The sequence below is a fragment of the Papaver somniferum genome, chromosome 4 (assembly GCF_003573695.1).
Source record: "Papaver somniferum cultivar HN1 chromosome 4, ASM357369v1, whole genome shotgun sequence".
In the NCBI taxonomy this organism is placed as follows: domain Eukaryota; kingdom Viridiplantae; phylum Streptophyta; class Magnoliopsida; order Ranunculales; family Papaveraceae; genus Papaver; species Papaver somniferum.
In genome coordinates, this window is record NC_039361.1 from 75397240 (window position 1) to 75469328 (window position 72089).

At 35.8% G+C, this 72089-nt stretch overlaps 2 protein-coding genes and 1 pseudogene across 2 annotated transcripts; 1 reads left to right on the top strand and 2 right to left on the bottom strand.

Moving 5' to 3' along the window:
* The first annotated feature begins 8430 nt into the window (after positions 1-8430).
* On the top strand, positions 8431-9105 carry LOC113272706. The gene has a single exon (XM_026522506.1). It carries the CDS (start codon positions 8431-8433, stop codon positions 9103-9105), a length of 675 nt encoding a protein of 224 aa, XP_026378291.1.
* Positions 9106-19510: 10405 nt separating this feature from the next.
* Positions 19511-21332, bottom strand: LOC113275931 (NAC domain-containing protein 100-like). Its single transcript, XM_026525516.1, has 3 exons — positions 20855-21332; positions 20479-20756; positions 19511-20396 (listed from the first exon to the last, which is right to left on the bottom strand). The coding sequence occupies exons 1-3, from the start codon at positions 21045-21047 to the stop codon at positions 19770-19772; spliced, it is 1098 nt and encodes a 365-aa protein (XP_026381301.1). The 5' UTR covers positions 21048-21332; the 3' UTR covers positions 19511-19769.
* A 28614-nt stretch (positions 21333-49946) lies between these two features.
* Positions 49947-55400, bottom strand: LOC113275932 (annotated as a pseudogene).
* Between the last annotated feature and the right edge of the window lie 16689 nt (positions 55401-72089).

Below are 72089 nucleotides of genomic sequence, written 5' to 3' on the forward strand. Positions count from 1 at the left end.
GAAGGACCTACACCGGGATGTTCCAGCAGAATAACAGGCATCTCGATGACTACGTCAAGAGATCCAGAATTTAAGCCCTCGATTTCCAAGTATACTTCTGGTGCTAACACTTCAATAGATAACTCACAAAGAGAAACATCTCATCAGCAGCGTCACCCACGGACATGGCATGTGGTTTAGAAAGGTTACGGGTCGTTTTGCAAGAACTCCGTCAGAAACGTTTTTACACTACCCTCCGGAAGAGTTGAAACTGGTGCTAATTGGTGAAGATTCTGGGAGTGATACATATACCAGAAAATCCGTATGGAAGTCTTCTACAACATACTAAAAGGGCACATCAATCCTATGAATGAACTATAAATAGAAGCTGAAACTCTCGACTTCATGACAGCTGAAAACCTACATAATTCTTCTTGGAAAGTTCTGAATTCTCAGTTTCAGGTACTTTTCACCCACCAAATGGACTCCGAATGAATAAATTCATTTTTAAAAAGTTAGATTTTCTCTTAGCAAAATAATGAGAGGTAAATCACCTCATTCCGAAATCCGCCACTCCTTCCTGCCAAGGATCGTGCCGTATCCGCCACTCCTTCCTGCCAAGGATCGTGTCGTAGCCGCCACACTCCTTCCTGTCAAGGATCGTGATTGCATCCAACCAAGGTTCTTAGTTGTGACCAATTTTTGTCCCATCTCGCCAAAGCTCGTGGTCATGGACAGTTTTACTCGCTTACACATCCAGCCAATCACTTTGCTTCAATGGACGCCCAAGCAATTCCAGCCAACCTATTTTGTTCCCACAACAATGTAGTCTCTTCTGATCACAGCTGCTGCCAATAATCGTTTTTGCTCGTTTGTTGATACCAGCCAGAGCTTCACCATAGCAACAACTGGTAGTTGGGAAACCTACAATAAAATACTGCAAGTGCACAGTGTCTAACTAGCAGAAAAATGGCAAGTACAGGTCGTTCCCACGAGGAGTGTGAAATACTACTACTAATTAATATCAAAACTAACTAATCGACAAGATGATGTTTGAACGATTTTCATAAATTTGGAGCAAAATGAAATAATAATAATTCTAACAGTAAACAAAATGAGAGCGGGTTATTAGGATTTTCGGTTTCCACCAATTAATTATGCAAATTCTACTAGACATTAAAAACATATTCCATGCATTTTCAAATATTGTTTCTCCGCAGTAATTTTCTTCGCTTCATGGGTAGTGATTCTAAATCATTACCTATCAAGCATAAATCATATCACGTCAAAGAACTTAACCAAAGCACGCCATATCAATTGAAAAACATAAATAATCAAGAAAATCACATGAACAATAAAATACCAATCCATATGAAGAAAAACTACTAGTCATTCAAATCATTATTGAGCATATAAATGTAGAGTTTACACAATTAAATTGGTTTCTACCTAAACCCTAACATGACTCTAGCTAGACATGGCTTTCTCAAAAGCCATAAACATATTAAAATCAAACTCTAGCCAATGAAAAATGAAGAATCGAAAACAAAACTTCAAAACCCTTCTCTACTTACGTCCCTATGGACGGGTTCTCCTCTCAAATAGTCGACACCCCTTCTTATAACCTTCCCTTTCTTTTATTTCATTAATCAAAGAATCAAAATAAATTATTCTATGAAAATATCTTGCATGCAAGTTGATTTCGTCATCAATATCTTTCCCCAAATAGTATTGCCACCTCGTTCTTCCAATGAAATAATAATCTCTCCTTATTTCCAAAATCTCCCAAATGAAGAAAGTGTTACTTTATTTCCAAAATAATCTCACGTGTAAATATTCCTCAATTAATTCTTCACATGGAAAATAAATTATCTTTAAGAAAGATAAAATACTCCAATTTTCAGTTTGCATGTGCCAACCCCACTTTGATTTCAATTCATTTGCTGCGTTTGTGCCTCGCCTATGAAACAATTTTATGCTACTGATATATATGGAGATACCAGGCCAGCTGCATTTTGTCATTTTTTTCATTGTGGTTGTTGATATATGGAAATACCAGGACAACCCCATTTCATAATTGTGGTTGCTGATACATGGAAATACCAGGCCAACCCGGCTGCTGATACATGGAAATACCAGGCCAGCATAATAAGCTGCAGATATATAGAAATACCAGGCCAGCATAATTGATCATTGTGGTTGCTAATACATGGAAATACCATGCCAACCAAATTTCATCATTGTGGTTGCTGATATATGGAAGTATCAGGCCAACCACATTTTTCCATTATCGTCGCAAACATCATTAAGTCTCACATTTTGCTGTTTATTTGCTGGATGATCGAATTCACTTGTACTTTCTACAAAAGCACTAAAATAGTATTAATAACTAAAATATTGTATCATAGCTAATATAAATATGGGTATAAAATGTAGCATATACATGCTTATCAAAAACCACTTCAAAGTTAATCCGTACTTCTCCATATTATAGTTTCATATGGAAGAAGTAATAGAGTCACCAGTACGGATGCAAGATGGTGATATCTATATCATGGTCAACCCACCTATAAGATAGAAAAATGTAAACCACACTTGGGGACTGAGGTTCTACACAGAATCACTTCACTGTCAAATCTCAGAAGACACGTTCAACCAAAAGTCATGGCCACGACAAGGTCATCTACTCTTCAAAGGTGTAGCGTAAGGATATCATCACTTCTCTGTCTGGAAGGCGCCTGCAACACTTTACGAGGCCGCGACAGATCCCAAGCCTACTCAAGGAAAACAACTTCAGTAACTAAAGAGAAGTGCAACTGGGGGCTGCTCATCGCAGTCCATCCCTGACAACAATCAAAGATTCATGAGATAACTCCATAGACGCAGCTGAAACGTTTTTCTTGAAGAAACAGGGGGAGCCAAGATTAACAACATAACTCTCCCACTTCTACCTCTTCGTTATCCAGAATATTTCGTCCATGTGATGTTCCAAGCATCCCGGCATCTCCATCCAGGAGAGCACAATAAGCTTGTATCAAATCCCATAGGCATGGATTCAAGGTGATACAATCAAAGTAGGCTAGACTTGAAGACTGAAGCCTCCTTCAGTTTTAAGAGTTTAAACGCAGTCACCACCTTACCATCGAATGCAGTAGAAGCACATCTTCCACGAGAAAATGGGCTCAGGATAATTACACATGGGGACTACCAGCATAGGATGCCTTCTGATAGACACATTTATATGTCTAATATATCTCATTTGTATATATTATTAGTGCTCGATTTTGTACTTATTATGGTCTTTTATGCTTTTGTAGGTGTTTTTGGATAAATAAGGCTTTGCGGCAAAATTGGCTAAAAATGTGGCCCTTGGATTGCCGTTGATAGTGTACCGGAAATACCCCGTAGGAACCCTGAAAAAGTGCAGAAAACATCCCAGAAGAATTGTTAAAGGCACCCCTAATTTGGATAAGGGGCACCCCATTTCAGGGCATGTACTAAAGGGACACCGGAACTGGATAGGGGGAGGTCATCTTCAAAATTCAAAACAGAAATTGGCGGGAAGAATTGGCTGCAGCGACAACAGTTTTGGAGTTGAATTCTTAGCGAGTTCTGAGGAGATTAAACGGGTGTAATTGGTACCTACGGACTCTAGAAGACATACATGCCTAATGCAATCGTCTAGACCCATCCAATTGGGCTGGATAAGTCGGAATAATTGATCAAAGTCCCAACAGGATACGGCTTCTCTGTTTAGGGTTTGGGATTGGTCAGAGAGATTTATGGGATATTCTTGCGTGGATATATACCAATTCAGTTCATTCCAAGTCAGAGAATAGCCAACAGAACCACGTGAATAAACAGGAAAGTGATTTTTCTCCAAACTGCCCGAGAAGAATAATGAGATTATTCTCGGATTTGATCGAGTTTCTAGGGAGTTGGATAGATATAAATAGATGTGCTTTCATCATAGAAGGGTTAGAAAACCTTAGGAGAGAGTTTAGAGTTCAGGATAGACGAGAAGAAGAAGTTACAGGAGATATTGCTGCTGCTGCTGCTACCATTGAAGATCCTGAAGAACACGAAGAACAGACTCGCAGAGTCCGTCGTTCTTCAACAGTCTTAATATCAATACCCAAGTGTCGTTGTTCTACAGCAGTTTACTTCTATCGATTATATTCAGCACTTACCCCTTTGTAACAGTGACGCTGTAACACTTCTACATCGTTGTTAATTCCTGTTTCATCTTATATACATCAATAAAAACACCTATTTTAGCCATGAATTTATCTTGTGAGTGTGTTTTTTGGATGAGGAGCTAAACCCAATCCCAGGGGTGATGGAGGAAGCCATTCTTCCAAAAGTTATGTGGTAAAATTTATTTATGCAATTCTTTTATGATTAATCGCACCGAATGAAATTGAGTAAATGATTTTTATGAATCAATTGTGTTTTCCCTTGATGAAGTATGCTTAGTATATTGCTTTTGATATTTCATGCTTGCGATTAACAATGGATGTTTTGAAAATCTGATTTAGGCAATGATTAGAATCACAATTACTTTTGATTGGAATTATAATGTCTAGAATTACATGATAAGAATTATCATTGAATCACATGAATTTTGGTGTATGGTGAAATCCTGAACCCTGGTCTTTCCATAATATTTACATCACCTTTGAATTTAATTTGTTTTATCTTTATTTTTATTAAGTCTAAAAAATTATTTCCTTCACAAGTCTGAAAAGAACCCAGTTTTTACCACAACTACAACATCATTTGAAAAACCATCACCTTCACTTCCCTCAACCATGTTATTTATGATGTCAACTTCGTCACTTTCGAAGCTTTACGAGCCGCTGGAATTTCTCAATATGAAGCCATACACGTGCATCAAAGACTCCAGAAGCACGACGCAGAGATTTTCACATATCCGGTCACGCCATCAGATCTATTACCAGACAGAAGTGTAACTGGGGACTGCGCATCGCATCCCGTTCGATACAATAGTCCAAGATTCAGAAGGTGGTTCAAAGGATGTAGCTTGGAATGAAGTTCTTGAGGACTTGATAGCAGCACGCCGGCAACAGAACGCCTCTCAGCTCATCTACTTCACCCAACGGCTCCGGAAGATTTAGACCATACAAGCATCCACAACATATTATCGTCGCAATCATAAAGGCAAGAATAAGCCTTCCAGACACTGGATCAGCAGTCCAGACACCAAATAACTTAAAGTCAAGGACGGGTCAACAACGCATCTACACTCTCCAAGATTAGCCCTGACGTGATCATTGTCGAACATATATTTCATCCATCCATCCAAGGAGTGCGATGGAGTTTGGTAAATTTTGAAATCCACTGGAGAGGGTAGATACTCATTCTTCTGGAGTCAGAACCTTAGTACACATTCTGGAGAAGATCGATGGTACTGTTGGGTGGCTACATGCGCAAAATAGAAAATAGCACCTACCTTGAGTTCCCTTGGCTCTCCTTGCTACTGATTATAACTATTGGAGATTGCTTTGTTGCCGTTGACGCCGCTAACAAGGAAAGTCATTCACACCGAGCTAAATGTCCAAGTTTGATCAACTACTCATGGATATTACACTCACAGCTAAAATACGAAGATAAGATGAACTTACCTTGCCGTCGATGATTGGCACGCCTATGATCGAGCTTCTGCAAACAAACAAAAAAAGCAGATGAGCGAATAATAAAAGTAGAGGAAGTTATCACGCCCTTTTAAATGCATAGCACTTTTTGAATTCAAGTAAAGGAGGTTTTTCCTTTTGGACCATGCATGGAAGAAGGCAGCTGGGCCCGCGGCACCAACGCTCCATGGCACCAACCTCCATGACCGAACCAGCAGCGTGCCAGCACGAGGAACACCAGCCGCTCAACCTGTAATGCTTCGTGGCCAGGCCAGCCGCTCAACCTGCAACGCTCCGTAGCCAAGCCATCCGCTAAACCTGCAACGCTCCGTGGCCAAGCTAGCAGCGCGCCAGTATAAAGATCACCAGCCGCTCGTACTTGCTGCCAAAGGTCGGTCGAACTTTTCCTGGTAACCTCTACATGTCTTGCCTTTTCGATTTTAGCTTTGTCTGTCACCATCTAATGCTTACCCCGCAAAAATGTCACTTTTACGTACTAAGCATGGGACTTAATGTTGATGGTGGTTTTTAGTTCAGGGATAAAAATGTAAAACAATATATATAATGCGCCGTCTGCAAAAGGACTGATCCATATTAAAGTAATGAGTGCCCGGGCCTCTCTACTCACACATATACTGAGCAATTCAGTATATTTATTCAGAATGGTGCATGTAGCAACAATCCTATACATTCTGTAAATTCTCGCCTACATTATTCATTAGTGTACGGTTTATTAAATATTTTCCTATGCTATGTTCCCCAGCTGAATCCTTAGTATGGGTATGACATAACAATTAGTGTTCACTCGCAGCTGAGTAGCATGAATTTCCCGAAGTATCAAAATTAAGGTCCGCATGAAAATGCTCAATCAGAAGATGCGTTAACTGCTCTTTGAGAATAAAAGGATTTTGTGTCAACACACAGAATTTTTTAAATTTGTTCAATTTTGTGATAACTCACAAAATTCAAGTTTTGACCTAATTAATTTGCAAAAATTAGGCCTTTTTGCGCCTGTGCAAATATCTCGAACCTATTGGTCGAGGCCAAACCTAGGCAATCTAGGAAACTAATCCACCATGGAGCTAGTAGGAGCAAAGTCCTACCAGAAAACAAGAAATAAAATAGGAGCCGCAGAAAATAGGATCAGCAACAAAAGGAGGCGTGGCCATGTCACATGGCCGGCCAGTTTAGGCGCCACCCGCAGACGGCCACGCCCCATGCTGCATGACCGGCCCCCCTCTTTCATATCGACCAATCAGGTCACTATAAAGCCGCCACGCGCACTAGAGATGTAGCCACGCCCCCATGCTGCTTGCCGACACTCCTCTTTCCCATAGACCAATCAGGTAGTTCTAAATCCGCCACATGCACATGGAATATGGCCGGGCCCATACTTGTCAGCCCTCTTTCCTATCGGCCAATCAGGTCGCTTTAAATGCGCCACGCGCACTAGAGATGTCGCCACGCCCTATGTTTGGTCGTCCCCCTTTCCTATCGACCAATCAGGTCGCCCTAAACCCGCCACACGCATTAAAAAGGGTAAACTACACCGGATGGTCACAATGGCAATCAACATGCCATTTCGCACCAACATGCTAGTCGGCATGCCAACATGCCGCGCCAACATGCCACTCCGCGGAAGTAGCATGCGAATGTGATATAGTAGCACAGTTGCATGCTAAACCACCTTATGTCTGTGGCCAACACCAAAACAAACCTCAATCAGGGTTTCCTGACCAAAATATGACTCTTGTTTTAGTCAAAACCCTATTTCCTGGTCGTGGCCCAAATTACGCCACTTTAGCCCCACAACATGCCACGAACCATGCGGGACCCATAAAACCCTAAAAATGGCGCCATGCTATGGACACCCATGGATATCCTTGCGCCTGTGGTCGTTCCCACATTATGGACTTGCCATAATTATTTTGACGCGGCCATGGCACCATCCGCACAAAAAGGTCGCGGCCATACGACACATGCGCTAATTAGAGTTCTGACATTCCAAACCCAAATTTAGGTAAGATCGCTACGCCGGACATGTCAAATAATGATACCCAGGGCATTAAGTTTGATACGAAAACTGGAGCCAATATTGCAAGCCATATTTGGATCCAACACCAATATGCCAAGATATAACGATCGTGGCTACGCCATGCTCTAATCGTCCCGCTATGCCACTGGCATGTGCCAATTGCACCACTACGCCATTACCAGGTGCCAACAGGATGTGGCCATAATCAACAACCACCTTCTCTCATTAATCACAATCTCAGCCGTCCGAATTCGCCACGGAATTGACCGACTTATGGTAAGTCTTAGGTGACCAACCAAGACTAACCTAATAGCGTCACACACCATTCTCCTGCGGAAAGTCTCTTGAATTGACTTGTCACACATGGATAGCCACCACCTAGTTGGCATACAGTTAATCAGAATAATTAGGTCTTGCAAACAAGACCCACTTAGCAATCTGCTGCACATTTTCCACGAAAATACTCGAGACATCAAACATGTCACAAACTGGGGGATGCTCATCAGGGTATTGGTCTGGCGATTTACTGTGTGTGAAACACGCCCATTATAAGAAAGTGTCAGGAAGGCGGGCAGTTAGTGGCGACAAGAAGTAGTGGGTGTAAACTAACGCGTTTCCTTCATATTGGGGACGTGGTTTCTAGCATTTACACATTACCCCACTTCTCCGTCACTCAACCACTTCCACTTCCTACGAGATCAGTGTACGTTCACTACCCTGCTTAATAAGAGTTAATGCAATTACAAATCAATCTTAAAATGAATGACTCGTGGAGAGTATAACTCAGTAAAATTGAGATTACAATATGAGTATGTTGTAGCGAATTTTACCTGTCAAATGCATGCCTCTCTAAGAACTGAAGAGCATATTGCAATTGCAACAACGACATCAGGAATTGCTGCAACCATGATGCCAGGTGGGCGGACCGCTCATTCTAGGTTCAAGATACCCGTACCATCTGACTTAACATCTACGTGTGACATACCTGTGGACACTGATTTAGCAGATCTCATTCAGAAGGCCAGCCTGATTATTTGGGACGAAACGACAATGACAAACCAATATGAATTTGAAGATTTAGATCGGACATTAAGAGATGTAACTAATGTCGAGCAACCATTTGGAGGTAAAAAATTTGTTTTGGGTGGTGATCTTCGTCAAGTGTTTCTTGTAATTGAACGCGACACCCAAGCACATGCAGTAAGTGCATGCTTAACCAATGCAAAATTCTGGAAGGATGTCAAGGTAATTCATCTCAAAGAAAACAGGCGTTCAAGGTTGGATCCCGATTTCTCGGAATTCTTGCTTCGCATTGGAGATGGAGTTGAGCCGTATGTTATGGAAGACATGGTGAAACTTCCAGATGACCTTATGTTGGAATGGGATGGAGAGCATGTTAGGAGATTGATTGACGAGGTTTTCCAAAGACTTGAATAAAATTCATTTGACAAAGTTTATATGAGTAAGGGATCCTTGATAACTCCAAAGAAATACGTTGTCGAAAAGCTCAATCATAAAGTTATTGAAATCTTCCCAGGAGCCGAGGTAGTGTATCACTCCTTTGACACGGTAACAGATGACCCCAAGAATTTGTGGACAGAAGATTTTCTCAATAGTGTTGCTCCAGGTGGATTGCCTCCTCACAAGCTTATACTGAAGATAGGTGTTCCAATTATTCTCTTGAGAAACCTTGATCCAAAGTGTGGTCTTTGCAATGGCACAATGTTACTGTGTCGAAGACTATTCACAAACTTCATCGATGCATAAATTGTTACATGTAGTCGCTCAGGGATGAGAGTGTTGATTCTGAGATACCCGTGGAGCCCCCAAAAGACTAAAAACTTCCTTTTAAGCTTACACGAAAGCAGTTTCCAGTTCGTGCAAGTTTTGCTCTAACGGTTAACAAGTCTCAAGGGCAGACCATACCACATGTTGGTGTTTACCTACAAGAACATGTGTTTAGTCATGGATAATTATATGTTGCTTTTTCAGGGGAGTCTCAAGAACCACAGTAAAATTATTAGTCAAGAATGGGTCTCTTCCAGATATTGCTGGAACGTATACCAGGAATGTTTTTTTTCAAGATGTTCTGAAATTATGTGATAGTGTTGGGTGATGTATTTCTGATTGATGTATTTCTAAATTACAAAAAATTAAAAAAATTGTTGTTGGTATGTTGCTGAGAAACATTTTATTATAACGTCAAATTTTTTCTGAACACGGAATATCGAATTATGCCGACGTGCAAAGCACGTGCGCTCAACTTGTTAATTTTAATAAAAGTAGAGAATCAAAACGATCGAGAAGGCTCTAAGGAGATTCTAAAAGTAGGGCCAGAATAGAAAAAAATGGATTTAATTATTATGCTTCATTCATATTTTCTTGGGTGGTTCTGGACAGACCGTCCGTTTGAACCACCACAAAACCGCACAGACACATCAAGAAGGGCTAGCCCCTCGAGGGGAAAACAGGGGTCCCGCTTTTGATTTGATATTTTTTCTGTGCGGTGTTTTGGGCTTTTTTTTGTGGTCAGTTAGGAATTTTCGTATTTACTTTGGTTAAATTATATTTTGGGGATTTGTGCATACAAAGTGATGATTTTTTTTATATATCTATATTAGCAATTTCAATATAATATCTAGCATATGTAAATGTCTCGAATATCGATGATTTTTTTGTAGATGGAAAAGGTGAAAACGTCACTTATACTTTAGAAAATCCCCTTACATAAGAACTTTTTTCTTTTGGTAAATAAGATTTCATTAAAAAACTAAGGAGAGGCAGAGGCCTGAGTTACATCATGAGTAAAGCCATCTAATACCAGAAAGTTAGAGTCTCTTCTCCTAATATTTGATTTATCTACTAACAATTTAAGATTAATACATGAAGGAGGGATAACATCAAAATAAAAATATCGCGAAAATGTGTTGCTTCTTTGGCTAATGTATATGCAACTTCATTACCCATTTTGGGTACAAAATAAAATCCTAAATAGTTTGCACCTTGTCTTAATCTTCTATCTACTTCCTCCAAAATAGCTTTGCTGCTCCAAGAGATGTACATCGTATTGCCATTAAGGTTTTTGATTAAGCTTTCATAATCACTCTTTATACTGAAATTGTCGTTTTTTTGTTGCCCAAGATGTCGCCTCAAATACTCCTATTGCCTCTGTTTTTTTAGGATCTGCACAACTTGATGGTCATACTCTTCCTCCTTCAAAGGAGCTTATATCATCATGCAAAATTAGTTAAAAACTATATGGAAGAGATTTTGAGACCCAGGATGCATCCATTTTGATTTTTAGGTTATGTCTAGGCAGAGTTGACCAGGGGATATGTTGTTTTTTAACTCCTTTTCTACTGTTGTTACTAATAGTCCTTGTATGTTAATTTACATGTCTTTGAATTTCAATAGCTAATTGTTGAGGGTTTTTTGAAGTCCCTTGAAATGTTTTATTACATTTTTCTTTTCAAATAAACCACATCTTAGTTGCAACTAGTTCTAATGTTATTACATCATTTGGGGATTGAAACCAATCCTTACATATGTCTAATATTTTAGTAATGTCACTGGAACTAACCTGAACAAGACAACCTAACTTTTATACTGCTTTAACGAAAGAGCAATGTAAAAAGAGATGTTCAAATGTTTCCTCATGTTCTCCACATAAAGAACATTTAGGATTGATATTCCGTATGATTCCTTTTAGTTTAGAATTAGTAGATAAAGTATTTTGAAGATATTTTCATGAGAAAAGTTTAATCCTAGGAGATAACTCTAACTTCCGTAGAACTCCAAAAATTTTCATCTTAATATAGACTAGAAGAATTTATTCCATTCTCGTTAAGTTTGTTATATGTAGATTTAACTATAACTTCCCCTGTGTTTGTAAATTTCCATCTCAGGTTATCTTCTTTTAAGAGATCAGATATATCCTGAAAAAGACGAATCTTACATATTTTAGCATCTACATTTTCAGGGAAAAAATAGAGAATTAGATCCGTATTCTATTTATTGGTAGACATGTCAATCAAATTTGCTACTAGAGTCAAAAAACTATTGGAGTTAGTTTTATATAAAGAGAGTATGTCACACAATCCTGGTATCTAGTTATCATCCTAGATGTTTATACTTTAGCCATTTCCTACTTCCCATATATTATTGTTCTACTAACTTCAGTCCTTTACAGATGCAAATCCATATTCATGAACATTTATCAGGGGGTTTAGCACTAAGAAAGGATTTGTTTATGAAATTTTTAGGTCCTAGAGTTTGGGCCGAAATGGAGTTAGGTTCTTTTAATAAGCCTCAAGGCCACCTTGGATAGCATAGCTAAGTTAACTTTATGTGCATCTCTAAAGTCTAAACCTCCTTTACTCATTGGTTTGCACATACTTAGGATGGATTTTGGGTAAAACCTTTTAGCATTTGGTTCTATTCCCCACCAGAAATCTCTCTGAATTGCATTTATTATATTAGAATTTTTTGGGGTATGATAAAATACCCTATCTGAAATGTTCGAATACCGGCTAAAGCTGATTTGTTCAAAATCATTTTACTAATCCAGAGCAAGACCTTACTTTTCCAACCTTGAGATGTATGTTCCATCTTCTTCAGTATATTTTCAAAAGTTTTAACTTTCTACTTATCTATGAATTAGGGTGCTCCCATATAAGAATCTTTTAGGTTTATTTGCTTTATTTTCAGTAGTTTCGACACCATTCTTTGGTGTTTTGGATGAACATTTTTACTAAAGAAGACTCCCGATTTACCAAATTTGATTAATCGACCCGAGGATTTACTAATCAAATTTATTCTATTAAGTAGATTTTTACATTCTATTAAGTTTGTATTTACAAAAAAAGAAAGTTATTTGCAAAGAAAAGATGGGATACTGAACTACCTTTCGGGGTTAATTTTACTCCATGAAGATTTTTTTGTTTTGTTTTTTTTTGTTTTCTTGAGCTAAAAGAAGTCTAGATAAGACCTTCATGCAAATTATGAAAAACTATGGAGATAAAGGATCTCCTTGGAAAATGCCATGGATAGATTAAAGATTTCCTCGGTGTACCATTTACTAAGACCGTTATAAAGGTAGTCGAAATACATTGCTCTATGAGAGAGAAAACTTCAATATTGAAAGCAAAAGTTTTTGAAGAAACCGCCAATTAACTCTATCAAAATCTTTAGACATATCTATTTGATTCTTAATTATCCAGTTCTAGCCTTTTTCCTTTAAAATGGATGGATTATTTCATGCGCAACATGATGTACTTTGAGATCTTTCTAGAGGGGAGAAAAGCAGAGTGGAGAGGTAAAAAGATTCAAGAATAGGTTTATTTCTATTTTCTAAGATTTTGGCTATGATTTTGTATATAGTGTTATAAAGGCCGATTGGTCTAAATTTGCTTGGATTCTTCAAATGTTAACTTTATGGATTAGAAAGAGGTGAGTTTTATTTATTTCGTGTTCATCTGTTTTGTTTGAAAGAAGTTCAGAATTGTAAGAGTTACTTGAAATCCAACTGTGTCCCAGATAGTTTTTAAAAAACTCACTTGGAAACCATCAGGACCTGTCGATTTGTTGGGTTTTATTTTCCTTAAGACTGAATAGATTTCTTCGGATGGAACTAAAGAGATAAAAAGATTTTCATTGAAAAAAACACAATAAGAGATCTTTTCTAGGATGGATTCATGTAAAGTATGATCAATATTGTCATCTAAGAAGAGGTTTTAAAAATAATCAGTTAGTATTTCACTAATTTTTGTTCCATTATGAGTGACTACATTTCGATTATTAGTCAAGCATTCTATGTTTTTTAACTTTCTGTTTCATAGAGTTACAGTATGAAAATATTTTGTGTTTTCTTCACCGAGTTCCATTATGCTATCTCTAGATTGTTACTTTGCTATTACTTCTTGAATATCCTAAATATATTCTGGTTGATCTAACTTTTCTTTTAAAATTATTTCTGGTTGTTCCGATGATCCTATAGATTTAATTCTTTTTATTTCCTATATTAATCTATAAATTTTCCCTTACTGGTTGATCAAAAATATTCTTTTTCCAGTAAGTTAGATTTTCTCCCGCAGTTTTTAGGTCACAGACTAAAGTAACCGAGGGGTCCTCTCTACAAGAGTGATCCAAGAGTTCTGGATAACTCTTGATACAAGATTCCTCTTTTAAGCCAAGTATTATAAAATTCTAAAATTCATTCTTGTCTAGTGAAAGATTTATCAAGAGAGAGTAATATAAGATAATGATATGATCATATGGCTCCTAGGTGGGTATGATTAGCATTAGAAAATTGTAAATTCCAATCAGCATTTTGCACTGCTTTATGTAGTCTTTCCTTAATGTTTTTTGAATCTTTCCTGTGGTTATTTGAAGTAAAGTTGTATCCTATGTCATAAAAACCTTCTCTTTCTAAAATTCTATGGCAGTGTTTTGTTTTGGATTTCCTAAATGATAATCCTCCTAGTTTTCATATTGATCAAAAATCATATTGAGATCTCCTATAACTACCCAAGGCATTTTCCTAACTTTAACTAGAGCCTTGTGTCTTCTAGGAAATCCCATGCTATATTTCTATTAGCTGGGTAAGGACTGCCATAAAAGCAAGTTAAAACCCATTTGTTCGAGTCGAAATTTGTATTATCTACGAAATTAATCATATTAATGTTCTATTTAACATAGTCGAAGTGAAAACCATCTAGCCATGCTACTACTAATCCTCCTGCTAGTCCTATTGGATCTACAATATGATAATTAGGATAATAAGACACTAAATATCAAATCAAATGTCTTTGAGATTTTGTTTCAGATGGAAACAGGATTTCAGGTCCTTCTTGTTGTATTAATAATTTTAGATGATTTTGAGTGAAGGGGCTTCCACAACCCTGGACATTCTAAGCTAATATTTTCATTTTGGGGCAATCGAAAGTTGAAATTTCAGGTAATCTTTAGAATGTGTCTAAGCAGAATAATGTAGGCATCAAATATGTTCTCCAGAAAGTCTTTAACTAAGATCAATTAAAATACCGAAGAATTTAAATTACTAAATAACACAGTAAGAAATTCAATTTAAAGCAGATTTAGATAAAAGGAAAACCTGCGTCTCATCCTGTTGCATTGATGGGGGAGATAGATTGAACGATAAGAGGAGGAAAGATTCAACTTCCTTGCGTTGTTCTTTCATATTAGATTTGTTTGAGAATATAATCATTGTCAGTTTAGTTAGAACAGATGTTATCAGAAGAACAAGAAGCTGAGAAATCAGGAATTGAAATTTTAAAGGCTGATTTATGAGCAAGCACCGAAGAATGAAAAACTGGTAGCTTAAAGCTAGGCTTAGGGGGGTAATGGGAGAATTAGGGGATCTTAAAAAGGATGAAACTGAATGAACAGAAAGGGATGATTTACAAGAATCTCTAGCGTTTTCATATGACGAAAATGAGAGCCTTCTGCCTAGAATTGGCGAACTGATTCTGACCAAATCCGGATTAGCTATATCCTGAAGCTTGCGTGTATAATAAATGATTCATCTATTTTCTTTGAAATCGTGCTTATGTAAATTGTTATCCATGGAATTTTTCCTGAACCATATAAATCTTCTTTTTTAAATATCAAGTTCATTTGTTCGTTCATTTTTTATTCGTGTATTTTTCTTTTAAATTACTCCGTAACTGCTACATTATAGATGTTTTCTTCTGTGAAGGGCGTGGGAGTGGTTCACGAAATCAAATTCAAAATTAATAATAATGCCTTTCAATCAAGAGACATTTCATTAAAAAGAAAGCGATATATTAGGGTGATTACAATAAATAAAGTAGAGGAATGATCTCTTCACACTTTTATTCTCACACTATCTGACATGTTGGACGTGATTTTTGCGACTAAAAACCAAATCGTGACAGATTTGAAGCTAATATTTTGGGGATATGTCTTCTTACCAAGTTATACATGCCTACCAAAAATGATCACATCCCGAAATATAAAACCTCACAATTTACCGGTCTTAATTTCAATGGCTGAAAATCAGTTGATACTCAATGACTCATTTTCAAAGCAGTAGATGGTGTGGTGTTATACGTTTCGGCATGTACTCATTTTCGGTAAGCATGTATAACTTGGTAAAAGAATTATATTTCCAGAATATTAGCTTCGAATCCGTTATGGGTTAATCTTAATCATAAAAATCACGTCTAACGTGTGATAGTGTGAAAATCAAAAATATGTGGAGATGCCTCCCTCAACAAAATATCCACTTAAGATACCCATTACTCTATTCTAGACGAGGGTGGTTAGCACACAGCCGAGGTCCTGACTTCTCGGAAATGTCTCAAAGACTCGAACGATTCTGCCTGATCATCCTTTTTAACTTGCAGTTCTTGTAGGCCGGCCTTTATGAACTATTTTGTCCATCTTAATCATAAAACCGTGTCCATCTTATGATGTGTGTACAAATCGAAACCGTGTCCATCTTAGAGACCGAACGATGTGTTTGGATTTGTACACACATCATAAGATGGACAAAATAGTTCTCTTATTATATAAGACACAAATACAATCTAGTCATTTAGCAAAAGCAAAAAAAATATCTCATAGTATTTCGTCATACATTAGACAAAAGAGTGGTATTTTCAAAGACTTTATGACACCTCCTGCCTGATAGCCGCCATCGTCAATTTCGTAATCCATGTAGGCAAGGGAGAATTATAGCTGGCAAGTTAGGCCCCACCGTAAAATCCCACTGATCTCTCCAACTCTCTTTTACTCTCATTTGTAGTGCACAAATTTGTTAAAAAGATTAAAATCACTAATTTAGATTTTGTTACTGTCTAAACGGATATAAATATAAAAATAGCCAGGATGTAGACAATTTCATCCTACCCGTTTTTAAATAATTTTTTTATTTTTAATTTATATCAGGATGCATCCAGTTTCATCCTTGCTATTTTTTAAGTTTAAATCGGAATGAATCAAATTTCATCCTTATTATTTTTTTGATATCCATTTCACCCATACTCTTTTTTACTCGTCCTTTTGAAACATGTATGAAAAATATTTGGAAATTTGATCCTTGCAAATGATTCAAAATCATGACTCGACGATACTTGGGTAAAAACGACAGGTTACCCGAGCCTAAAAACACCTCTGGCAAGTTTATGGCCAATCTCCAAAATTTTATTTTTATGTACACGCGACAAACATTCATTGGGTGGTGTACTCGGTATAGTTCCAATATTCGATTATCTTTATCTGGAATGACGATGAACAAAATGGGGTATGAAACGTGGTAGCAGCTTTGACGTCTCAATCTTTAGGGATGTCATCATTTTAGGCCGAGATTGAGGGGCCGTAACCTTTAGCGACGAAAGCGAAATGAAGACAGTGTTCAAAATGGTTATACGTGTCGATTGGAGACGTATGCTAATAATTCTTCTTGTAGCCAAGCCGCAAAGCAACCACAACACTCACTCATTCTTGGATTGGATATAATCATATGTCAATTTGGTGTTTACACGACCAATTTTTCAAAAGGAAAATTTGGAATGATTTCTAACTAGTAAAGTTACCGCGTTGAAGTGCTGTCGAGCGGTGAACCACCATTTCCAGGCAATCACTCGAATGCTTTTCGATCCCGGACTTTTTCTTTCCTCCCATGACCCAAATTTCGGCACGTAAAGGTTTAAGGTATAAAAAGTTATCTTATTATGCAATATTTTACTGTGTTTAAAATTTCATAATCTGGTCAACTCCTATGATGGCAGCATAAATTGAGATAGCAAAAGTCAAAGATTAGGCCAAGTTGTAGTACTGAAATTTTTGATTTTATGATTTGAATTCAAATCTAAGTTATCATGTGTCACTTTACTGCCAGTTGGGTTGCAATTTTGCAAACTAAGACATAATGGCATTCACACTGTCGAATACTCTCCATCAATGGGGCAAGAGGGAAGATCAAATTGCACACCTCCAATATGGGCAACTTGATGTATACTTAATTATATAAAAATAACAAGCTTATTATAGAGACGGCATGGTTTATTAGAGGGGCGGCATTCTAATAGGACAAAAAGGGTCATTACATGATCATTCAAGGTGTTCCTTATCAAAAAAAACTGGAAATGACAAATTAACCCTCGTTATTGATAATCTAGTTTAGTGATGATAATCAAGTTTAGTGTTAATGATTAATTTCACTTATATTAACTCAAAATCAAAACAAAATCATATTTTTAGAGTTAAAAAAAAATCAGAGGAGAAGAAAAAGAAAACTTTTGTGATATTTGTGAAACCTTAGATTTTGATTCACTCAACCAAAATGAGTGATTCCAGTGACCCGGTATACTTCTAAATTAGTTCCCATTAGCTTTTTCTCGCTCAAAATTATCTAAAATACGTAACAAAATCAAAACTTTTAAATTTTCAGAAGAACTTACGGTTGCAATTTTGCTCGTGACCAACCGTAACTCTTACTTACGGTTCGTAAGTTATCGAATACCAACCGTAACTGGTTAAATTTGGGGAAGATCCAATCGTATAACCAGTTACGGTTGGTAATTAAATTTGGACAACCACCGTAACTAAATTACGGTTGGTAACTAATGAATCGAGACCAACCGTAACTACCCTACGGTTGGTGTGTCAACTTAACTTTTGAACCGTAAATCATTATTTGATAAATTCTCAAGACACATGATTATTTACGGTTGGTATGGTTGTTTGAGTAAAAAACCGTAACTCAGTTACGGTTGATAAATTTGATGCAAATACAAACCGTAACTGAACATATTTTTCAAAACTAAGAACTTACGGTTGGTATTTGAGTTATTACCAACCGTAACTCACATGCAACCAGAAACTTCAATTTCAATTTTCATACAAAACCCTAATTTTTGATACAGAATTAACTTAAATCCAACACGATAAACTAAACCCTAACTGGGTTTTTCCAAACATTTTCAAATCGCCGATTAATCGAAGTCGATGAAATTTTCAGTTTTAATGGAGGTTACGGTTGATATAGGAGAAGAGAAGATGAAGAAGAAGATGAGAATAAAAACTGATTTGATTTTTTCTAATTCATTAGGTTTAAAAAAATTGATTTGATTTTGGTTGATTTAAGGTGAAAAGGATAATCTAACCAATTTACACCCCTTTTAAGACATCCCCTAGCCAATTAAAGAGACATTACTATCACAATACCATCTCTCTAATAAACCATGCCGCCCTATAATAAGCTTGAAAAATAATCAAAGAAAATTAATGTACGGCCAGAGAATCAAACGATTGACAATGTATAAAAGTCGTACAAATGCTAATACATAATTCCTGTATTTATCAGAGTGGAATCTTTGGCGGTGTTCTACGACTAGTGAATTAGGTGCATTCATACTGTTAAATTCTACCCCTGTAATATAGGGAAGAATAAGTTCAAAATTAGGAATTCAGGTGACCTACTTGATGTAATTAAACATCCAGTTCAACGTTTCTGTTTATCTAAATTATTAGGTTCATTTTTTAAAATTTACCAAGCCAGCGATCAAGCATTGATCATGTAGAAACTACTTAGCCCATCGTAACTCACTAATTCAAAACGGTCTTGTTTAGAATGTTGGACTCGTGACTGTTTCTTGCTTTTAGTTCTAATCATTAGTAGTTCTTTTCATTTTCTAGAATTGATGGTGGAATTTTTTTTTTAAAAATCATTAAACAAAAAAAAAAGTCAATTTGCTAATTGAACCAAATAGTGCACTTAAGGAAAACAAGAAAAACAGGTTCTAGAGAAATTCAATGTAATTCATGAAAACGTCTTCCAAAATAAAATCCAAATACGCCAATATAAACCTTGTGACAATCTCTATGATTCATGAGAATTGAGAAAGCTACTTAGTTTGCATATATTATACATGCATGAAAAGTTTTCATGCGGAATTATTCAAATTTTACAGGCACACACACTTACATTATTGTCACACTGTAAAGAATATATGTAATTAGTCAAGTTATACAATGTATACCAATTACCACCAAATCAAATTATATGAAAAATAAAAGTCAATCCTTAAACTAAAACTAAAAACAATACTCCTGCTTCAGTAATTCCAAATACAATCAAGATCCACATGTCCAGTTGAAGTCGACGGAACCTCCTGTTCTTCGAACGATCGGGAAGTAGTTGTACTCATTTCATGATTCGACACAACAGAGGAGATTTCCATGTTCATATCTGTTGTCAACCCCGTGTCCTGTGAGATACTCACCATTTCCCTTTCGACTTTACAATTTGATGATGACCCATGATTGTTCTCAAGCTGCAAAGCCTTCAGGATAGATTGATCTTCAACTGAGATAGAACTCGGGTATTGAAAATTTCCTATATCCGGAAGTGTTTGGTTCAAGTATATCGAGTTTGGCACAAGAGAAGTTGTTGATACGAGTGAGTTGTTGTTGAAATATTGGTGATCAGTTATATTCTCCATCCTTTTTTGATGACCTTGTTCCATTAATGTTGTTGCATTGGAGAAGCAGGTCACGTAATTGGATTTATCACTCTTATTACCGATTGAGGAAGTATCCATTAGTGGTGGTAAAAGAGACGACGAACCCGCCATTTCGTCATTGTAAGATGAACTCATTCTCATGAAACTTGGAAGATAAACTTTCTTTCCACTTGTTAATAAATTCTTCTTTTCGAATACCCTTGAAATCACCCATTCATTCTGCAAAACCAATAACAAAGATATTTAAATATAAGAAGAAATAATCAAGAAACTAAACCACCCTTAAAAACAGAGGAATTACCTTTGAAGTTTTAGGGAATTGAGGAATTGAGAATTTCCCATCTAATCTGTATTCGTGCATGATCCAGTTAGTTTTTTCACCTTTAGGAGCTCTTCCTCTATAAAACACCAATGTTTTCTTCATTCCAACTAATGATTTTCCTCTATAAATTTCTTTATCTTTTCCGGTAGCTTTCCAGTAACCCGCTTCGGTGGCTCTGTTAGTTCTTAAACCAGTTGGATACTTTCTATCTCTTACACAGAAAAAATACCATTGTTTTTCTCCCATTTTTGCTTTCCCTTGAATCAAAAATAACACAAAATTAGCAACCAGAGATCCTAATATACTTTTCTGCTAAATAAGAAACCGAACTTAAGAATATAGAGGGTATACTTACATGGCAAGTTCCAAGGCTCACACTTGTTCAAATCAACTTCTCCAATCGCCTCAGCAGAGAAATTAGTGTCAAGAACTTTCTTCGTTAGATAATAAGTTATTAATTCTTCGTCAGTAGGATGAAATCTGAATCCAGGTGGTAATACAACTTGATTTTGATCAATATTCCCACTCCCAAATATCTGCTTCTCCATCTTTAAGAAATCGTATTAACTTCGCAAACCGTAAGGGGTTCTTTAAAATCTCTCAACTTTCAGTGCTAATCAGTGAAAGAGATGTTAATAAAAATGGGTACTCATAGTATTTAGATATGGGTTTGAAACCCATAGAGATATATATATTTTTTTAAGGAAAATAGTGTAGTGAGAAACAGAACTATCTATAAATACTGATTTTAGTAAAGAGATAAAACGTAGATTTTAAGTAAGCTAAGGTTGGTAGTTTTGGTTATCTTTAGCTTCTTCCTTTATTTGTTAATAACTTTACTTTGAAAATTTGTCTAAATACAACTCATTTCATGTAAATTCTGAAACAACCTCATTCATTGACGATTTCATTTATAAGAAGAATCGTTTAAGTTAGAATTATACACGTTTGAATACGTGGATGCCGGATGGTGGTGGTGGTGAGGTCAACAATGAGATGATCGAAAGGACAACGTTTTATATGAAGAAGATGATAGCTTCATCATTCAAATTAGCTAGCTAAAGATGTGTACGTGTCCAAGGCTAGCTAGCTTTCTCTCCTTTCGACCAACTTTTGATAGGCTTAAAAGGTTTAGACCGGTATGATTTTTATTTCTCGAATATGATTCTTATTTTTTGTATACAGTATTTGTGAAACGCGTTTAAGCAGACTTTTTATCGAACTTTTACTGTCGTTTTCAAGTACTATTTTGCTAGGGAAGTATTGTGTTATATCTGCCCAACTAAACCCATCTACCAAGTACTAACAACTATCCAATATTTTAATAAGTTTGAAACTTTGAACCGCAGACATTCAGATTTGTTAATATTTTTGATTGACAACAAAGGCACACCACGCAGGCGCCTAAAGATATCTATCAGGAGGCCTGGAAGTCGAAAGAAGTTTATTCCTAACGGAGTAGAAAAATCATTAGATCAGACAGAGCCGCCAAAGTACCCTTCGCAACATTCTCTTCCCAACACCTTATGGGAGTTTTCTAGCCTGTGCAGCTTCTAAACTCTTTGCTCTATCAGGTTTTATGTAATGCAACTGTTTCCTTTGTGTCGATTCCACGCCTTATTAATCTATTTGCCATTATAAAAAGAGAGGAAAAAAAAAACTCCATCCACTGGCCAAAATCTCCTTCACCTCACGCAATTGCGCCACAATTTGGACCAAACTTCCAAACTTTTCGCCATTCAATCGGCAACTCACTAACCTTTGGCTTCAATTATTTGAAGCCAGTGTTCAATCCAATAAGAAAAACAAACAAATCGGATTGACCATTTTTATTCTTTTTTTCGAAAAGAGACTTTAAAACACATATTATAGAATGAAATAAACGGTCCCCATAAAATCGAGGATCATCATCAGTTACAAGGTTAATACAATTTTCAACATAGATATTGTTCATAATGGTTGTTAGGCTTTCTTCTTTGCAGATGCTTTTTATAATATTCCGGTTATAAAAAGTAGAGATGTTGGTTGCCTATTTTGATGTTATACCTAGTTGTTGACACAAAATCCATAACTTTGAAAGTAATAACAGGACTAAGTTGATTTTCAAAATCAGTACTAATGTTATATGCTTATATCTATGTTTCTAGCGTTAACATATCTTTCCATCAGAACTTTCACATTCAACTTGTATAAAGATTGAAATCTGTAAGAAAATCATGAATGATGAAACAAACATATTGAACCATGCAAGTCAGATCTGAATCTGGAACCGGTTCTGGATTCAGTTATGGAGCTGGTTGTAGAATCAGTTTAATAATTGATTGTGAATTCTTAATTAAATACGAAACTTAAATGGAGTTCAAACTAGCTTTTAAGCATGTTTACGAAATTGCTTTCTAACATATTTTCAAGGCACGAATTCAAATTAGATTGAGATATCTAGCTACCGAAAGTTCAACTCTAAGTAGTAACAAGTACAGGACTAGTGTTAAGTAGATTTCATCGAAAGTATATAGAATTATACTTCGTAACTATATAAAAAGATGTTGAATACTAATGTATATCATTTCTTTGGAACTTTGAATACAGATAATGATCAAGTCACCTTATACTAAATAAAAAAAACTTTCTATGTTATATTCTCAATGAATAAAACTGTCAGAACTAAATAGCGGTGGAGCTGTCATCTAATGGTTACTAACCTCAGTTTGAAAGACAATGTCTTTGCTTGATCTTCAATTATCCAAATCTTGACGAGTAACTAGAGTTTTGTCTCAACACTTCAAAATCCTAAGCCTGGCCTAATAGGTTTGACTTTAGTAACTAGTAAGCAATTCAAGCGGTGATGATATGTAAACTAGACAACATACTTGACATACCAACGCATGTTACAATCAACTGAGCGATTCTCTAACACTATTTTAATTTAATTATACTATTGTGGCTTTTGGGCAAGTGCCTTTATTTTGTGTTATGCTGCGGGAATCAAACTACTAGACATTTGGTAATCTCCAATCTGAAAAGAAATGTGAGCTTAAAAACCAGCAAAATTTGTTTGGTAAATTATCATATTAAAGTGTTAATGACCCGACCCTTCAAAGATACTGTCCTTACTTAGCAACTGCGGTCATATAGCAGTGTGGGATTTTCAACAAGCATTGTTGTGCCCAACAACAATATTTCGAGAAGTCATCCATCCCCAGTTTACTCTCATCCTATGTACGTTTGTTAGAGTATTGTTCGGTTGAACTCACCAAGCGTTGGTATGTCAAGTTTGGTTGTCATATTTTAGCTTCAAACTCGAAGCTGCTTGATTGGATTATTAGAGTAAACTTTTCTAGGTTAGGCTAACAATAGAAATGTTAAGACTCGCTCTTGTTACTCTAAAGACGCATCAACATCAACAAACCCATCATCCTTCTGTTCGAGGTTAGTAACACATACTTGACTTTTTACATTTCTATCTACGTTTAATTCAAGGCATTTAGATTGAAACATAACATACGAAGTAAATTTATGAATTTCTATTATTGGTGACTTGATCATTTCGTTATGACCAAAGTGTCAAGGAATCATATAGTAGTTGTTTTACACAACTTTGGTATATTGGATTACGAAGTATTTTTCAGCTATTTGGACTTCGTAAATTCGACATAACACTGTTTTGTAATTCGTTACTAGTTATTGTGTTGAACTTTTGGATTGATTCCACACCTCGAAAATTATTTTTAGTTACATGAGTTTAAGGAAGTAGACTTGCGAAATTTGTTTCCTGGATAAAATGAATCAAAGGATATATTCTAGGATAGATCTCTTAAATAAGGATCTCTACTAAGAACGATCCTAAGGATCTCTAATCGGACAAATCCCTTACCAAGGATATCTACTAGGAACGGTCCCAAAGATCTTTACCAAGACCGATCCCAAATAAGATGCTTTCGATTACGCTTTGAACTTAGGGTTTGGATAGCTATCGGAAATATGGTTTAGTTAATATGGAAAGTTCATAAGATGTCGACTCAATATTTGAACATGTGTTAAACTATTATTACTTAATGTTCAAGTATTTTCTTTGATACTCAAGGTGATATTCTGAACCGAAATATTCTAGGTCTTTTTTTGATATTCGAAATTTATGTGCTGCTCATATCCTAGTGGATACGCGTACCTTAACAATTATTATATTATTAAAGTATATATTATATGCTAGCTAATATTTAATTGTCATCTGAGAGAGATTTCAGTATATTACTTGGATTACAGTTCAAATATTACAATACCGAAAATAAATATTTATCGCATATCTTTAGTATTTTCGAATTTGGTAATTGCTATTTGTCCAAACTAGCTTGTTTATTATAAATAGTGAAGTTTTTCATTCTTACAAACTTATCCCTTGGATACACCCAACTTATCTGAAGTATTCTTGTAATACTTGTTCGAGAGAAGAGTATCCTAATCAGGTGAAATCTCTTATGTGCGCTTGGTTTAAAGACTTTTGTGGGATCAAAGAAGAACTAGTATTACTATTGGTGGGAAGCTAGATTTGTATATGTATTTTAGTTTCGATTATAATTTGATTGACTGACGGTAAAGTTGAACCTTGATGGATTTAGTTTATCTATTAATCATTCTCTTTTAATATAAGGTCACTCGAACTAGTTCAAGGTTCAACAATTCCAGATCTTCTTTATTGTATATAGATCTGAATATGTGACTTTTGATCATCCATTATTAACAGACTCCTTTCTGTATGTGATCAACCATTAGTATAACAAGTTGTTTGTGCAGGAAATTTGAATACTGAAGATTGAAGACTAGAAGATTTCTTTTTGGTATTCCGATCTTTGTGATAACTTCGTGCATACTTGATTGATCGAGATCCGACAAGCTTGTTTATCTCTTATAGAATTTTTAAGCTTGTTGTATAGATGGACAATCTATAGTCGTGTTTCTCTTTGAGATATACTTTGGTAGTTTGTAACTAAGATTGGTTATTTCGGTGATCTCAAATTTTAGTTGATCTAACCCAACAAAGGATTTTATATTGATTAAACGGAAGAACCTTTGTACTCAACTACATCTCTGATTAACTTGTTGATCTGGGAGATTGATAGAGAGATTACTAAAACAGATTAGTCTTTTACTTTTTTGGATTACAATCCAAAGGATTTGGGTGGTTGAAATCTTCACGGCAGGTGAAGCGACTTAAGATAGTGGATTCTATCTTAAGATTCACGTTCGTAGACAAGATTGGTTGTAGGCGCAGGGATACTGAAAGAACTGGGTAACTTGGAGTTAGTTACTTGGTCTCAACTATATGAAATTGTACTAGTCTTTGTATAACGGTTCAAATTCCGAGAGTATTCAAAACTGGACTAAGTCCCGCAGTTTTTCTGCCTTATAGTTTTTATTGTTAACAAAATCTCGTGTGTTATTTGATTTACTTTACTTCAACATTATGTAGGTTGATATCGAAAATATTATGGTGTACTTGGTACCCTCGTTATTTCAACGTTTAACTGCGAAATGATTTCCAACTCTCTGAAACCAATTGCGTTGAAAAGGCATAGGTATAATATAGACGTTCCCTACCTCCCATGAGACCAGTATCTAGCACAACCGGTTAGCATACTCTCTGAACAAGCACAAGAAAACCATCAATAGTTGTAATGACCCTAACTATCATCGATATTGTTCCCACTTTTCCACTGAGGTTATATAACAGTGTGGAACTTTAACAGAGACTACTACAATCATCCACCAGTAACTTCACAAGAGGTCACCCACCTCGTGACTACTTTCTACCGAGCCCCTATAACTGAGAATTTTTTCTCAAACTCAGTCTCGGTGTTGTAAGTTATATCATCAAATATGTTTCTTTCGACCAACCATTTTCGAATATTGAGTGTTACAAGTGATGCTGATATAGTTAATGGCAAAAATAAACATATTCACAAAATTATTATTATCATTATTGCCACTACGAGAAATTTTTATATAAACCAAACCAATATTCGATAATTTGATTGTTGATATAGTTAATGACAAAAATAAACAAGAACATATATCCAAAATTACCCATTTGATGGATTATTGCTATTAGATCTTAGTATAAGGAATATGTATACTTTGTTAGTCATGTTTATATCAGTTAAATATTTGTTTTAAAATGCTTTCTGATAATGCAAAATTTACAAATATTTGTGGTATAACTTGAGAGATATAATATTTCTAAATTTTATTTATTTGCTATCCATAAGGATATAATTTCCTTCTCCCATCTTTGCCTTAAGAATTGTGCAAACTTGAAATAGGTCATCTTCGTTGGGGTGGAGCAAGTATTTAAATTTAATTACTAATGTGTAAAAGAGATATTTTTTTTAGGTAAATATTGTCATTTGAATAAAATAATATGACTAAAATAGAAAATCATGTATTAAAATCTTCGGCGGGCGCATAATTTCTGTTTTATCGAATTTTACAAGTTATTTATGAGTAGTTTTTAAAAGCAGACCCAAACAAAAATTCTTTTAGAGAAAAGAATTATAAGAAATTTGCCAAAAAAAATTTCGGTAATGAAAGAATTTATAAACAAAATAAAAAAGAATACAACCCAACCACATGGCCAAAGCCAACAGCAAAAATCCAAATACATAGAAGAAACCTGAGGAGATAACCAATTTATATGTTGTTGATATCAAGACATATGATGAGAAGTTTCTCTTTCATTATTCATCACTGGATCCCATTTATATTTTCAGCACAAAATTTGAGAGAGTTGCAAAGCCGAAGTTCTATAAGAATTATCGAACTCAAACTGAAAAGTTTTGAAATTATAGTTAAAGTTGGGTAATTTCGAATAATCAATTCTTTAAGTTTCGGCATCTCAACTCTTGATGTCAAAACCCATTTCCCCAAAATGTTCCATGAGTCCAACCGTAGTATCTTCAATATAGGAAATTGGCAGTGACCTTATTGTCCAAAGAATGAGGAGTTAAGGACTCGCAATCCACCAAAACTGATTCTAAGGTCACTTAGACAAGGAATTTTTTTAACCTTCCAACATAATTTAGATTGAAACGGATTATAAGTTCGACAGTTCTGAGATGCACAAGATAATTCAAATTCCCCGCACACAAGGTTTCCAAATTGTAGTTTTAATTGATCAACTCCTCCAACTTTTGGGAGGATGAGATATAATAAAGGAACTGCCTAGAAGAATGTTGTAGTCATCCACTGCAACCTTCTCAAGTCATTTTTCCTTTCTAAGTAGTTATTCACTTTATCACAACCATTCAGTGCACGTTCAACTCTAACAACAGAATGGGAACCTCCTGGTTGGTTCATCCCTATTAACTCGGTTACCCTGCAAACATCTATGTTGCGAATGAAAAAGGTTGTTAGTTATTGAATATCGGTTAATCTTCGGATATATGGTGGTGTCTTTGAACATACTCCACCATCATTCATATCCAAGTGACTTTGTTAACCCATTTGGTAAATCTGCAAGTAAAACACAACCACTGATCCTTAATGTTTACAACTGCAAAAGACAACAAATGCTTGCAATAAGATTAACATTTGTTCTTGAGATGTCTTTAACCCATTCAAATTGCCAATTGGAATTCAGTAAACTAACTAACCCACTGTCACTTAAGTCCAAAACTCGAACTCGTCTGAAGTTGTTTTCCAATTGACCAACTGGTATTTCAGAGAAATTAAATCTATCCCGAGCCGAAAAGAGAAGTATCCTTAGGTTTTTAAACATCTCAAGGTCTTGAAGTTGCACATCTTCAAAGGTCACCGACAAGCAATGTAAATACTCCCAGTTTCTCAACAAAGTTGTTCGACTATTCGTTGTAGATGTGGATAAGTTCTTTATTTCTAAAGCTTTGACCATATCATATGCGAGACTATAAAACTTAAACTACACCGTCGAACCGTTCACAACTTGTATGAAAATTTATCTACCAGTTCGTTGAAAAAATAATTAGCTTGATCCTCTAATGTGGCATACCCTCTAGTATGAATTATATCCTTGGTAATCCACATCTCAATTTGAGCCTCTCTTTCACAAATAACCCAGATTCTCTATAAATAATGGGTTTCCTGCGCATTTTCTTGCAATAACATCTAACAGTTCAACATACTCTAAACTTATGTTAATCGTTCCAAAATCTATCTTCTCGAATATAGATTTGCACTTCAGCTCTGACAACATAGGCAGTTCCAAATTTCCAGTTAAAATGCAGGAGTGCTGCTGCACTTGACCTTCGAGATGTAACTAAAACTACACTCCAAACTGCACAAACTTTCAGAAGAGCTAGAAATACACCAATTTCAAAACTAATCACTAGGGACGGTCCTAAGAAATTGATGCCTCGAAGTTTATCTCCGAGATATTACCTTTATATAAGTTGTATATGGAAGCAGCGAAAAAACTAAAATTTTCTTTTTAGGCCATCTTCTTAACACAACTAAGCAATTATTTAATTTATTAGATCATGATTAAAAGTGTAACAGAACCAAAAGATGAACTCAAAAAATATATTAAACAAGAGCGAGCATATCGACGTAAAACTTTATAAAATAATAAGACTTTTTAGATCAATTTATATTACCACAGTATATGTACTATATCCAATAAAACTAACTTAATAATAAAATATGTCTTATGTGTTAAATATACAATAAATAAATAAATGTGATATTTTCTTGAAAAACATGGAAAATTATGAAATATAAAGATGAATGTAGTGTTACCACGTTAGACAAAAGGATTCCTCTTTATATAAAAAAGAAGATAAAAAAAAAATCGGATGAGTTGCAAAGAGTAAATAGGAAACGTGTTTCTTAATCTAGATAGATTTTAGAAGAAGAAAAAAAATTCTTTTGCTACCCCTTTCAATAGTTTACCAGAATACCAAAAAACTAATTAAAAGTTTGGACTTTTTTATTCGAAACTTACATCATTAATTCGATGTATCATAAAAAATGAGAAAAAAATAAAATAAATTGATGCCCCTAAAAATTTGCTGCCCAAAGTTGAACTTTGGTCACCTTGTATCAAGGCCGGCCCTGTTAATCACTTGGGAAACACCATCCAGAACAATAAACAACTTTTTATCTTGAATATAATCTTGAAAATGACCATGGTTGGTATTTTAAGACAACAACATATGAAACGGTTGTTTTTCAGCCGACTCCATGAAGGACTTAATTGTTAGAATTAAATAGAAATTTCCGCTCATAGATACCCAAATCCTATCTTTGTGTTCTTTCTTAATCCTGGTATTGTTATATACGGGTATAGCAACGATGGATTTTCCAACTTCACATAATCCACAAACTGAAACAACCAAAACTTTATTGTACGCCGTTAATTCCTTTATCCTTATAATCAAGTCATAAGTTCCAATCACTCTCACTAGTAACGATGACTCGTCATGTATAAAGGGATTAGATTCAATTTTACTTACTAGTTCCAATTCTTTGATAACTTGTGCAAATTGAATGCATCCATATACATTGATGAGATGAGAAATCATAGATATCTGATTTTTAATTTTCCTTGACACGATGGATGTCGTAAAAAACCCATATATCAAAAGGTTAGCCTTATGATTTTCAACTTTCCAATGGTTTAACCATTCCATAAACTCTTTATCAATAACGTCATTGTCTAATGCTCTTGACAATTAAAATGAACATTTTATTAAACTTAATTTCTATACTAATATTTTCTCATCTTTTGAAATAGTAAAACAAGATAAATTCCCAAAAGGAAGAAAATTCAACAATTTACCATACAACAAAGTAATCAGATTAGCCCCTTAACCGAAAACAATCATATCGTATTTCAATGCATCGAAAATGTTTGTAGGCATGATTGAGGTTTAGTTTTTGATTGAGAGAGAAAGAGAGTTGAATAGAGTGGAAGAATTAAGAAGACATACCTCAGGTGTTCGAGGAATGAAAAAAATAAAGAAAAATGTGTCCTTCAAAATGTTATAATTTCTTACACCTTGACAAGTTTCTTGGACAATTCTGTTTTCTTGGTTCCCTTATTATCTAGTCATCTCGCGTAATTTCTCTTTTTTATGGCTCACGTTTTGGATGTGTAAAACGCAAATCGAAACCCAACATTGTGCAACTGTGCACGATAGCTTAGGTATTTCAATAGGTCTGAAAAGTTTTGTTTTATAAAGATCCTTGATTCGTCGTTGTTGATTTTAAGAATTCATCTAATATACCAAAATTTATGGCCAACTTAAACCTTTACACTCTCTTCTTTTAAGCAAAATATAATGGTGTCAAGCAAACCCACACCTAGCAAAAGTCCGGAACTGTTGTCCGCGTACTTAGTTCGTGAACACAGTGGTCAAGTTCTAAAATCAGTAAAGTGTGATTTTCATACTCAGGAACTCAGTTTTGTTTGCAAACTAAAGTCCCTGGAACTTCAATGATTAAGATATGTGAACTAATTTTACAAACCGTGGAATTATGTTCATGAATTGGTTCTTTTATAAGTACTTTGTACAATTACAATCTAAACCGATTTTGTTTCAAATGGTTCATATATATTTCTATGAGATGATGAACATTTGAATAACTCTCTTAAAACACATTTAGATTCATTTGATTATATATTATGATTGATTGATCATCATATTTGATATAGAAGTGTTAGATGAAAGTTATAAGTGTTAATATGGTGTAGACGGGGAAAAGGATTTGCTGTTTTTTAGGAAAGTGAAGAGACGACGGTTCGGACGAGACTCTTCAACCGAGAAAAATTCTCAACCTCAGACAGATGCACTGCACGGGAGTGCTTTGAGTTCGAGGGATCAATGTATAGGACCCCGACCTAAACCAAGTTAATAGCCGTTCCAGAGTCAATTCGGTCACAAAGAGGGAGATGGGTTGATCTGTAGGAGGGAAGCTGAGAATTGTGGGATCACTGATGATCAAGGATTGTAGATGTGTTGTGGGTTTCTGCAAATTGATGAACTTCTAAGTGCTGAGTTCTGTGAATAAGTTTCGATCGAGAGAATTGTCTGTAGACAGATGTTGTCCTCAGTCATCGATTCAGAACATATTTATATTGTCAGAATAGTGAACACGTTGATCCCAGTAAGTGTGACGGTTTCTTGAGTGAAAGAGTGGAAAAGTGGGAGATTGTGGTAGAATCAGTTCCATGTCGTGGGGAGACTTGGTCGATTTTCCAACCACTACTTTGCTAACTCCCTCAACCATTTGCACGACTTACTCACATTTCTCATCGTAGATGAACACACGTGTTATAGGCCGCCAGAACAAACCCTAATTGTTATCCCCCATGTGACGTGATTGATGTCTCACGAACGTGGAGTCTGCAAAGCAGGCGTGTATTTGATTAGTCAGTCGTCGACTTGATTAGACAGTAAGTCTAAGTTTTGTAAAATTGAGCATGATTGACGAATGCTCAGTGATTCAATGATTGAACATGTTCTTGAATGATGTTGATATTGCTCGTCTGAGCAATTGTAAATTCGACGAATTGTCGCTGAACAAGTATTGCTCAATTCAAAAAATTACTGAATATTGATAGTTGGATCAATATTCGAAAAACTGAGCAAGTACTGCTCAATTCGATGAATTATTGGTAATGTGACCCAATAAAATATTAATTAAAATATTGGTAACCTACCAAATATTATATAATCAATCCAGATGTTGATTACGGAGATAACATAAATTTATTAGTGTTTGAAATTACTCAAAATCGTGATTTGCAGAACATTTGTTCGAAAACCTAATTTTTGATCAATTGTTCGTCAATTGATGAATTACTGAAAATAGGTCACTGAGTGAAAGAGGGACCTACCACATGGGATGATGGACGACCATGTGGTGCCCAAGTGCTCCAATGAGCGCGCACCAGAGTCCTTTGTTGACTGGTTGGTGGAATGATGATTAAATGCAGGTTTAATCATTTATTGAAATAGTGCTCAATTGAGCATTAGGTGATAAAAACCTAATTATGGATAAGTGAGGGACCGACCAAGAGGGAATGAGACCGGCCCTTGTGGTCGTGGGACCAGCTGATGGTCGTTTGAGCAAATTCCTAGTCGGTTGGAAAGAGTTTGGACCCAATATGAGCAATTGAGCAAATTAGGTCAAATCATAAAGATGTGTGAGACCGTCTCCTTGCAAGCCCTAGGGACGGCCTTGGTCGGTCAAGGAAGCATGTCCGTTTCTCTTTCTTGAGAGTTATGGTATTTTCTGGTGTGCGTTTGAGCAATATCTTGGATTTTCAGAAGAGTTTGATCTTTGACTGAAATTCTCGATTTTGCTCGAATAAGCAAGTAGAACTTTGCTCGTTTGATCAATATTTTGAGAATATTAAAATAACAGTATTTTAATATTTTTCGTGAATAGCCTAGTCGGTCATGTAACCATTTGGCTTTTTGACTTTTTCATGGTTTAAGCAATATTTGAGAAAATATGGAAAAACCAGGGTTTTTGCTCAAACGGAGGAGTTTCATGAGATGAGAGAAATAATAATTATAAAAATAAGGCATTGCAAGGTGTGGGACCGGCCATGGCTAGGGCATGACCGGCCGGCTAGGTAGACCGATCCCGTGACACCTTTCCCTATTTTTATTATTTTTCATGAAACCGTGAAAATATGGAGAAACCGTGAGTTTTGTTCAAATAATGAAATTTGCACGAATGAAGGAGTCTTCATGAGATCATGAAAATAAAATAATAGAATAAGAAAATAAAGGAAGAGGTGTGGGGGCCATCAACGCCGGCATGACCAGCCAGCCGGTGGGCCCGACCCCTAGGCGCCTCTTTTTATTTTTTAATTATTATTTTCTCTCTCATATTTTGTGTAGGATTCCTCGTTTGTCCATATTTTCGAGTGCTCGTTCGTGCATCATCGTTGAGTACACTTACACCATTTTATTGGGGCTTACTCAATGATAGTCTAGACGCCCGATTGTTGAGTAATTATTACTAATTCATGAAATTCAGCGGAGAATGATTCATGAAACGGAGTAATAACAATGAATTGAGTATCTACTACTAATCCATGAATCCATCACGGGAATTCAGGGAACTGAGTAATGAGATAAAATGGTTATCTATTACTAATCCATGGAATCAGCCGGGGATAGCCATGGAACGGAGTAATGAGATAAAATAGATTATTTTGTAGGAATCCAGTCAGTTAGTGTCACAGTAGAATTAATCTATTGTAGAATCGAGATATGAGATAGTTGAAGCATCATACTCGTTCTGAAGAGTGCATAGTCAGGAAACAACGTGCAGCGTTGGTGTCCTGAAGGCGTTTAGCCCTCCAACAAACAATTATGTCCAGAGAGCCGCCTGAATCTATACACGGTCTATCTACATAGTTAGGGAACAACGAGTATCACCGACGTCCTGAAGGCGTTAAGCCCTCCGACAAATAATTATGTCCAGAGAACCTCCCAATCGTTCTTATATATATATAGGGGGGTCTCTCTATGTAGTCAGAGAACTGCGAGTATCGCCGACGTCCTGAAGGCGTTGAGCCCTATGACAAACAATTATGTCCATAGGACCTCCCTATCATGTTATTCTATATAGAGGGCATGATGGAATGTGCAGCATCTAACGCTTAGCCGGGAAAGCCTTTCGAGAAACATGTTCATCATGGCTCTGAGAGGAATGCTCACTCAGTCAGAGATCGTGAAATGGTTCACGGATCGTAAATCATGAATCATCACATGCGTTCCTGAAGCCGGGTTAGAAACATGCAGTATCATGATTTTACGATTTTGACCTTTGTCAAAAATCCACCATCAACATATGGCTAACTTCGGTTAACTATTATTGAGCCAACAAGGTATACACGTTTGGGTACGGTTCATCCGTATCTAAATATAGGTATATTTCAATTGTGTGTATCAAGATAATACCATCTGACGGTGGAGATTGATTGCTTAGTTTCCAAGAAGACTTAGCTTGAATCTTAAACTAGGAGTTCATCTAACAGTGAATATCAATTGCTTTTTTACTAAGATTTCTTAGCTTTGATTGTAAGCAATCCTGATTTGAAAGACTACATAAGGGAGAACTCTAGTAGTTGGGAAACCTAATCCCGACACGCTCGTGTGTCCTGGTTGTAAACTAGAGTTGATTCTCCTTTAATCTAGGTTTTTCCAAAATTTAATGACTTGAAGACTTCATTTGGGATTCGTGAAGCCAGATTCGACTATTTTCTCTATAGTTGTGTATTCTGATTTTACTTGTTCTATCGTATTGAGTTTTATCTTCTCTAATATTTACTCGAGAATCATTTCTGATAGGTAAGATATAAAAAGTAATTACAACAATTCTTCGTCTCAGACTCTTGTGATTATGCAATAACTTATTCTGTTAATCAGTTAGGTTATTGTGAAGTGACTAATATTTTTAGGATGCTCTTCGGGAGTATAAGACTGGATTATTAGTTCATTCATGTTCACCCTGATCTTTGTATCAAAATACATAAGAAAAAGAATAAAATATAGACATATCTGTGGGAGACAGATTTATTTATAAGTCTTCGACGTTTGGTCGTAGCAACTCTTAGTTGTGGGTGAGATCAACTAAAGGAACCAAGTGCGTAGAGTCCTGCTGGGATTCAAGAGGCGTAAGGAACGCGACTGTACCTTAATCGGTGTGAGACTTGGTTAGGTCTCAACTACGTTCCGGTCTGAATTTAAATTGTAGTAGGCTAGAGTCTGTAGCGGCTTAATACAGTGTGGTTTTCAAATCTGGACTAGGTCCTGGGTTTTTTCTGCTTTTCCGCATTATATTTGTTTATACAATTGAAATATCACAGGTTGTGCGTAGTTCAATCAGTTGATAAATCTGACCTTGATTGTTGGATAGAACTTGATTGACACTCGGCCATTGGTCTTTGGTACCATTCGAGTTATTCTCATATCAATCAGTCTCACGGATTTCTATCTAGATGATTTACTGATTGTACTGAGAAAGAAATAAAGCTCTTTGATATCTTTCTAGATTGAGTCTCACATTTAAGTTGGTGCTCTCGGAATTATATTGGAGTTTGGTTCATACATATTTCCGAACGAAATATTGGGTATAGTTGTTATACCCCCCGCGTTTTCAGTTGGTATCAGAGCGTGCAAACACGCTAAGACCTCATAAGTCTGTGTTTGTAGCAATATGACTCTATGGACAGAAGTGTCATCTCTATAAACGTACCGCCAGTCTTCGATGGCTCAATTTACTTATGGTGGAAAATTGTTATGCGTGCCTTTCTATAAGCGCGTGATTTTCAACCTTGGGTTCGTGTTGTTAATGGATATGATCCTCCAATTGTTACAGTAGGCGGTGTAACTGTTGCAAAGGATATTGGTAGTGTTGATGGTGGATTTTCAACATGGGCTTAAATCGTAAAATCATGATACTACATGTTTCTGACCCGGCTTCAGGAACGCATGTGACGATTCATATTTTACGATCCGTGAACCGTTTCACGATCTCTGATCAAGTTCCTCTCAGAGCCATGATGAATATGATTCTCGAAAGGCCTCCCACAAGCTGAGCGTTCGATGCTGTGCATTTCATCATGACCTCTATGTAGAAGAATTATTGGGCGGTCCTCCTACATAATTGTTTATTGAGAGGGCAAAACGCCTTCAGGACGTCGACGATACTCGTTGTTCCCTGACTACATAGAGAGACCGTGTATAGATTCGGGCGGCTCTCCTACATAATCTTTTGTTGAGGGGGCTAAACGCCTTCATGGAATTAACAACGCTGCACATTATTCCCTGGCTATACGCCTTTCAGAACGAGTATGATGCTTCACTATCTCATATCTCGATTCTACAATAGATTGATTATATCATGACATTCGCCACTGAATTCTTAGAAAATAATCTATTAAATCTTATTACTTCGTTCCATGAATCCCCGGCTGACTCCATGGATTAGTAATAGATAACCAATTCATCGCATTGCCCCAATCCTGAATTCCCCAGCTGGATTCATGGATTGGTAATGGATGCACAATTCATGATTATTGCTCCATTTAATGAATCATTCTCCGCTGAATTTCATGAATTAGTAATAATTACTCAACAATCGGGCATCTGGACTATCACCGAGTAAGCCCCAATAAAATGGTGCAAGAGTACTCAACAATGATGCACGAACGAGCATTCAAAAATATGGACAAACGAGGAATTTTACACAAAACATGAGAGATATGGAGGGGAAGTATAGCCCTTCGGGAGAGGAATTCTTTGCGTGGCAGCAGGATATGGAGGTTGACAACGATGAACAAATGATGCTTTGTCTTTTCCTCGATCCTCCATGAAATGTTCCAGGTCCTCACGAGTGATGAATCATGCAGGTTCCTTTATTGGTGGGTTATCCACAGCTTTGTGCACCTCATCATCATCATCTACTACATGGATCAGAGGGACTTCAGGATCAGCAACCGAAGATGTTTCTTTGGATTTTCCTTTCTTATGAGCTTTCTCCGACATCTTGTCAGTGAGAGTTTTGAGATAATTGCATAGCTCCTTCTGAGTAGTAGCCATATCAGTTTGATTTTTGGCGAGAACTTCCTGAACCTTCATGAGATCAGCTATAGTGGGTGGATTTTCTCTGACTTCCTCGGGATGTCGTCCAAAGAGAGGATGATTTCCAACGTTTGTTTGAGGAGGAGTAGTATCACCACCATTGTTGGAAGCAGGGATGGTCTCTGGACGACTATCATTGTTATTGTTGCTAGTGCTAGCTTCGTTTGCATTTGTAACCAACCCAAACCTAAGACCAGACATTTTGTGAAAATGTGAGTTTGCAACCGAGAGATTAATCTCCCAATGTGGTCGCCAATCTGTAGGTTGGGAAAAATGATTTACTGGTTTTTTAGGGAATTCAAGAGACGGACGTGTCGTCAAGACTCCTAAACCAAGCAAACTTCTCAACCTCACACAGATGCACTGCAAAGGGGGTGCTTATATTCGAGAGATCAAATCTATAGGAATCCGGCCTAAACCAAGTCAATGGACATTCCAGAGTCAATTCGGTCACAAAGAGGAAAATGGGTTGATCTGTAGGAGGAAATCTGAGAATTGTGTGCGATCAATGATGATCAAGGATTATGGATGTGTTAAAGGTTTCTGCAAGTTTTCTGTGAACTGTTGAGTTCAAAGTAACTTCTGGTCGATTGATGCAATTTCTGAGAGTGATGACTCCAAAAATTATCCTGTTTCAATCATGGATCCAGAGACTTATTTATATTGTCAGAATAAACACATTGATCTATGTAAGTGTGACGGTTTCTTGAGTGAAAGAGTGGGAAATTGTGGTGAAACCAGTTCCAGATCGTGCGGAGACTTGGTTAACCGTCCACCCACTACTTTGCCAACTCCTTCAACCTTTTGCACGAATGACTCACATTTCTCATCGTGGATGAATCCACGTGCCGTAGGCCGCCAGACCAAAACCCTAAGTATATAATATCCCCCCATGTGACATGATTAATGTCTCATGATTTGTGAAGTCTGCAAGGCAGACGTGTATTAATTAGTCAGTTTTTGACTGATTAGACAGTGAGTCTAAGTTTTGTTGAACTGAGCATGAGTGGAGAATGCTCAGAGATTCATGGATTGAACATGTTAGAGGTTCTTAGATATTTCTCGGCTGAGAAAATATTGTAAATTCGAGAACTGAGCATCGATAAATTACCAAATATTGATAGTTGGATCAATATTCGAGCAACTGAGCAAGTATTACTGAGTTTGACAAATTACTGAATATTGATAGTCGGATCAATATTCGAGCAACTGAGCAAGTATTTCTCAATTCGACGAATTCCTGATAAATTCCTGAATATTGATAGTTGGATCAATATTCGAGCAACTGAGCAAGTATTGCTCAATTCGACGAATTATTTATTGGTGACGTGACCCAATAAAATATTAATTAAAATATTGGTAGGCTACCAAATATTATATAATTAAGGTATGTGAACTAGTTTTACAAACTGTGACATTATGTTCATGAATCGGTTCTTGTATAAGTACTTTGTACAATTATAAACCATTTTTTTTTTCAAATGGTTCATATATATTTCTATGAGATGATGAAAATTTGAATAACTCTCTTGAAACACATTTAGATTCATTTGATTATCTATCATGATTGATTGATCATCATATTTGATCTAGAAGTATTAGATTAATATGGCTAAGTTATAAATGTTAATATGGCTAACTTCGATTAACTATTATTGAGACAACACGTTTGGGTACGGTTCATCCATATCCAAATATAGGTATATTTCAATTGTGTGTATCAAGCTAATACCATCTAACCGTGGAGATTGATTGCTTAGTTTCTAAGCAGACTTAGCTTTAATATAAAATCAGAAGTTCATCTAAAGATTTCTTAGCTTTGATTGTAAGCAGCCCTGATTTGAAAGACTATATAAGGGATAACTCTAGAAGCTGGGAAACCTAATCCCAACACGCTCGTGTATCCTAGTTGTAAAATAGAGTCGAATCTCCTTTAACTTAGGTTTTTCCAAAACCATTATTAGGTTAAGAACTTGAAGACTTCATTTGGGATTTGTGAAGCCAGTATCAACTATTTTCTCTATAGTTGCGTATTCTAATCTTATTTGTTCTATCGTATTGAGTTTTATCTTCTATAAGATTTACTCGAGAATCATCTCTGATAGGTAAGATATAAAAAGTAATCACAACAGTTCTTCATCTCAGACTCTTGTGATTCCGCAATAACTTCTTCTGTTAATCAGTAGGTTATTATGAGGTGACTAATATTTCTAGGCTGCTCTTAGGGAGTATAAGACCGGATTATTAGTTGGTTCCTGTTCACCTTGATCTTTGTATCAAAATACGGAATAAAAATAATAAAGGATATACATATATGTGAGAGACATTTTTTTATAAGTCTTCGACTTTGGGTCGTAGCAACTCTTGGTTGTGGGTGAGATCAGTTAAGGGAATCAAGTGCGCAGAGTCCTACTGGGATTCAAGAGGCGTAAGGGACGCGACTGTACCTTAATTAGTATGAGACTTGGTTAGGGATCAACTACATTCCAGTCCGAAGTTAACTTGTAGTAGCTAGAGTCTGTAGCGGCTTAATACAGTGTGATGTTCAAATCTGGACTAGGACCCGAGGTTTTTCTGCATTTGTAGTTTCCTCGTTAACAAAATTTCTGGTGTCTGTGTTATTTAAATTCCACATTATATTTGTTTATATAATTGAAATATCATAGGTTGTGCGTAGTTCAATCAGTTGATAAATCCGACCTTGATTGTTGGATATAACTTGATTGACACTCAGCCATTGGTTTTATGTACCATCCGAGTTATTCTCATATCAATCAGTTTCACGGATTTCTATCTAGTTGATTTACTGATTGTATTGAGAAAGAGGTAAAGCTCTTTGATATCTTTCTTGATTGAGTCTCACTTTTAAGTTGGTGCTCTCGGAATTATATTGGAGTTTAGTCCATACAGATTGCGGAACGAAATATTGGGTGTGGTTGTTATACCCTTTCACAGGAGTGCTTTGAGTTCGAGAGATCAATTTTTATGACTCTGACCTAAACCAAGAAAATGGTTGTTCTAGAATCAATTCGGTCACGAAGAGGGATGAGGGTCGATCCGTATGAGGGAAGCTGAGAAGTGTGTGTGAGATCAATAATGATCAAGGATTGTGAATGTTATAATGATTTCTGCAAGTTGGTGAACTGTTGAGTTCTGATGAGATAAGTTTTGATCGATTGAGTGGTAATTTCTTGTTAGTCGAAATTGTTGTTACTCAATCGTGGATTCAGGAACTTATTTGTATTGCAATAATAGTAGACACATTGATCCCATTAAGTGTGACAGTTGCTGGAGTGAAAGAGTGGGAAAGTGGGAAATCATGGTTAAACCAGTTCCACGTCGTGCAGAGACTTGGTTGATTGTCCATCCACTACTTTGGTAACTCTCTCAACTGCTTGCACGACTTATTCACATTTCTCATCGTGGGTGTACACACATACCGCAGGCCGCCAGACCAAAACCCTAGTGGATATCCCCCCATGTGACGTGATTGATGTCTCATGAATGTGGAGCATGCAAGGTAGACATGTATTTAACTAGTAAATTGTGGACTTGACTAGACGATGAGTCTTAGCCTTGATGAGTAGAGCATAATGAACGAATGTGATTTGCTCTGAGACTCATGGATTGAGCACAAGTTGTCTGCTGGGACACAATGATGGAAAAATATTGAATCTTGATGAATTATGATATATCATTTTACCAGTCGAGGTAATAATGATATTTTGATAATTCGACTCGAGCATCCGATGGGATTTCTCGATCAAAGACTTATTTTGATATGTAATATTCGACAAGAAATCAAATATATTATTGAATTATACGGAATGCTCATTTCTGATCTAATATACCATGAGTGATCGAATGACAAAGTAGGAATCAGAAATATCGGATGGTCGTCCGTTCGAACCGAACCATGTTGCTCAGTCGAACAAAAATGTTGGTAGCAGGACCAAACATTAAATATAAATCAGAATATTGATTGTTGGATCAATAGAATTCTCGAATGTTGATAGTTGGTAGTTGAATCAACCTGAGGAATATTGCTCGGTCAAGCAATTGATAGTTGAATCAATGAGTTCTGAACCCAGTTGATCGTGTATTTTGCTAGCTAAGCAATTTAGTGTTGATAGATGATGAAAATAAATACTGCTGGGTTAAGCAAATATTGGTCTTTTAAGCAAATATTTCTCGTTTGAGCAATACTGCTCGATTCATGAATTATTGGTAGCGGGACCAAATAAAATATTAATTAAAAATACTGGTAGTTGGACCGAATATTACATAATTAATTAGGATTTTAATTGATGGATCCACATAAAATTATTAGTGTTTGAACTTGCTCAGAATTATGGTTTGCGGAGCATTTGGTTTGAAACCCTAATTTTGATCGATTGTTGATCAGTTGATGATTTACTGAAAATCAACAAATGAGTGAGATAGGGACCGGCTATTAGATGACAGGGACGATCATGTAGTACCCATATGCCATAATGATCATGCACCAAAGTCCTTTGTAGACCAGTTGGTGAAAGGATGATTTAATGCTCGTTTAATCATTATTAAAAAATAGTGCTCATCTGAGCATTAGGTGGTAAAACCTAATTATGAAGAGAGGAGAGACCGACCAAGAGGTATGAAAACAGGGCCTTGGTGGTCGTGGGACCAGCTGATGGTCAATTGATCAATTCCAATTTGTTTGGAAAGGATTTGAACCCAATATGAACCGTAGAAGATTAATTAATTAGGTCAAAATCATAAAATATGTGGGACCGGCTTCTGCGAGCCAAAGGATAAACCCTGAACGACCAAGGTAGCATGCCCGGGTCACCATACTGATCGTAGTCAATTCTTAGAATTTTGATATTTTCAGGTGCACGTTGATAGGTGTAGAATACACCGTTAATTATTATCTATTGGTTATGCTTTCTTTGCTATTTTTCTTGTAAATTATGTATTTTCCGCATGTTTTTGAGTTATTAGGTACTCTGGAGTCACAAGGAGGAAAAGAATAAGAAATCACCCCATTTGAGTAAAAAGGGCAAAATTGTCATTTCATGGGCAAACACTATCTGGAGCCCATCCAAGGTTAAGAGGCAACTCTCTAGAGGAGTACTGAATATAGGCCAGCTATGGTTAAGGGGATGCCATCTGGGTAACCGTTATCAAGGTGACTGGGGTGTCTATATCCTGCCCCAAATCTAACCTAACCCTAGAGTCGAGAGATTTCTTTCTCTCAATCATTTGCTCATTATGAGCAGCGGCTGCTGCTGAAAGCCGAGAGACTAAATTCGAGAAAGTCATTGAATCGAGAGTTTCAGATCAGAAATGGAGTCAGGGGTTTGATTGTGCTGCTGAGAAGAAAGGTTTTATACTCTAATTATCGAAGAAGATCGATGAGAAATTGGTGTTCTTAAACTGACGGGGTTCGAAGGAATTGAGGGGTTTTTGCTTTCGATTCTGAAATTGATTTAATGGGATCGATTCATAGAGAAGGATTAAGATATAGAGTTGCTGATGAAGAGAATTTGGTGGCCGTAAATGGTAGTCGATGGTTGAAATCGAGAAGCAGTTATGAAGAAACAAAGGGGATCTGCTGCTGTAATGAGACTAAGAAGAAATTGAATTAGGATTCAAAGTTTCAGCTGAAAATAAGAGATGGGTTAATGGCAGAGATTGAATTAAAGGGTTTGTGGTTGATTTGAGTTCAGCTCAGTTGAGAAATAGAAAGATGAAGGAACTACTACCAAAACTGGGAGAGTACAGGGGAGATGATGAATCTGTTTCTGCTATGAAGATGGAAATTTATATGGGTTTGCTGGAGATGAAGCTGCAGTTGTGGGTGTTGATGCAATACAGGAATGGAGGAAGAGTCGGGCTTATTGTTGAAGCTGTAAAATGGGATTTCATAGAACCAGAAGAGATGCAAGCGATGATTATGCAGGCGATGATTATTGTTAAGGGAAGAGCTGGTGATGATTTGAAGCCTTGCTATTGAATGACAAGAAAGTGTTCTGTTAAGACTAGCAAAAAGAATGAATAGATGAATGTTAGGCTTGTTACAGAGAAAGAAGAATGGCCTGAAATTGGCCTGGAAATGCCCAGAAAACAAACGGAACTCTGCCAGATTTTCTTACTGGCGAGTTAACTCAGTGATTCGCTTATCCAGCTCAATTGACTCATTCCAGTTAGACCAGTCAGCCGAGGTAGGCAGCTGACTCAGTGGCTGATTCATTCTTTCCCTTTGACCCCTTGACTAACGGTTTGACCAGTCTGACCGTTAACTGTAACGGTATCAGACGGAATATTTCGTCTACGGAGAAGCATCTCAGGTTGCCGGCAGTGACATTTCAGGTGGACGACGGTAACTTTCCGGCCGAATTCCAGGATTTTCCCGGCGACCAAAATAACAAATGTTTTGTGTGGATTCTTCTCATGGGTGTGAAGACTTAGATGAAGAATTTGGTTTGAGTTTGGAAAGAGAAGATGGAAGAGTTTTACAAAGACAAGGATTTGGAATTTGAGCTACAAAAGGAAAGGGATTATATTCCTAAGAGGATTGCAATGATATTGAAGCTTATAAATAGAGAAGTTCTCCACACACTTCAAAACACCTCTCTACACACACAACACTTGTGTTTTTGCTTGCTTTCAAAATTCTTCTTTTAATTATTTTTGTGAACTTTAAAAATTCTCCCTTTAATTATTTGTGTGAATTTCAAAAACATGAGTAGCTAATTTTCTTATTGATTGAGGATGAATTCCTAGTTCTTAACATGTTTTGAGTTTTGTTTTTAAATCTACTTTGAAGTTTTTCACATGATTATCGTTTGTTTTTACTATTAGAAATGTTTATACATTCATGGTTGATTGATAGATTGTTTAGGAGGCCAACTAAATTGATTTGTTAATTGATCTAAAGCTAGTGAAAGTTAGGGGATAAGTAATTGTTTCTTGACTCTTTACATAGGTAGCAAACACGAGACCTTGCGGAGGGATTCCGTGGAGCAATTGTGTGTGAAAACAACGTTAGAAAGTAGACCTTGAGCTAAGAGTCTAAGTACTAATATCAACCTAATAAATTCATAAATCTTAATGCGTTTAACTAAATTACATATTGAGTGAGCTACTACTAGATGGTTTGGTGAATAGAATCCGGTAGTCGAGAACTTCCGTATCCGGTGATACTAGGGATTTAAGGGGTTTAGCACTGAGTTAGATGCTTTACCTACGGTTGATGATGATCTGTGACTAATAAAAAGTGGAAAAGGATATAACTTGAATCATTGTTTTGCAACGAAGAAGGATTCCTTGATCTAATCTCTCTTATTGATTTCAACTTAAACTTTTAATTGCTTTATTTACTTTCTTTTGTTTTTAAAATCTAAAAGCAATTCCCCCTTTTTGTGACAACTAAACAACTAAAACCTCTTGCTCCTCGTGGGAACAAACTTGACTACACTAAATTACTTGTTAATTAGGTGAAAAAATATTAATTAATTTATTGTGGTTACGACATGCATCAAATTTTGGCGCCGTTGCCGGGGAACAGCAGACGATTTTAGTTGTTTTATTTTTCTTTTTGCTTTATTCTGAAAATGATGATTTATGTTCTAACACTACAAAAATCAATTTTCTGATCCAAAATATAGGAGGCATTCCGTTTATCATTATGGTTTCTCTTATATCACATGTATCAGCCATTTCGTTGGATTCCATTGTATGGTGTGTTTGTAATTTCTTTTTGAAAATTCATCAACTTTATTGATATTTTTTTGATCCTCTATCCTCGTCTTTATATTATTGTTGTCTCAGTTGTTTGATCTGGATATTTTCATCAACATTTTTATTCATGAGCTATCACCTTGTAAACAAGAGCGAACAATGCGTTTGCTCTTGCTTACAAGGTGATAAGGACATATATATATATATATATATATATATATATATATATATATATATATATATATTATTTGTCATGCAGTTTGTCATATTAATGCTCATATGAACATATATATTCTGACATAACGATATTGTCATTTGTTTTATTAGATCTTAACAATGCATTTGCTTTTGATCCATAAGGAAACTGATCTGTTTCAGAACCATTATTGAACTAAAGTTTTAATTTCTAATATGAAATCCGAATAAATTACGTGATCGAGTTACTTTTTCAAAGGTTGATGACTGTATTTTGAGTTGCGGTTGTTGTGCATAAACTTTTTCTACAAAATGTTTCTCGATATTGGAGTGAACATATCGACATAATACTTTATAAAATAATAATACTTTTTGGATCAAATTGATATTACCACCGTGTATTTACTATATGCCATAATGCTAACTTAATCATAAAAATATGTCTTATGTGTTAAACATACAATAAATAAATATGATATTTTCTTGAAAAACATGGAAAACTATGATATAAGTTGAGTCCCTTCATTTTAAACTCATTGTTTGAAAAATATTGTTGATTCTTGTGAAAGACATGTCTATAATTTGGCAAAAAAGAAACATGAATTTGTGTTCCTTTATTTTAAACCCACGGTGTCCTTCCATTTTAAACCCATTGTTTTACCACATGACCCTTTAAATTCTTAGAAAATGTAAAACTAATGTAGTGTTAGCACGTCACATATAAGGATTCTTCTTTATATAAATATAAATAGAAAAAAAAATGAAGTGCATGGGTTTTGAAGAGTAAACAGGAAACATATTTCTTAATCTAGATAGATTTTAGAAAAAAGAAATCTTTTTGCTACCGATTTCAATAGATTACCGGAATACCAACAAACTAATTAAAAGTTTTGACTTATTTTTTCAAAACTTATATCATTAATCCGATTTATCATAAAAAACGAGAAAAAATAAAATAAATCGATACACCTGAAAATTTGCTGCCCAAAGTTGAACGTTGGTCACTTTGTGTCAAGGCCAGCCCTGTTAATCACTTGGGAAACACTATCCAGAACAATAAACAACTTTTTATCTCGAATGTAATCTTGAAAATGACTATAATTCGCATCCAAAGACAACAATATATCAAACGATTGTTTTTCATCCGACTCCATGAAGGACTTGATTGTCAAATTTAAATCGAAATTTCCATTCACAGGTACTCAAATCTTATCTTTCTGTTATTTCTTAATCCTGGCATTGTTATATATGAGTCTAACAACTTTGGATTTCCTAACCCCACAAGCTCCACAAATTGAAAAAACCAAAACTTTATTGCATGCAATTAATTCCTTTATTCTTCTAATCAACTCATAAGTTCCAATTTCTCTCACTAATAGTGCTGACCCGTCATGTATAAAGGAATTAGTTTCAATTTCACTTAATAGTTCCAATTCTTTGATAACTTTCGCAAATAAAAGGCATCCATAAAGATTGATGAGATGAGAAATCACAAATATCTGATTTTCAATTTCCTCGACATGATTGGATGTTGTAAAACACCCATCTATCAAAAGGTCAGCCTTATGATTTTCAATTTTCCAATGGTTTAACCATTCCTTAAACCCTATATCAGTAACACCATTTTCTACTGCTCTTCACAATTGAAAATGACATTTTATTAAACCTAATTTCTCTGCTAATATTTTCTCATCTTTTGAATTAGTAAAACAAGATAACCTCCCAGATGGAAGAAAATTTAACAATTTATCTAACAACAAGGTAATCAGATTAGCCCCCCACTAGAAAAAATCACATCGTATTTCAATGCATCGACTATGTTTGTAGGCATGATTGAGATTTGATTTTTGACCGAGAGAAGGTTGAAGAGAGTGGAAGAAATTAAGAAGACATATCTATGGTGATTAAGGAATGAAATAAAAGAAATAAAAATATGTTCTTCGTAACGTTATAATTTCTTACACCTTGACAAGTTTTTTCTTGGAGATATATCTTTTTTTGGTTCCCTTTATATCTTTCCATATCACTTACTTGTTCTTTTATGGATCACGTTTTGGATATCTAAAACGCATGCCTAAACCCAATACTGTGCAACAGTGCCCGATGTCCTAGGTATTGCTTTTGTGGCGGCCAAAGCGCAACGGACTTTTACCAAAAATGTTGAAAAGTTTTGTTTCACAAAGATCCTTCATTCTCCGTTGTTGATTTTTCGTCCATAAATTTACAGTTCATCTTATAAGATAATATATCAAAAATTATGGCTAACTTAAGTTTTACGCTTTCTTCTTTAAAAGCAAAATGAAATCTTTTTTATTATTATTACTGTTTTATTTTATTTTGTTGCATTTTCTTATATTCTTAAGATTTTTCATGAGGATTGGTGTAAGACTATAAAACAATATATCTCAACTGTTTCAACTTATATCATGCTCAACAGTGCTTTGGGTAACCCGGTTTATCCATCTAGAGGCTTAGGACAAGGTAACCAGCTTTATCACCTTATCTTTTTATTTTTTGTATCGATTATTTTATTGAAGCTTTGATTTATGCAGAATAAAATTACCAATTCATGACATTGATGCTCATAGAATTAGCCTTACTATAATCACTTTTTCTTTGCAAATAAATTTCTGATAGGCAGTTCCCTCTGAGGTAAGATATCTACCTGTAATTAGGTGTTCTTGTTGATTATTACTTGTGTTAGGTATCGAGTCTGAGGTGTATATGTGTTACATGTGTATCTGTTACTATTTTACATATATATAATCAAGTTCTTCCTATTGCTGAGGTTTTTTTTTCGTTTAGTGAGTTGTCTACTGAGCTTCACTTTACAGTCAAAATTTCTAGTTCTTATTCTCAAAAGAAATTTTATACTCATATGCCTTACTAAAAATATTTTTTCCAGATGGTTGATCTTGTATGGGTAGTTCAATCTTCACTCGATTGGTTTTTCAGCTTGTATACCCCTTTCTCATCTTTTCAGATATGATGTAAGGTCCTTCTAGTGATGCAACGAGTTTTCCCAGCTAATACTCAAAGCCGCTAGGTAAAACTTCTCTTACCAGATCACCCAATTGCAAGTCTCTTGGCTTGACATTCTTGTAGTTTTTTTCTCATGCATCTCTCATATTATTCGAGCTGTATCAATGTTTTTCTTCCGTTTAGATCAACTTCCTCTATAACTTTTAGGATAGTTTCGTCATTTTTGCCTGAGTTGGCTGACAATGTTGGAAATTTCAATTCTGTGGGTAAATAAGCGTTCATTCCGAAGGCTGGAAAAGATGGGGATTGGAGGGTGGATGATCTTTTGGTCGACCTGTTGGCCCATAACACCTCATGTAGAATGTTTGCCCACATTCCCTTAGCAGCATCTAGATTGTTCTTTATAATGAACTGCAGAGTCTTATTCGAGATTCTGCCTGTCCATTTCCTTAAGGGTAGTACGGCGTGCTAGACCGATTTATATTCAGTAGTTAGCAAGTGCCCATATCCACATTTTTATGCTATTTTATCTTTAAGCTTTAAGGAGGAAAAATGATCTTTTTTGGAGTGTTGATATAATTCAAAGTTTTTGAGTTTAAGAATTATATTTTTTTTATATATTCACTTCTCTGCTGAGCTACATACCAAATCTGCAGATGATGTGTTCCAAGATAAACTTTCTGACATTTTTTTTCGCGATTGTTCCCAAGGCTTTGGCATCAACCCACTTAGAGAAATAATATGTGGCTACCAGTAGGTATTTTTTTCCTCCAAGCGCTTGTGCATTTGAATTTGAATTTCTATTAGTTCAAATTCAGTTTTCAAGGCTTGAATTCTCACATTATGCTTTAAATTTTATATTTATGCTTTTGAATAAGCTTGAGTATGAGATTTTTTTTTACCATATTAACTGGACCCATGATGTCCAACGCCCACTTCATGAATGGCCATGGTCTTAAAACAGTATGTAGGGTTTCTACTGGTGTATGTATCTTGTTATCATATCTGCATATTTCAGAATCCAAAAGTGTTAATTATCACTGTTTCAAATTTATTATCTTTCCAAATCATATTTTCATTTCTGACTTCTATTTACGAATTACTTTGATATCAAAAAAGCTTAACTTCTCTATATAGATTGATCATGCAAGCATGTGAGAAGTCTACCTTGGATTACAAAGAAGAACGTTCAAACGAATATTTTTTTAAATAAGCTTTGTGCTTAGCCAAAAAACAATGATTAAGTTGTTCTTGAACCATCAAGTTTTTCACTAACTCTCAAAAACTAAAACAGATCGTGAACTGTAAAAAACAGTTTTTGAACAATTTGTCATCTGAGAATTCAGGAACCTTTTGTATCCATAACTTTGCTAACCGTTCAATCAGTTCGTGTACACCAAAAGCGTCCAGGAGCCTCTTAAAAAATCAACTAGTTCGCCTACTAGCTAAGTCAGCTCGTGTACTTCAAAAGTATTTGGGAACATTTCAAAACCAATTAATTCGCACGACCAAATCAATTCTTGTACACGAGTTAATAAGACAATAGTTCATCAAGTCTTATAATTTATAAGTTCCAATTTACTATACTGAGCAAATCAGTTCGTGAACATAAATTAACAGAAAAGATTTATGGCTCAGCTTCTACTTCTATTTCATCTTGCTTAATTAACAGAAGAATCAACAACATACATACAGGAGGCTAGAAGTGGGTTTAGTCATTAGCCATGTATCATCCAACCTATCCATCACCTGCCGCCACCATCCCAGCTAAACAGTTGCCGAATAACACCGTGGCCACCACGACTGTGCTAGACTGCCAGTCTTCTACTAAGTCAGCCCCGCATAGCAACATGCATTGATTTAGACAATATAATCCACGATCAAGAAAACAAGTAATCGTTGATATATGTATCCATAAATATTAGCTAGGAAAAATGATATCCGAACTTGGAAGCCTGAAATTTAGGCCTCTCGAAGGACGAGTGATGAAAGTTCAAATAAATTGCATATTTGGCAACCCGAAATACGAAGTACGTTGTAGAATCTAAAATAACCGAAGTTTCAAAATGTAAATGAGATTGCTTCAGTTATTCGTTTGTAAATGAAAAAGATTAATCAATCAAGCATAAAAAATCCTGAAAATTACGCCTACAAAAAAACCTAATGTCTATGCAATGCTAAAATATTACTATTATTCCCTTCAGCATCTTTCTCGGTGTTTCCCATGGCAGACACAGAATTATCAATGATGTCTTAAGACCAAGATTAAGGGATGGGCCAGCATTCGGTGTGCATTCAAATGAAAATACCCTTGATGTCTTGTTTAGAATATTAGATTCCATTTGATTCCACAAGGATGATTGCAGTTTTGAGACATACTGTAACTAGACAATCTTATACGGTAATGCGAGGAGTGGTTCACAACACTTATATGGTGATGGCATGATGCTACTATGAATGTCACAAATTCACATATTGTACACCCTTGTCTTTGTGGTGCTCGAACATGTCTCTGCACCAGCCTTTGGTTCATCCAGATAATCAGCATTAAAGGAAACAAAAAGTTGTTACACACTAAGCTTTCTTCCCCTTTTTTTCTTTCCATTCTTTGATATCAGCATCAATCTTCGCTTGCACACGTTTATGGAAACCGGGATATGGCTCATATTTGCAGACAATCTGAAGAACCTGAAATATGATCACTCGTCAAAAAGTTCTCATTGCAGTAGGTTATTTTTTCCAAACATAAGATGGTTTAAATTAATCAATTACCTCGAGCAAAACAAAGAATGGTGCCATTAAAAATGCTTGAGTAAGGTTGTCAAATAACGCAGGTGCTCGCTTCTAAGGAAAAGAGCAAAAGGGAAGAGTAAATTTGCAATAACTCCGAAGTCAGAAGCCATGAATCGCACACAAAACATGGCACAAGTTTTATCTAATCAGGTTTGGTTACCTCAAAGACTCCATGGCCTATAAATTGTCCAGTCCAGCAGAACAACTGAGCACCCAGAACTACCTGAAGTCATTCAGTATCTGATATTTAGTGAGACACATTTCGTTCTTGTTTATTAAGTTGCAAATAATATACTACTTACTAGTCAACAATTAGAAACCTGCGGCAAAAGAGAGAGAAACGCGCAACTAGATAGGCAACGAAATGTGATTGTCGTTTTATCTATATACTATTCTATTCTGGCACAGACGCCTTCCTGAGATATAACCCCACACTCGGACAGAAACACACTGTTAAGGCGGAGGGAAAAGTCACCAAAATTACATAGCCTGGTCTTCTGCTTATCAGATTTGTGCAGAGGCAGCAATCACATGTATCTGCTACCTTAAATTCACTAAAGCGTTCAGAATGTACGCAAGTCTTAAACTCACTGCCAAGAGTGTTTTATTAACTAAGATATATATTTCTAATAGACTCATTTCTGCAGGTTTCAGTTAAGAAATTTTCGGTTAGACTCTAGAAGTAACATACTATATGCAGAGATAAAGTCATACCTCAGTTTCAGCAATACATGGGATTGAGGACATCTAGAAGATAAAAATTATAAAAATCATAGAACTGACGAAGACTCCCATTGAAATAAGAGTATTAAGAGGGATCTTAAAAATGATGATCACAACAGTGGCCTACCATTGCAAGAATTTACATACTTTAGTTGGAATCTAGTTGTGATGTCTCTAATTCTCTATCAATAACCTAATACCATATACTGCCAATATACAGAAATTCCCATGGTAATTCCAGCGTCAGGAAACAAAAAGGTCCGATCCTAAAAACAGTAAATACAATCGCAAAAACTTAGCTAGAAACATAGTTGCTGTCAACATAAAGAAAAACAACAAGCGTAAAACTAATGAGGAAGGATACAATAGGATGCTGCTCAATGGAGAGACTAAAGTGTACACAATCTCAAGATTGTTCTGAAAAGTAAAAGAAGAAATCACTAAATGAAACAACTAGACAAAATAGAAGACAAAAAAGAGCTAGAAAGGACTCAATTAACCACTGTAAAGATGACAAACAATATATTTGAGAAATGCAGTAAAAAATTCTAAAAAACAAAGTAAATAATCAAAATGCTTAACAAACCCATTATGCCAACAAGACCACCTACTTACAGTCAAACAGAAACAACATCCGGAAAAAAATTCAGATCAATAGTAAAAATAAAGTTACCTAGCAGTAATATGTTCTTAGTCAGTGGCCGGAATTTTCTTCTTACCCCATAGTATCCTCATAATACAAAAACTTTCAGAAAGAGATATAGAGCAAGAAACATTCAAAGCAAATTTAACGAAATAGTTATCCATCACATAAAGAATGCATAGTGAAAAAATCACAAAAAGCACACATACGTTGACAAATGTATGACTAAAACTGCTTAGCTAACCACATTAACTTCATGACCAGTAAGGAAGACTGACAGATACATACTTACTTTCAAGGATAGAAAGACAAAGCCAACAAGAAAGTACCAGAATGTTATCATAAAATATATATAAGTTTACATAGGAAAACTAGTGTATCCTATAACATAAAGTAGATTCCATTGACATTGCTGCTTTGACATGCTTAGAATGATATTCTCCGCTGCACCTAAACGGTAAAGACTCCCTTGGCTGATGTCCATGAGCAATAGTATATAATTTGAGCTGAATATTCTCACCAAAAATCAATCCATTCTAAAGTTTAGAACCTTGGTATCCATTGATTACAATATTTGACATGTCTAGCAACCGTCAATATGCTCAACGCACAGATAAACTGGTTACAAGATGTTATTATTAAGGTGGAGTAGATCATTGTCGCCGAAAATCAGCCATTAAGTCTTCAGGTGCAAGGCAAAATGTCATTTCAGCACTTCAAAATAACAATGTCAATGCAACCTCCTCAAACCTAATTTGATCCTTTCTATTAACAAATATTTAATCCTAGACTGAATAATAATAACTCAAAAACAACTAATAAGTTCTTGTCAGATATGAAAAATCCTAGTTAATTATGCACTGAATTAGCATATATCCAGACAAAATTAATGAGAAAATAAAAAAATTTACCTTCCAAGCCAGAGAGAACCCAAGTGTCTGAGCAACAGAACTAGCTCCAACCCAACAGAAGAAACATAGAAGAGCAGCTAATGAACCAGCTTTAACATCCAATAATACATAATACAAAGCATAGATTAATGTAAACAAGAACCCAAAATTCAAAACCAAGTTCCCAAATGCTGCTGAAGCTTCAATTTGAGGAAGAAGATGAAAGGGTATGGGTATAAAGTTGAGTAAGATCAAAGATGTGAAAAAATAGGCCAAACTAATAAAGTATGGATGAAAATATTGACTGGGTTACTATGATAAGCTCCATAAAAAGCAAAATGTTTCTCAAGATCAAGTAATCCACTTCTTTTCGCCATTCAAAAATAAAGAAGCCTGAGAAACGAAACGGGAACGTTGATTTCTATGGGTTTAATTAATGAATGGTTTTGAGAAGAAGAAGATGAGGGAAAGGGTTTTATTAAGGAAAGTCACTTTTAAAAGGGAATAGGTCGTTGAGGCTGTTTTCTACAGTCCTTTTGGCATGAAGAAGAAGGAGACGGAAGGTAAGAAGAATTTTGAAAAAGCAATCAAAAACATAAGTATTGTGTGTGTAGAGGTGTGTAAAAGTGTATAGAGAACTTTTCTATTTATAGGCTTCAATTTGCTTAACTCTTCTTAGGAATAGAATCCCTTTCCCTTTGTAATTCCACTTCCAAACCAAAAGGGGGTTAGTCGTGGGAGAGTTTGAGAGATTTTAATGTATTTAAATCTCTAGGAATTTAGAGGGAGTGTGAGAGAGTCTAGACAATTTGGGGGGTTTACCCAAACTCCCCAGAAATCTCTTGTTTTTTGAGAGATTTTGTCCAAACACAAAAACATCATGAAACTCCCCCAAATTATAAACTCCCTATGACTCTAGTATTTTACGACTAACAGGGAGTTTAAAAGATTCTAATCAAATCTCTCACCACTAACAGGGAGTTTAAGGGATTTTGAGGTAGTTTTAGAAACTCCCTATAAATCTCTCACCACTAACAGAGATTTTAAAAGATTTTGACAAACTCTCTCACGACTAACAGGGGATTTGCTAACTCCATTAAAATCTCTCAAACTCTCCCACGACTAACCCCCTGCAAGTCTTTCTCAAATCTTCCATCTTCTCTTTCCAAGTTCAAGCCCAATTCTTCATCCATGAATCTAGCATATTCTTCACAAATTTATGTATTTTGGGTCGCCGGAATAGTTCTTAGGATCATCGGAATCCGGCCAGGAAACTCACCTGAAATTTCTCTTCAGGTCACTGGAATCTTCTTATCCGTCGACAGAATATTCCGTCACGCTGTCGTTTAAGTTAACAGTCAAAAAGGTCAAACCGTTAGTCTAGGGGGCAAGGGAGGAGAAAGTCAGCTACTAACTCAGCTGGTCTGGATCGTCTGATTACACCTTAGTCGCCGAGTTAAATCGGCGTGTCACTGAGTTAACTCGCCAGCAAGAAAAACTGGCAGATCCGTTTATTTTCTGGTGTTTCCTGGCCAAATTCAGACCATTATTCTTAGTCTTCTCCTGTTAAGAATCCTAACATTCATCTAGTCAAGCAATTAACAACTTCGTTCTCTTCTAGCACTGAAAGCAACTACAAATCCATCTGCTGCTCATCATCAGCTCCTTTCTGTTTCAATTTAGCAGCACCAGGACAGACCCAGAATCATCTTCATATCCAATCCACAAACCCTTATCATATCTTCTGCTTCACCACTTGTCACAACGACAATAACAGCATTTATTCTTTTCTCTGTTCATTTCAGAACCAACATCATTGATCCCTTTTCTTCCATCTCCAAGAACACCAACACAAACCCATCTCAGCTTAGCCATCAATCTCTATATCTGTTCGATTCAGATTCAGCTTCAATTCCTTTCTTCTAATCAAATTCAAGACTCCATTCTTCTAGTACAGAGACCGTCATCAGCACCATTGAAATCAATTTCCTTTCTTCTTACACAGCATATTGCGTCTCTCTTTCTTAATTTCTCAAGCTCAAACCAGTCTTCTATTCGAAAACAGCAGCCTCAATTTCTTCTCATCCTTCTTTGAAATCGAACAACCAACCCCTTGAAACATCATCTTCTCATCAACCCCATCGTTCAATATCTGTTCTTAATCTTCTCTTTGAATTCGAGCCTCAAATGATACCCATCTTCATCTATTGTGGCAACAACAACTGCAGTAACAGAACCCTGATTCCCATCCTCCTCAGATCTATCTCTCTTAATCTCTCGGACCAACACCAACAGCCGCTGCCGCTTTCTTGATTTCAGCCGCAAATGATTTTGGGAAGAAATGTCTTCTCGACTTAGGGTTAAGGTACTAGAGCTGGGTCTGGATTTAGACACCCAACTGTAGAAGATCCACCCATCTAACAACCCCCTTAACCTCAGCTGGCCTGTCTATAACGCTCCTCCAAAACAGAGTTGCCCCTTAACCCTGGCTCGGTTTCGAATTGTGTTCGCCTCTGAAATGACTAGCTTGCCCTTGTCGCTCAATTTGGATGATTTCTTCTTCTTTTTCTCCATATGACTCCAAAGTAGCTATAAAACTCAAAACACGCGTAAAATACATAATTTACAAGAAAAATAGCAAAGAAAGCATAACCAATAGATATTAAATCAAGGTGTATTCTACACCCTATCAAATTTCCCCACACTTAGACTTTGCTAGTCCTCGAGCAAATCAAACTAAAACTTACAACTTCAAAGCATTCCAGCGTCCCAAGCATCCAAAGAGCTATGAGGACATAGAGTTTCTGCATGCTAGTAATAAGAAGTTAGAAATACTAAAGAACATATTCTCATTCTTAAATGTTGAGTGAGAAATAACCACACCATAATGAGAGAATTCATGTTTGAGAAGCGATCAATAAGCATTTCGCCTCAACTTCTGCCTCACCAAAAAAAGGTTTTATGAAATTGCACTCAAAAGACGTACTTTTTATGGTTCTCACTTGTGTGCAGGTAGGAATCAAGAGAGAATTCCTGCAGCACGTTGAATGGTGGGAAGGACAACTTTCGAAATATTTTAAAAACCCACATCTTTTAACATTTTGAAAAACCATTTTTCTGACGATCTCTAAGAAAGGAAATCAACCACTATTATCGAGGATGAGATTACTTACTCACCTTCACATCCGATTGCCAATTATGATAACACCACTCTCACGGCATCCAATAGAAACGTCTTCGCTCCTCGTCTTCATCTTCTTGTTCTTCGTCTTCGGCTTCAACTATGATGATAAACACTTGAACTTCGTAATTCCTTGACAATTTGTAACTCTCTTCATCTCCTTGTCGCTTGAAACTTCTTTATAGATTTTTCTTCCCCACGGCGCTTGATTCTTCACAACTTGTATCGTCTCGAAATCATAAACTTCAATAATTCTCACCTTTTGCTTTTCTTTGCTCTTGTAAATAAGTCTTCAACTTGGATATAAAATTCCGCTCATTATATGTTGCTTTACTTGGATATGAAATTTACTATTTTCTTGTTCCGTTACTTGTAAACCTTGAATTTTTCAACTTTCCTTGTAGATTTTGATGTCACTCCCTTGTTGATGATGATGGTGTTTCTATGGATCCGTTTTTGTCGAGAGAGAAAATGGTGCTAACTGCAAATCGAACTACAAGAAGGAGGCTTTCATCTATAGACGTAACCCTCATGATTGACAAAATTAGCACTCAAGAGATCAAAGAGTAGTGCTTCTATTGGTGGGAGGTTGGGTATCTCACCATTCTATCCAGAATTAACATACGATGACACACACTCAAAAGAAAGCTCTTTAGTTATTTATAAAAAAATCTGGTCGGTGCCTCACATGATATAAATACGGGTAGTCTCCACTAATGATTGATCATCAACTCTAATAATTCATTTCTCCCTGCTCCTAATTTGCATCATTAGCATGATTAAATCCATTATTTAACACTTTAACAAGCAAGAAATCCGAACATAGTTCCCCAACACTTCCAAGTTCAGTTATCTCGGTCAGAATTCTCTATGTAAACATACCTAGAAGTATGCTAGTGACTCTAAAATCTCTAAAAGTTGGAGGTTTTATGCATTTTTTTTTTAATATGCTTAACCACTCCCCCATACTCAAACCTTACATTGTCCTCAATGTAATTGAATCGTCCAAGTAAAGTCAAGGTGGGAAATCCTAATATGATATGGAACAAGAAAAAATAAATAAACAAAACAAAAAGAAAATAAAAAGTAAAAGGTAGGAAATATAAAACCTATTGGTTGCCTCCCATTAAGCGCTTGTTTTAAAGTCGACGACACGACTTAGCTCTTGCTTCACATTACTCCTCCAGAGGGAGTGAATCTTCAAATGAAAGTTCATCCACATTCACATATGCGATGTTCTCGTAGTATGGCTTCAATCTATGGTCGTTGACCTTGGAAACCGAGTTGTCTCTAAGACTAGTAATTTCAACTGCACCATAAGGAAAAACATTAGTAACAACATATGGTCCAATCCAACGGGACCTTAACTTTCCAGGAAATAGTTTAAGGCGAGAATGATATAAAAGGACTTTTTGTCCCACTTCGAAGCTTTTACGAGAAATCATCTTATCATGAAAAAGCTTGGTCTTTTCCTTGTAAATACGGGCACTCTCGTATGCATTATTGCGTATCTCCTCTAGCACATTTAGTTGTAACTTCCTTTGCTTCCCCGCTTCGTCATACTCCATGTTGCACTTCTTTATCGCCCAATAAGCCTTATGTTCAAGTTCAACCGGAAGATCACAAGCTTTACCATAAACCAACCGATATGGAGACATTCCAATTGGTGTCTTGTACGCCGTTCTATACGCCCAAAGTGCATCATTAAGCTTAAAGCTCCAATCTTTCCTTGTAGTATTCACCGTTTTCTCAAGAATGGACTTGATTTCCCGGTTTGAAATTTCCGTTTGTCCACTAGTTTGTGGATGATAAGGCGTACCAATCTTATGTGTAATGTTGTACTTCTTGAGGAGAGCGTGGAAAGACTTCTTGAAATGTGAACCGCCATCGCTTATCGCCACTCTTGGTATACCATGCCTAATGAATATTTTTCTCTTACAAAATCGCAAACAACTTGAGAATCATTAGTTTTGGTGGCTTTAGCTTCCACCCATTTCGAAACATAATCTACGGCAAGAATTATATAAAAGTTTCCATTCGAATTGAAAAAAGGGCCCATAAAATCAATACCCCACACATCAAAAATCTCAACGGCAAGAATTGGTGTGAGTGGCATTTGATTTCGAGCACCTAGATTGCCCGTTCTTTGACATCTATCACACGATTTACAACAAACATGTGCATCTTCAAACAAGGTGGGCCAATAAAAGACACTCTCAAGAACTTTGAGAGCGGTACGTTTAGAAACAAAATGGCCACCACAAGCAAGAGTGTGACAAAAAGAGAGAATAGATTGAAATTCGGAATTAGGCACGCACCTTCGTATCATTTGATCCACGCATATTTCCAGAAGTATGGTTCATCCCACACATATTTCTTGGCTATCTTCTTAAGTTTCATCTTTTGGAAGTTAGACATTGTATTAGGTACCTTCCTTGTCACCAAGTAATTCACTATATCCGCGTACCAAGGTGTAGAATTTTCCAAGGAGAAAAGTTGTTCATCCGGAAAGCGGTCTTGTAATGGAAGTTCTTCTTGAGACATAACAAGTCTACTGAGATGATCTGCAACGGTATTCTCCACACCTTTTTGTCTCGAATTTTTATGTCGAACTCTTATAGCAATAGGATCCATAGGATTAGCCTTGGTTTAGCTTCTTTCTTCTTTATTAAGTATTTAAGTGCGGCATGATCGGAATATACAATAACCTTTGTGCCCACCAAGTATGATCGAAACTTTTCCAATGCAAAAACTATAGCCAATAACTCATTCTCCGTGGTAGAATAGTTGATTTGGGCATCATTAAGGGTCCTCGATGCATAATAGATAACATGGGACAATTTGTCCACTCTTTGACCCAAAACGGCTCCAACCGCATAATCACTAGCATCACACATTAACTCAAATGGAAGATTCCAATCCGGTGATTTGATAATTGGTGCACTTGTCAACATTGCCTTCAATTTGTCAAAGGCATCCTTTCATTCCTTGTTGAAGTCAAAAGGTACCTCCTTTTGTAATAACTTGCACATCGACATGGAGATTTTGGAGAAATCCTTGATAAACCGCCTATAGAAACCTGCATGGCCAAGAAATGAACGGATTTCCCTCACCGAAGTGGGATATTGTAAGTTCCTTATTAAATCTATCTTTGACTTGTCCACTTCGAGCCCTCGAGAGGACACGATGTGACCAAGTACCATGCCATGGTTTACTATAAAGTGACATTTCTCCAAATTAAGGACGAGGTTTGTGTCTATGCATCGTTTAAGAACTAGTTCAAAGTTGTCTAAACAACTATCAAAAAAATTGCCATAAACACTGAAATCATCCATAAATACCTCGATGATGCGCTCCACATAGTCCGAGAATATACTAACCATGCATCTTTGGAAAGTAGCAGGTGCATTACAAAGACCAAACGACATCCGTCTATATGCAAACGTTCCAAACGGACAAGTGAAAGTGGTCTTCTCTTGGTCCTCTGGTGCAATAACAATTTGGTTGTATCCCGAATAACCGTCCAAGAAACAATAATGAGAATGCCCCGCTAACTGCTCCAACATTTGATCAATGAAAGGTAAAGGAAAGTGATCCTTTCGAGTTGCGTAATTAAGCTTACTATAATCAATGCACACTCTCCAACCGATTTGAACTCTTGTAGGAACAAGTTCATCGTCTTGATTTCTAACAACTGTAACACCGGAATTCTTTGATACCACTTGTACCGGACTAACCCATTTGCTATCGGATGTCTAAAGAAGTTGTTAAACCTGTTATCACAGGTTGTTAGAGAAAACTACTCTCACACTCAAGGGATATTCTGTGATAAGGATTTTCGTAACCATGTATTAAGAATGAAGAATGCCTACGCTGGTAGAAGGAAGATTGGCAAGAGTATGACGGGTCCGGTGAATCACTCCGGAAAGAGAAAAAGGCATAGAAGAAAGAAAAATGAGTTAAGTTCTTCTAATCTTCTCAAAAAGGGTTGTGGATCCAAGACTTCCAGTTCAGACTCTTATATATCAACAATCGAGTCTCTGACCTGAAGATCAGCATAAACAGACTTAAACAAAGTATCAAGAAAACATGGAATGTTGTTGACCCAGGTACTCCTAAATATCTTCTTGATAATACTTCTTCAACCAAATCAAGTATTTTGTTAAATATAGCTGAAAAGAAAAATGGAGAAGTGAATATTGATGAGCAAGATGCTCATCTTAATATGCCTCGACAAGTTTATGTTGCATCCTTCTTTTTAAATAATTTAATAAAGTGGGATGCTCATAAGTCTCAGGATATTCATCTTGAGAAGGTTGTCAGGATTGTACAATGTTCCTTTTTTAAATTTCGTTTGGAACTTCATTTTTACTCTGTCTGTATGCTTCTCAATATCTAGTTCTTTTTGATCCTTTGGGCCTCTTTTGCCTAGCATGGGCCTTGTTCTCTAGTTCACGCACCAACGTCTTGTTCCCTAGGGTTTGTTGGAATACCTTATATATATAATGTGTTCCAGAAGAACAAAAAGATTCTATTAAAGTCTTTTTGGTGCACGATGGAAGGAAGCAACAAGGTTGATGATGTTGAGTTATGTCATATTGTTATCCCGTGCTTTCATGCTCTTGATCATGAAAACGAAGACAAACTACCAGTCCAGATTTCTTTACAACTGGTAGGAAATCTTCTTCGAGACTTTGAAGTAGTACGTGAACAACTCGGAGTTGCAACAAGGAATCTTGATTTTCTGAAAAACAAACTGAAGAAGGCAACTAATGCGCTCGTCCATGTTCAATCTCTAGTTGCTGACAGAGTTTAGAGTGTTTTAATCATGTTTCTTGTTTTAGTTGCCTAGTATGTCTTCTTTTTGGTTTAGTTGGAAGAATAACTAGTACTTTGAATAGCAATGATTGTGACTACACATAGCTATTATTTTTCATCTTCTTGTTCCTTTTTAGATTTATTGGTATTAAATTCTAAAAATATTTGGAGGATGATGGTTTGCAGTATTTAATCTTTATGATTTCTTATATTGCAATTTGTTATGGGATATTGGTGTTTACGTCCGTTTACTATGTTGTCCCATATTTTGTCAAAAGTAAAGTCGTTCATGATCGGTATTCATGTATTGATTTAAGGATGTATAGACTTTTGACATACACAAAAGTTAAACCTATATTGCCAATTCTTTGGTGGAAGATAAGTTAAAATCTTTTGTGTTCAAGGATTATGTCTATTAAAAATCGTTATGCAAATAGTGATGGAAGATAGAATGAATCCCTTTGTATTCCACAGTATTGATCTTCACTGATCCATATTTTATGTAATATTGTGAGGCTCCGTAGTGTATCTTATGTTGAGAACGATACAACCAAGTTGATTATTTTTTGATTAGGTTTGTTGGTTGTTCCGTAAGGTACTTTATGTTGAGCATTCTTGAACTAAATTAATCATCTTGTTTGGTTATTTAGTTATTGCTCCATAAGTCTTTTTATGTCGAGCAAAACAAATTACAATTAAATTGATTACTTTGTAATTAGTTTGATTGTGTATTCCATTAATTATGGGTTCTCTTATAATTAATCTAGTTGAGTATTTTCATACTCCGTAAGATTCCTCTTATGTTGAGTATATGAACGACTATACTATTCATTTTTGATGGGTATGTTAGTCGTATGCTCTGTGAGTTCTCTTATGTCGAGCAAAATCAATTAAGTTGATCACTTTTGTGTTTAATTTGATTGCGTATTCCGATTAAATTAATCATGGGTTTACTTGTGATTAATTTGATTGAGTTTTTGGATATAGAAAATCATTCTCATGATTTTTTGGTGTCCAACAAAAATCCTTCTTTTATTTTGAAATTAAGGTCGCTCTTGTTGTTCCCTTAGTAATGACATCAAATGGGGGAGAGTTATTTTGAACTTGTGCTTAATGGTCATATCTTGAGGGGTGTGCGGCTGTGGAATTTTTAAAGGGGTTATCTTGTATCTTTAAACTCCTTGATGAATGCTATTAGCTTCGGCTATATGATTGCATCTAAATTAGATGGTATGTATTTTTTCTTTTAGTCATGAAATGTCTCTTACGGAAATTTCATTATGATCCCGTTCTTGTACCTTTGCCAATTTTATTGACAAAAAGGGGGAGAATTAATATGTAGTTCACACGACAAATACATATGGTTTTCAGATCATTGTGTAAGGGGGAGTGGTTTCCATGTGAGATGGAGTATTGACTAAGGGGGAGTGATACATATCACCATAGTATTATTGTTGAAGTTGTGATACAATTGGACTTTGACACTGTGTAATAATACTATGACACTGTAAAAAAATGATCGAGACCGATGCTTTCTCATTGTTATAGCTACGGATCTTCAATAACAATGATGCTAAACTTACAACCTTTGGGATCATTGGAGTACTTGGAAGTGATGAAGATTTCGAGGAATGTTGAATATTAGACATGTGAAATTGGAGCTACTAAAGTTTCTTTATCTTTTTTGTATTCCATATGTATTGATAGTTTTGTCACTAAAATTGACAAAGGGGGAGATTGTTAGAGCATTGCTCGGTCAAACTCGCATGCGTTGCTATCTCAAGCATGTTTGTCAATGTTAGTGATCAAAACTATAAGTCTTGATTTCTAGTCTACTATAGCTAAGTCTCGGACTAAGATATAAAGTGTAGTTGAGCTCAATCACTTCATGGCGATTCATCATACAATAAGAAGAACTACTCAAGGAACCGGTGGAACTTCTCGACAAAGAGGTATGTGAAGACTTGAACTTATCTGTCACTCAAAAGTCTATCTACTCTATCTCCTACTTCTTGAGACAAAAAGTCGTATGCTATATATAGACTTAGATTATACACATTTGGTATTTCGAGCCGAGTATACCTCGCCTATCTATATCTCGAAACATGTGTTGGTAAGCGTTGCGCTTCGACCATGTTTATATTTACCTAGTGACGAAAGTCATAATATGTTTCAATCACTTTGAAAATTTCTTTGATGAGAAATGGTGTAACAACTATATAACGTCCTCTAAGAATGTTTCAATGGTTGGAATGAGAGTTTAGATTACATAACCAATGATGGACATAAGTATTGTTGTGGAAACACATATGTGCATAAGTACTATTTCTTGAACCAAAGTTTGCGAACTTTGTTGATCAAGAGAAACCGGAAGAATGGCTTGTTTCCAAGTCCGCGAACTGCCGAACTTCTCATCCCGAGAAATTCTGCTGGAGTTGACAAACTTGTTACGTGAGTACCAGTCCGCGAACCCAGTCCGCGAACCGGCGAAAAGTCTTTGCCGAGATTTTCTGCTGGAGTTTGTAAACTCAGCCCGGTTGCTTAAGTCCGCGAACCTAGTGTGCGAACTTAAGAAGGTTATATATCTGAAGATGATTTCTGAACTTAAACTTATAAAGACTAAGGAATGCAAATTGCAAACCGTGGCTATAAAGTTCATGAACCGATTTAAGTGAAGCAAAATCATCTTTGCTTAAATTGTGTCTTGTGTAGTACATAAGATTTCCTTGCAATTGAACAACTCTCTAACTAGTTCATTTGAGTCACTTGAACTAGTTATGGTGAAGAAGAATATGGTTGGTATGAAATGCTCATATGGCTCACCTTTTGGTTAATTATTGTTGAACCAACAATGTACACGTTTGGGTACGGTTAACAAACCTAGAAGCGTACATTTCATTTGTGTATAACAAGTTAAGTTTTTGATCTAACGGTTGAGAAATATTAGCTTGAATCTAAATCAGGTTTTCATCTAACGGTGGATATTGTTTGCTTTGTGACCAAGGCGAAACCCTGATTTGAAAGACTATATAAGGGGACATCTAGCAACTCTGCAAAACTAATCCCCACACCTCATGTGTGATACTAGTTTGCGTGCTAGAGTTGTTTCTCCTTTAACCTTTGGTTTTCTTCTTCTAAAACCAAGTTAACGACTTAAATACTTCATTGGGATTGTGAAGCCAAACCGATACTACTTTTATCGTAGTTGTGTGATCTGATCTTGCGTTTTCTATCATACGAGTATAATCTGATTGATTGGCTTGAGATTAATATCTCCGATAGGCAAGATATAAAAAGTAGTCACAAACATCTTCTTCTCATTGTTTGTGATTCCGCAACATCTTGTTTCACTACCATACGATTAAGATTGTTGTGAGGTGATTCATTTATCTAGGTCGTTCTTCGGGAATATAAGACCGGATTATCAATTGGTTCCTGTTCACCTTGATTTTTATCAAAAAACGGAACAAAAACTTTAGGGTTTTTCTGTGGGAGACAGATTGATACTTTGATAGACTTGTCTGTGTGAGACAGATTTGTTTATTGTTAAAGCCTGCGATTTTGTCGTAGCAACTCTTAGTTGTGGGTGAGATCAGATAAGGGAATCAAGTGCGCAGTATCCTGCTGGTATCAGAGGCGTAGGGAGTACAACTGTACCTTGGATCAGCGGGAGACTGATTGGGATTCAACTACAGTCCAGTCCGAAGTTAGCTTGGAGTAGGCTAGTGTCTGTAGCGGCTTAATAAAGTGTGTGTTCAATCTGGACTAGGTCCCGGGATTTTTGTACATTTGCGGTTTCCTCGTTAACAAAATTTCTGGTGTCTGTATTATTTCAGTTTCCGCATTATATTTTTTTATCTTTATAATTGAGATAATACAGGTTGTGCGATAGATCATCAATTAGAGTAATCCAACCTTTGGTTGTTGATTGTCATTGATTGATCCTTGAATATTGGTCTTTGATACCATCCAAGTTATTCCTTGTATTTGATTAGTACTCGCAGTTTCTGGTTGAGGAAATCAAATCAAGAGAAATAGATATAAACTCGTTGATGTACTTTTAATTGATTGAGTCTTGTTGATTCTCTTAAAAGTATATTCGAGTTTGTCCATACAAATTGCTAAGATAAATATTGGGTGGTGTTGTTAGACCCACGTTTTTTCAGATTGTCTATGGACTGAGTCGAGACAATACAACTAGTTGGTTCACACTTCATGTGATCGTCTATGGATACGATATCGAGACAATACAACAATGAAGTATGTTTACTTGATACAAAGGTTCGGACTTAACCAAACACAATAGAATTGCTTATCAAGTAAATAGGAATTAACGTTTGTGTGATTTATTTTAATTATAATAAAACAATTATGATGCGGAAATATAAAGTAAATGACACAAAAAGATTTTGTAAACGAGGAAACCGCAAATGCAGAAAAACCCCGGGACCTTGTCCAAAATTGAATACTCTCAGGATTAAGCCGCTACACAAAATTACACCTAACTTCGTATAGTTGAGACCAAGCAACTAAACCTATAGTTCACCTAGTTCTGTCAGTATTCCCACGCCTCCAACTTATAAATAAGTCACGTACTTGGAACAATTCCTTTGGTTCGTATTCCAAACAGTAAAGGAACAACAAATCTGTTTGGTATCAACTTTATTCAACCAAGTGGTATGAGTCGGAAAAAGGATCTTCCGTTTATCTTAATATAAACTCCTTCGTCTGGTCCTTAGATCTATCTTATGTTCAATTATCGAAGTAATCGTTTAAGATTAAGCCAACAATACTCTTAATCCAAAGAATTGTGTTGATGCCGATCTACTCAGTTAATCAATCCAATCTACTATAAGGATAAACCGATTATTAATTGGATCCTCTTTTACGAAAACTAGTATTGTGCTCACCAAAGATTATAAACCCAAGTCAGATCTTCAATATCTTCTTTGTTTTCAAATCTTCTTAAATCTTCAATAAAAACCTGCACATAATCACTTGAATCTCTTGTGATCAATCACGCACAAAACGAAGTCTGTTAACAATGGATTATTACAAGATCGTCTTTAGAGCTAAAAACAGTCTAAAGATCCCTGTGGACACTCTGAACTAGTTTGAGTGAATCTTATATCAGAAGAGAAGATCCTCAAGCATAAAAAAACTAGGTGCAATCAGATTTCAACCACCGTTAGTCAATCAAATCAATTGAAAACAAAAGATAAACCGCAATTATCTAGTTTCCCACCAACGGTACACGCTAGAGCTTCTTAATCTCAAAGAAGACTTTAAACTGAGCGGCCGTAAGAGATTTCGCCTAATTAGGTTACTCTCCTCTCCGAATAGGCTGCTACACCAGTAAAAACAACAAAAGAGGAAGTTTGTTGTTACGAAGGATTAGTTTGCTAGAAAGGCAACCTTCAAGTATTTATAGACAAGGAAGTTTGGACACCAAGGAATTTCCAAAACCGAAAATATTCTCAAGATATTCATTAAAGCACAAATTTGGTTTTCATAATTCCTGGAAATGCGCTGTCTAAAAATAATGATCGAAATCTCTCGGAAAATCTAATTAGTAAATGCACATTACTAATTCTTATATTTCACTACAAAATGAAATTAATAACCTTAATTAAAAGATTTTTAACTTACTTATGTTTCGATCCTGGGATTTTCTTCTTTAGCTATTAAGGAATAACTTTGAACAACTAAAGAAATAAACATTCACAACACGTGTTCAAAGTATGTCGACATCCTTACTTTGTAAGTTTTCTTTCATACTTACAACCTTGAAACCGATTTTCCACACTTCCAAACAAGTTTAGAATTGGTTCATCTGACTTTCAAGAACTATGTGATTGATCAAACAAACATTGAATCACAATCATGGGTTTAATGGTTCTACCAAAACAAGTTTCGGTTCTACCTCCATATAAGTATTGTGCATAGTCACACTAGCTTTCCAAAAATTCGGTTGACTAGGTTCTAGGATCGGTTCCCCACATATATATGGTATCTAACTTATATGTGTTGCACATGTCCATAGGACCGGTTCCCCTTTATGCTATAAATCTTGATTCACCTCATACAAGGATCGGTTCCCCTTTCCTAGGATGAAATCCTCACCTCATACCCATACATAGTCACAATAGCATTCAAATGATTACGACGATGTCTTATCTACAAAGTTTAATGGTTAAGCAATAAACCTCGTATTGTATTCCTTAATACTATGTCTATCTAGAGTTCAAATATGCTTCGCAGTTATGTTTTCAATATGCACGACTTGAAAGATGCGTTGGGGAATGAAACAGTTCAAGTCAAGTATTACTAACCTCAAGTAGAAGGATGATTGTTGTCGTTGTAGCTCCTTGCTTCTTTACATATTCAAGTCTTCGCAATACTTGTAATGTCTCATATCCTAATACTTTCAAGCTAACCTATACGAAGTTGACTCTAGTACATAATCAAGCGACTCTTAACATGAGTTTTGATTCACTAAAATATGACAACCAAACTTGACATACCAACGCTTGGTGGGTTCAACCAAGCAATGATCTAACAATCTCCCCCTTTGTCAATTTTAGTGACAAAACTCTTACATCATATGGATAAACAAATTACAAGAATTCATTACACATACGCTTGATTCCCGAATCCAACCGCACAGTAAACTGCTTACATTCAATCCTTGAAAATGCGGTTGTTGACATTATAATAACAAAGCTATTACACCCCCTAAGGAAGATAGGTAGATATTCAATATGCATGTCTTTGTTATACCAATTCATATGACATGTTACTCCCCCTTAGTCTGTGCTTTCACTCTTTCGTTAGATAAACGTTCACGCACCACTGTTCTTTTCCTTAGCGATACCAATTAATATAAAACCAATGCCACTATCACCTGTTTACTCCATATATTTCTCCCCCTTTTGTCACAAAAATGACAAAGAAACGAAAAAATAAAGGACAATACGAAAAGAATATTACAAATCTCAATAGACTTACAACCTGTATAGTTAGGCACGAGGGTTCCACACATCATGTTCTGATAACCAATATCAAAACCGAAACTACAAGTAGTTTTATTTTGATATGTTACCAAGGAAACAATTGTCCGAAACAATTTTTCCACTTTAGTTTAGAAAAACAAAAATCAACTAAGCACCTTAGTCCCTTTGCTAAACCGATTGTTCAAAAACAACCGCTTAATTCGATAGGACCAAAATAAAGATAACTATATTTTTATCATCAGGTTCTAATTATCCATGAACTTAAACCTTTCAATTTTAAACAAGACAAGTACTAGGTTAGTTAACTAGAATTTCTTGTTAAGGCATTCGATTAGACTTGAATACCGAAACCTCACTTCGATAAGTCTAACTAAGATCAAAATTAACTTAGTTTCTCTTATTTGGAATCGAATTGGACTAAACAACTCATCCCGTACACCTTTTATTTCGTTAAGCCATAAATAATTCATACAAACTAACATAAATCAACTTGCATAATTATTCACCTCAACCGGAAGCAATTAAAACAACATAGACATTAAGAGCACCGCAATTGCACCGAAATTTTGTAAGCCTAAAAGATTGATACCATACAAACGCAAGATAAAAATAATAGTTTTTCTTAACCAGAACCAATTGAATCACACAGAATTGTACCGAAATTTTGTAAGCCTAAACAATTGATACCACACAATAAAGCAAGATAACAATAGTTTTTCTTAACCGGAACCAATTGAATCACACACATCCATACACACATCATGGAATAAACATCGATTGTACCGAAATTTTGTTAAACAAAAGCAATATATATATATATGATATAAACTCAGGCTTTTCTTAAATAGGAAAACAATTAACTAATAAGATTGTTACCTCAAATTTCGCATCCACTTCTCCAATATGTTTGCATCTTCATCCAGGGAGAATTGATATCGAAATATCATCATGTTGTCATCCTTATGCATAAACAAAAGAATAACAACAACCAACCTTTACCAGATAAAGGCTGCAAAATCGGTTTTAACAATTGCAAGCAAAAGTTGAGAATAGTCGAAACACATATGCTTTTATGCTAAACCAAACCGATTCAACATATTTTGACTTTTTCACATATTGTTTCTACCAGAACCCCTCATGATTCTTTGAAAAAGCCTACCAACATGGGCTAGAACTTAATCCTGCTAAATCAAAAAGTCACCCAAACCACAAGGGTTCACAATATATGAGATCCAATATTAAGGTAGTAAAACCGAAATCAAACATCCCATGAACATACATAGCAATAAGATAAAAGCATCCAAGCACAGGCTATGTAAACCGAAAACTACCACAAGAAAAATTACCAATCAAATAATTTTATCCATAATAGATCAATACAATCAATGAAAGAAATCAAAAATTGATGTCTACTTTACCGTGAATAAGAATTTAAACTCATCCATCCTTGTTATCCTCTGTTTCCATGATTTCATCAAGGTTCTCTTCAAACATTTCAAGATTGTTGGAGTGAAAACTGATCATTTGAAGATCATGAAAATATCTATACGATGCCCAGCAAACAACATGAAAAATAATTTCCTTTATAGCATCAGAGGATAATTCCTTCAAGAGTTCTTTTCGTCCTATCAGTTCGAGAACTCCTTCACATAAGCTAGTATGCCTTACTTTAGTAAGAGATGGCATCATCTGATATGAGCACAAATCAGAACAAATTTCGAATCTTCCTTTGTTGGAGGAATATAATACACTTTCCACTTCCTGGATACAATATTCTCCCATAAATTCGCTTTAAGACCTTTTATTCTCAGTGAAAAGAATTATATGAATTTTTCTAGTTAGAAGATCATGAAATCTACATGAATATATTAAATCAGATATATCATTCTTTAAATCGTTCATTATTGAAAACCATGAAGGTTTCCAATGAGAATAGGGTCTTTATAAGATCTTATCACTTATTAAAAAGGAAAAATTTATATACAAAGATTTTCGGTAATCTTTCTCAAAAAGAAATAATCAAAAATACCCATTTTAAACAAATTTCGATAATACAAGAGTGCTTGGATACAATGAAATTTGTTATTATGCACAAGTGCATCATTTTTGACTGTTCTTTATCTTCCATTTCTTGAGATATGATATGTCGTCATAATCTAAGAAAGGTTTAGAGACTGATTCTTTTAAAGGATGATAGACAAATCTTGCCTGTTTAAACTCATTTTTCTTATACCCCTTTTAAAATGATTTTGGTATATACGGAGTAGACCAAAAATCAGCATAATAGTCCTTTGCTCTGTTTGATAAGAGATGAGGATCAAAGTTTATTTTTCCCAATTCCTTTGAGACAAACCGCGGATCATTTTGCATCTTACGAATCTTGCATGATTTCTGAACATGTTTTTCACTACCACAAGAATAACAACATTTGATATTATGAGAGTTGTAATGTTTGTAGTTACCTGTTTGTGCAAGATCGTTGAAAGTTCCTTTATCTTTCTTTGCTCTCCTTAGATTTGATCTCTTTTCTTCTTCATCAACTGTTTGTTTTTCACTGCAGATTTCTAAACAGTTGTGTTGAGTATTTTCTTTTGGAGACTCCTCTGTTTGAGTACATGCAGATTTGACAAACTTGGTTTCATTGTTAGAAACTATAGTATTATTTCCTTCAAATCCTAAACCACGTGTGTCTCGATGGTTTCTTCCTGGCTCCAATAAAGAAGATAAGTTGTTTGAACCCGTATTCATTTTTCTCAACATAAAGATTTCCTCTTTTAATGAATTGTTTTCATTGAGAGTAGTACTGAGAGATTCCTCTAAACAACTTATGTTAAAAAGAAGATTTTCTTCCTTTTCCTTGAAGCACTCTTGTTGAGAGTTCAATTTTATTTTAGAGTCATCAAGCTCTTTCTCCAAAAGAAAGAAATTTTCTTGAGATCTTTCCAAATTTTTTTCAAAAGCCTCTACATAATGACGTTTAGTATTCATCCTTTTTTCGCAGTCACAAAATTGTTGGGTGAATTCTTCTTTTAACGATTCATGCTCTTTGTAGAGATTTTCAAACTTCAATGTTAAATCTCGTTCTCTTTCAAGAGTCAAGAGAAGTTCATTTGAGAAGAAAAGAAATTGTTTACTCAATTACTTTAGTTCAGAAGTTTTCACACTTGATCTTTTATCATAGATCTCAATAATAGAACTCAAAAATGCCTCGCTAGAGGTCTCATCATTTGAATAATCTGAGATCGAAGAACACTCTCCTTTAGGGCACATATCTTGTGATACGTTAATTGAGCCTTTATTTAGTTTTCGCTCTCGCTTAACTTTTCCTTGGCCCGTATCTTATAGGTTGGATCGCACCAAACACAGATTGTTAGATCTTTTCGTGTTTGCCTGCTCTGATACCAATTGAAAAGGCGTGGGTACCCAAATATACCTCAAGCAAAAAAAATTCCTACCTATAAGTCCATTCTCCGAAAGTGATTGTCTATGGACTGAGTCGAGACAATACAACTAATCGTTTCACACTTAGTGTGATCGTTTATGGATACGAGATCGAGACAATACAACAACGAAGTAAGTTTACTTGATATAAAGGTTCAGACTTAACCAAACACAATAGGATTGCTTATCAAGTAAATAGGAATTAATGTTTGTGCGATTTACTTTAATTATAATAAAACTATTATAATGCGGAAATATAAAGTAAATGACAGAGAAAGATTTTGTTAACGAGGAAACCGCAAATGCAGAAAAACCCTGGGACCTTGTTCAGAATTGAATACTCTCAGGATTAAGCCGCTACACAAAATTACACCTAACTTCGTATAGTTGAGACCAAACAACTAAACCTATAGTTCACCTAGTTCCGTCTGTATTCCCACGCCTCCAACTTATAAATAAGTCACGTACTTGGAACAATTCCTTTGGTTCGTATTCCAAACAGTAAAGGAACAACAAATATGTTTGGTATCAACTCTATTCAACCAAGTG

What these genes read in the sequence shown, in the direction of transcription:
- LOC113272706 (XM_026522506.1), top strand. Translation starts at nt 8,431, where the DNA reads ATGACTCGTGGAGAGTATAACTCAGTAAAATTGAGATTACAATATGAG.
- LOC113275931 (XM_026525516.1), bottom strand. Translation starts at nt 21,047, where the DNA reads ATGGAGAAGCAGATATTTGGGAGTGGGAATATTGATCAAAATCAAGTT. An exon ending in TGAGCCTTGGAACTTGCCAT is followed by an intron (nt 20,757 to 20,854) that starts GTAAGTATACCC and finishes TTTTGATTCAAG; the next exon opens with GGAAAGCAAAAATGGGAGAA. An exon ending in AATTCCCTAAAACTTCAAAG is followed by an intron (nt 20,397 to 20,478) that starts GTAATTCCTCTG and finishes TTGGTTTTGCAG; the next exon opens with AATGAATGGGTGATTTCAAG.